Genomic DNA, 72,089 nt, shown 5'->3' with positions numbered 1-72,089 from the left:
GGACACAATGATGTAGACAAAGCAACCAAGTTCATTGAACAGATCCAAGAAATGACCAGGCAGTGCAGGAATAGCTAGAAAGAAGCCAGGCCAAGTATAAGGCAAGGCATGACAAGCATCAAATTGAGCATAGCTTCTAATTTGGTGATCAAGTCTAGTTGTACATCAGCAAAGACAGAATGCAAGCTGAAGGTAAGAAGCTGAAGCTAATATGTTATGGGCCTTTCAAGATAATTGAGAAGATTGATGAAAATGATTTTCTCCTTGATTTGCTAGCTTATATGCATATCTATTCAGTCATTAATGCAGAGAACTTGAGATTATATGAACCTTCATTGATTGAAGATCCCAAAGAGAAAATTCAGTTGCCTTTTATTCATGATCCATTATTTGAATATCTCAATGAGTTGTAGGAAGATACAGTTCTCGACAGGAAGGTGAGAACTACGTGGAGAGGGGATGTTGAGTACTTAAGAATTGGACTCAAAGGTTCAAAGCTAGGCAGTGAAAGATGGATAGATATTGGACAAGTGAGGAAGTTGTATCCTCACTTGATCGAAGCTTAAAAACCAACTTTTAGTGCTCCAAAATCTTTTTCAATGGGAGGGCGTGATCCAAAATGGATCTAAAACATCCTCTAAGTCTTCTAAATAAAAAACTATCGCATAAGGAAAAACCTTACAAAAGGTGGAAAACAATATCGGGAGAGAAAAACAGGAAGAAATGGCCAAAAGCAGAGTTATTAGAGGCCTTGAAAATGATGCATAGGAGCTGTCGGATCTTGCTGATCAATGATCTAGATCCGATCGGCATATCACAATCAGCAAAAGCAGGTGGAGGTTGTCAAAGGCCATCATATGATTATTGCGACAATGACTAGCGCGAGCCAACAAGAACCATCGATCAAGCACGTAGATCGACGTCCCAATTTAACTCACAATATCGTGTTGGCACAATACAACAGATCACTTACCAAAGGCCCGGGGACTATGCGATGTGAGATTGCAATATCACAATATCACACTAGAGCAATGCAAGGGAGCAGGGCCGATAACAGATGTGACTATGATAGCCAGACCCGATAAGATTATGGAAGATATTCGATATATTTTGAGATCCGGAAACAAGGATTTTTCTATGTAAAATAGAATTTTCGTTAAATAAAAGAAAAACAAAGGAAATACGAATAAAGCAATAAAACAAACCCGAAAGGGTTTATACATGCGGATATATATATTTTGAGTTTCGTAATGAGCGGGATTTCGGGTGGGCCTTAGGTGGTAAGTGGTATTGGATGGGCCTTGCCCGATCCCATACACAGGCTGCCACGTGGCCAGGCGCTGGAGAGAGAAAACCACCCTTTTCGGGTAGTTAATCCCTGTATGCATAAGCTGCTCGAAACGAATCTCAACTATTGGATCAAGATCACTCAGACCAATGGTGGATATGCGATAGTAATATAAAGACAAACCCAATGGAGTAATAAGGTAGAATTGATAATATTTCAGGTCTAATATGCTGCGTTTGGGTAGATGTTCTCGTGTTTTAGTGTATTTCTCTGTGTAAACATAGAATGACTATTCTGAGGATTTCAAAGGTGCGGATGGTCCTTCCATTACAGAACAGGTGGCCACCATCTCTGAAGGCATTTAGCAATGATTGCTAACGCTCAGAGGGGGATTTTAACAGATAGAGGCCGAGAGTCGGAGAGCTCAGAAGGGGAAATGAACAGACGTCACCAATTGGATTAAAATCCATAGAATGACAAAGACAGGGGCAAGCAGTGCTGAGACAGAGAGAAGACAGAGACAGAAAGCGAGAGGGAGAATTTTTGTATTCGGTAATACTTGAGAGATTCAAGCAAACCCCTATTATTTGTTCTTGTTATGTTGAGACTCAATTTGAGCTCACATTTTGTAAAATTGTGCCCTTGAAGACATAATAGAGAGGTCACCACTAAAGGTTGGACCAGGAGACGTAGCCTAGGATTTTTGGGTGAAATCCATATTAAACTTCTTATGATATGTGTGTTTTTCTATTATGTTTCTTTAAATGTTTCATTGTCTTTATTATTTGCAATCTTATACGTCTGTTGCACTAAGTAATATAGGAAAATCCATGCACATGAGTCTATCATACCTTAATATTAGTCTAAGATCTCATTTTCAAATCACAAAACTAGAACTAAATTTACTAAAAGGTAAGAGTTTAATTTGGATCATGACGAAATTTGATTGAAATATTAATTTCATTATAAATGTGGTGGATGAGAACACCATCAAATTTATCACAAGAACATTTAAAAACGAGAGAATGCTACTATTATGGTTTTCAATAATAAATTTCAAACTCAATACAAAATTTACTAGTAAAGGTTGATAGGCATCAAAACACTTACGTCATAATCTACATTACCAAGATTTTAAAAATTCATAAAATTAAAACTAGTCTAGATCTATCTTAACTCAAGTTCTACCAGGCCCTCAAAGGGATAACAAGACATAAAATCCACCTAGATCCATCTTAATCCTGGATCTACCAAATAGATATTTAATCCCTCTTAGTACTTGGTATATCAAAATATAAATTTAATCTAAGTTTGTAAAATAATTTATAATTTATTTAATTCATTATTTTTTTTTCCTATTATTTAATTAATTAATATTAAATTATTTATTATTATTAATTATTTAATTAATAACATATTAACCAAACTAATAACTCCATTATTTTTAACTAATCAGAATTACTTATAATGCTAACCACAATCTTATAAAGAATCCATCAAATCATTATACCATCGCATCAAATGAAGTATTTGAATCAAAATCTTGACACAGGTGTCACTCCATCAACTAATGGAATTAAAAGTGATAACTTTGTTGCATATCTAAATCACATGTTTAAACCATACTTAATATGATTAAAAATTCATTGTACTTGTTGTTGATAACCACTTATTCTAATTAGTGGAAAATTAATTTAAAAAACAACTTATAAAACATACACTGCAACATGGATTGATTTTGAAACTTATAACATTTCACATTCTCAAACATATGTTTGTTCAACCAATTTTCAAGCCTCTTGTTGTTTTTATCCACTCCATTACATGAGTGATTTCTTATGCATACCATTGGAAGGTATGCCCACTTGAGAGGTAGCTATAGTGGATAGGATATGAATCTATTAAATTATCCATGTGGTAGTGGGTTGAATTGTTATTGCTAAAAAAACACGCTTGTCACTACATCCAATCAATTTTGACTTACTTGTGTAAAGTACCACATTGATTAACAAATTTATGATGATTAATCAAATACATCATTAAGTTTCATAAGTTGAGTGTGATGTTAAATTATGACTTGAGATACCATAATCTTCTACTAAATTGCTAATCTATGCAAATATCAACATAATAGTTATCAACATTGGTTAGCCTATTCCACACTTAGGGTTAATGTCTTCATTATACTAGTGTATTGAATACTTTTAGTTAACGACATCGATAGGGAATTATTAGAATTTTTATATAGTAATACAATGCTAAAGTTCTTATTATACAATTAACGCTATAAAGAATGAGATGCTACTAAATTATTTTAATACATTGATTATTATATTAAATTATTAAACTATAATTTTAAATATACTAAACTCTTTTATATTTTATATTTTTATTAAACCACATTTTATATTTTATTGTTATAGTATTAAATTATTTTATTAATTAAAAATATATGTAAATATATTAATTAAAACATTTATTGAAAAGTGTTAAAATTAATATATTAATATTCATTATTAATAATATTAATTTATTTATTTATTAACATTTATATATTGAAATGTTAATTAAATTAATGATACATAATTAGTATAGTCAATCATATTAGTAAAAAATAATCCAATAAGAGTATGTTCACATTTAGTCAACCTATATTTATCTTATTTAACAACAACCAAACTTAATTCACTCAAAATCTTCTTCAATCACTATAATATCATTGAAAATATTAGATTTAATAAATTTATTAGTTTATTAATAATCAATATCTGAATTTCAATCTTAACACATTAACATTTATATTTTAATTAAGGTTTTAATTTATTAGAACATATCTTATTTATTAAATATCAACCATATTAATAATTAATTAACAACAATAACTAATTGAATTTCAATCTTAACACATTAATATTGATATATTAATTAAGGTTTCAATTAACTAGAATATATGTTCTTGTGACAATGAACTACACTTGTTCGTTAGAAATGCGTCCACAAATGAATTTTGATGTATTTTTTTACCTAAAACACTTCTCAATAAACTTGATAGGGATCACAAAAGCCTAAATTCAACAATTAAAAAAATAATTAAAACCTTTAAATAAAAATATTCATATTAATTTATCAACATTGATATATTAATTAAATCATTGATACATAATTAAAAGAAAAATTACTTAGTACATTATTATTATAGTCAATTAAATTAATTAAACATAGTCAAATATGACCACATTCAGATTTGGCCATCAAAGTAATCAACCTTGTTCACTCAAAATAGTCCTTAGTTAATATAACATTAATTAATTGAGACATTAATTAATATTAATTAATCAAAACATTAACATTAATTGAAATATTAAAATGTTTAATAACATTAATTATATTATTAATCGTAATAATTTAATTTCTGGGTAATCCAAACAATTTATAATAATAATACTATGAGTTTCTTTTAGAATATTAGTAGTGTTATAGTTGTCTTTAGTGCAATTTTTTGGACTTTCAGGTGCCGAAATCGAGTGGAAAAAATTGATGTGAAATATTTATTTGTGTTATGTAAACTGGTTTTTTGACAGTATATATGGATTCAGTGCCCTCAAAAACCCCAGGGCATTTCAATTGTGCACTGATACCCATCAAGCTTCTGATTTCAATAGTGCACGGATACCCATCAAGTTTGTGATTTCAATAAATCCTTCCCAGATTTTGGGGAAATTAATCCAAAAAACACTCACAAGAAAATCTTCCAAAAATCACACTAAAGACAACTCTTAATAATATCAATCATAATAAATTTATGAAATTATTAACTTAATAAAAGAGTCTTTTCTAAATGCATAAGCAAATTTTCTTTTATATTCTTTCTACAAAAAAGACTCTTCTTAACATTAATATTATTAATAACATTTAAATTTCAATATTAATTAAGAAACATTTAATTAATAATCTTAATATTGTTAATGATATTAATATTAATAAATAATATTAGCAATATTTAGTATTAAGAATATAATAATAAACTTTAATGTATTAATATAACTAATTACTATTTTAATTTTAATTTATTAATATTATTAAATGGCACAAAATGATTAATTTAGTAATAAATTTATTAATGGTTTATTGCTAGCATATTCATTTAAATTAAACGGCTAGTAAATGCTGGTAAGTATTAATATATATTTCACGATGTGTCTAGTGTGACTAAAAAAAATAAAAATCATTAAAATTAATTAAACTATAATTTTTTTTAATTATTATTATAAATTATACAAAAAAAATATGTGACTTAAAGATATATACATTTCAAAAATTGGAATAAAATTCTTAACTATGGAAATTTACTCTCACTATACTATAGAGATTATTAATATTTAAAGAGGTTTTTTACAATACCATAGACCAATACCATGACCTGCAAATATATATGTCATTGATGAGAGTTATTCATTTTACAATTTTTATATACATTAAAGAATTTAGGCTTCTGTGATCCATATCAATTTTGAGATGAATCTTCGGTGAAAATCACATAGAGATATTTCTGTTGATGTGTTTCGAACCAACTAGTGTGGTTCATCATCAGGACAAGTTGAATGAGCGGATCTTGCTATGCATTATAAATAGATTGGGCAAAATATCCAATGACCAAATTTCCAGATCAGGTAATGGCTAAAATGATAACAACTAGATTGATCAGGAAATAGCTAGTTAGACTATGAAGGACATAAATTATTTAAATAAGTAAATTCAGTTATTAATTTCCTTAAAAATGGACAATTTTATAAGTGTAAATATATGTTAGAATAATCGAGTTAATATATTATAATCATAAAATAAATCAAGTCATAAATAATAGTTAATTATATTTTAATTAAATATAAGTTAATTATATTTTAAATAAAATGTAAGTTAAAGGGACATTTAAATCTTAATTTAAATTAAGAAAATAAATGAATAAAATAATTAGTTATCAAGGATGTTTATAAATATTAGTTAGTTGAATAAGTTATAAATAGTTAATTCTATTTTAAAATATAAGCTAAAGGACATATATTTATGAATATATATTAAAATAAAGAGATTAGTATCATATTCGTAGTCAAAGAGTATCCCTATAAAAATACTAGAGAAATTACAATATTAATTAATAGTTTATTAAGGGTAAAAATAGTTTTTAAAAAAATATAATAAATAAATAACAATAAAAAATAAATTAAATTAAATAGTGAAAAATAAATATTAATTTAAAAGTCAAAGAGTTTAAATATATAAATATTATAGAATTCAAGTACTAGAAAAACTTACCATATTAGAAAAAGAAAAAATTACTCAAGGGAGAAAACGACTAGGAGGAGAGGACTGGGACCCAGCAACCACTGATCTTCCAGCCATCCTCTCTATTGAGATTGTTCGGCCTTTTTTCAATCACAAGGGCTTCCCTAAATTTCCAGTGATGGAATTGCGACACTCTAGCAATCACACTAGTTTCTTTGATGGAGACATGATGATTGGTTTTCTCCACATGATTTGCTAAAGAGGAAGACTTGGTTCTCATATGCTTGAGGTCAGCTATGTGCTCACTATTCGTTTGGTTAATGGAGCGACCAGTCTCACTGATATAAGGGGTCCCACAAGAGCAAGGAATAATATAAACACCTTTCATGTCCTTGGGATCGATAGGATCCTTCACAAATCTAAGGGACTTACGAATGGTGTTAAGAGGTCTAAAGGTTGCGGGGACATTATGCTTCTTAAGAATCCCCGCAACCTTTAGACCTCTTAAAACCATTCGTAAGTCCCTCAGATCTGTGAAGGATCATATCGACCCCAAGGACATGAAAGGTGTTTATATTATTCCTTGTTCTTGTGGGACCCCTTATGTCACGCCCCTACACCTGCGGTAGTCTTCCAAACGCTTATAGCGAGGTGCAACACCACCGAACACTTTATTTTCACCAATACTAATGTTCATGGACTACGCCTGATTCACTTTTCCTTACTTATTTTGTGTTTTACAACCAAGTAATATTATGTTTATCCTTTATACTAATGAACACCCATACTCATTCATTATCATCAGCAGTTATAAAAGAGAACAACAATTGCATAGTATAAAGGGAGGGGCAACTCCCTGAACAATGAGTCTGCCCAACAATATATAATAATCAATCTTTTCTTCAATAATACAAGCTTCACAAGTATACTTGGCAAAATCCAAGCCTATACTTAGTCACTTTTACAACATAGGCAAAACAACCTTTACAACACTTGTGCACACCTTACACGGAGGGAGGGTGCTCACACGAGACACCAAGAGCCCCTCCTCAAGCCTTACACAAATCTGCACTTCAATCGTTCACCCGAGCACACCTTGCCCACACCTTCACTCACTCACCAAGTGTCTTCCCCAAGTGTGGCTTTACCAAGAGAGCGCATGAGCTATGTGCTTGCCTCTCTTATTTCTGCGCACTTAAACACTCCTTAACCTTGAGCGAAGATCGAACAAGTGATGTCGAATTGAATTGATGGTTTGAATGCTCCAAATGCTATACATATATATCCATCTTTGTGCGTGGGTGGGCTGCCCAGCCGACCGCCCACACACACCATACACATCCATTCGACGCTCCATAGGTTGGCCTCACCTACCCATCGCAATTCGGCCAACCCCCATCGCAAAGCGCTCCTCATGTGGGTACAAACAACGCCTCGCGCCTTAGTCGTTTCACCAAGCTCACACTATCGTCGCATCTATCATCGCAATGTTGTCGCACATCGTCGCACATTGGTCAGTCGCTCCACTGTTCGGTCGTGCACGCCTTGCCCGTCGCACCTCCAACACACGCCCGTCATGCGCGCACACCCGCTCGCCTAGCGCTCAACCGTCGCACAACTCAAAGGCCTTACATCCTCCTCCACCTAAAATCGTTGTCGTCCTCCATCCTCCAAGGTCATCAATATCCATGATGTCAACTCCTCCACATACGGTAAACATCCTTGCAACATATGTAGAACTCCATCTCCACCATGTCTCACCTTAGTGGCCAACTGTCACCAAGTACTCCATACCAAGGTATACACCTTATCGGTATATCTCATATCATATATCATCTCGATCATGATCATTGACCCCTTGTTGTCACAATCTCTATTGCAACACCTCGTGTCAACTCCATCATGTGTCATCATGTGAACCTTCGTCATGATACTCCAACAAGAGCTAACACATATCTGCCATATTCCAACATCTCGTCCTAATAGCAACATCATCCTGTACACTGGATCCCCTCATGATTGAAGCTAGTTGGGTAGCTAATCCAACCATGCGCCCAAACCATAAGAATGCACATTCTTCCATCACCATCAGTCGTTTCCCAAAACAACCTGCCACATTCTTGACTCCTCAAGAATCTATCTCCATGCTCAGGTCCATGGAAACCCCATCCATCTCATCTGCAACATGCCATGATGCTTGATGCCAAGCCATCCCTGCATCATCAGTCATACCTGCTCAACATTTTTAGGGACTCACTGCCATGAGAAGCTAAAAATGAGCCCCATCTTCTCATCCATCTAAGAAGATGTAGAGGGAGTAGAGCCTGAAGGCTCTCCCTCACTAATCAACTCGATCCACCTATCAGGATCCTCAACTTCCATCCTTTTTAGATAAGCAACCCGGTCTTCCTTCTGGACATCCGGCCTCACATATACTTCATCATCATCATCATCATCCTCAACCAACTCTAACCTTCTTGACAAATCCAAGATGCTATCTGAAAGTGACCTGATGACCAATGACTGCTCGGTAAGCTTTGCCTCAACAGTAGAAAATCGCTTACTCATGTCTACCATTCTCTTCTCGTCCTCCACTTGCATCACTCCCAATTTACAATCAGGTCTTGTCACTCCAATGGTTCGCACACCAATGGGTACATCTTCCCTTCCATCATAAATGTAGAGCTTCCTCAAATGTGGAACAATCATGGCATCAAATTGTTTCATGAATTCCATCCCCAATCCAGCTTCATAGTCATCAATCCACACTATAGTGAAATCAACCTTCCCTGTCCATTCACCAAGTGTAGTGTCCACCCTCTCAGCTATACCAAGAACTTCAATAGGAGGAGAATTCACCGTCTTCATTTGTGCCCTTGTCGGTACAAATTTCAACCCAATCCTTCTCGCAGTGTCCTCGCCCATGAAGTTGCGAGAAGCCCCACTGTCCACCATAGTGAGTATATCAGCACCTCCAACCTTCATTCGAACATACTCTAACCTGTTTCTCTCAGGATCCCTCCTAGAGACCTCCTCTGTGGTAGCAGAAGCACCAAGTATCTACATCATCCTCACAGAAGCACCTTCATTCTTTGCATCAGATTGTGCAATAGCAGCCACCTTTGGTTTAGAAGGAAAATTCTTCACCGTGTGTGATCCAGCACATATCCAACATTTCAAGGCTTTCTTTGTCTTCAAACTATCATCTAATTTCGAAGCATCATCCTTCTTATTTTCTTTTGACTTATCGGACTTCTTCTTCTTGTCATCAGAAGTCTCATCATAATGCTCCACCAACCTGTCAACAACAGCAAAAGCCTCCTCAAGTGTCCTAATCTTCTGCCTCTTCACTTCATTGCATGACCAAGGCTTCAACCCAATAATGAAGTTGAACACCTTGTCCCTCTCTGCCATGTCAGGAAGTTCCAGAGCTGCAATTGAAAACTCTCGCTGATATGCTTGTAGGCTCCCAGTTTGCTTTATGTACTTAATCTTTGTCCTTGCTTCCCATGTCTCATCCTGAGGACTAAAATGGGTCTGCAAAGCCTTCTTCATGTCATCCCATGAAGTAATGTCATCAGCACTGCCATTGGAAATCTGGTCCATCCTCCTTCGCCACCACATCTTAGCATCCTTTTTTAAGAATTGAGCAGCTACCTTGACATTTGTCACATCATCAGATAGACCCAACCATTCCAAATATTGCTCCATGTCCCATATAAAGTTTCCAAGAGTTTTTGCATTCCTTGCGCCATCATAAGATTCTGGTTCCTTGACTTTCACATGAGGCACTCCTCCTCCTGAGTTATGCCTCACAGCATTCCTCAACACCACGATCTCATCTTTGGCTTTGTCAAGAGATTTCTTGAATTTCACGATCTCTGCAAGACCTTGATCCCTTGCTTCTTCAACCTCATTGACCCTTACTTCAAGTTGTGTACACATAAGATCAGTGTACTCATGCTGTTTTCAGAGCTCATCAAACTCTTCCTTCATCTTTGAGTTGGCCTCTTGATCTCTCTTGATCAAGTTCATCTCCTTGGTCCAGAAAGTTTCTAAGTCCTCCATTTTTTCCAATACTTTTTCAATGAATGCCATAGTAGCATCCTTTGCACTGTGACTAGACCTAACCTGAGATTCAACTGCCATCTCTAACAGCTTCTTCTTCTGTTTCAATCTAGTTTCAACCATCCAACAGCTTCACCAAGTAACCTGCAACCTGAACCAACCCTTGTTCCACTTGTGTGAAACGGCTTCCTTCACCTGCAAGTACCCTTTCCACTGTCATAAGCAACCCTGCTTTGATACCACCTATCAAGGTGTGTATCAGCTTCAATGCTTTAACACCTGAACCTTGTTCAAGCTCTGATACCACCTGTCATGATAGTGCAGTGGGATCAACACTTCATCGTCAACCTGGTCATCAGCCAACTCTGATACCACCTGTCACGCCCCTACACCTGCGGTAGCCTTCCAACCGCTTATAGCGAGGTGCGGCACCACCAAACACTTTATTTTCACCAATACTAATGTTCATGGACTATGCCTAATTCACTTTTCCTTAGTTTGTGTTTCGCAACCAAGTAATATTATGTTTATCCTTTATACTAATGAACACCCATACTCATTCATTATCATCAGCAATTATAAAAGAGAACAACAATTGCACAGTATAAAGGGAGGGGCAACTCCCTGAATAATGAGTCTGCCCAACAATATATAATACTCAATATTTTCTTCAATAATACAAGCTTCACAAGTATACTTGGCAAAATCCAAGCCTATACTTAGTCACTTTTACAACATAGGCAAAACAACCTTTACAACACTTGTGCACACCTTGCACAGTGGGAGGGTGCTCACCCGAGACACCAAGACCCCCTCCTCAACCCTTACACAAATCTGCACTTCAATCGTTCACCCGGGCACACCTTGCCCACGCCTTCACTCACTCATCAAGTGTCTTCCCAAAGTGCGGCTTTACCAAGAGAGCTCATGAGCTATGCACTTGCCTCTCTTATTTCTGCGCACTTAAACACTCCTTAACCTTGAGCAAAGATCGAACAAGTGATGTCGAATTGAATTGATGGTTTGAACGCTCCAAACGCTATACATATATATCCATCTTTGTGCGTGGGTGGGCTGCCCAGCTGACCGCCCACACACCCCATAGACATCCATTCGGTGCTCCACAAGGCGGCCTCACCCGCCCATCGCAAGTCGGCCAACCCCCATTGCAAAGCGCTCCTCATGTGGGTATAAACAACACCTCGCGCCTTAGTCGTTTCACCAAGCTCACACTATCGTCGCATCTTTCATCACAATGTTGTCGCACATTGTCGCACATCGGTTGGTCACTCCACCGTTCAGTCGTGCACGCCTTGCCCGTTGCACCTCCAACACGTGCTCGTCGTGCGCGCGCGCCCGCTCGCCTAGCGCTCAACCATCGCACAACTTGAAGGCCTTACACTTTATATCGGTGAGACTGGTCGCTCCATTAACCAAAGGATTAGTGAGCACGCAGCTGACCTCAAGCATATGAGAACCAAGTCTTCCGCTTTAGCAGAGCATATGGAGAAAACCAATCATCATGTCTGCATCAAAAAAGCTAGTGTGATTGCTAGAGTGTCGCAATTCCATCACTGGAAATTTAGGGAATCCCTTGAGATTGAAAAAGGGTTGAACAATCTCAATAGAGAGGATGGTTGGAAGATCAGTAGTTGCTGGTCCCAGCCCTCTCCTCCTAGTCGTTTTCTCGCTTAAGTAATTTCTTTTTTTTTTTTAATATGGTAATGTTTACTAGTACTTGAATTCTCTAATATTTATATATTTAAACTCTTTGACTTTTAAATTAATATTAATATTTTTTATTTTATTTTATTTTATTTTATTTTATGACTATTATTTTTTTTTTTAATATTGTAATTTTTCTAATACTTGAATTCTCTAATATTTAATTTTGACTATTTAATTTAATTTAATTTTAATTTAATTTATTTATTTAATTTAATTTTTTTAAACTACATTTACCCTTAATAAACTATTAATTAATATTGTAATTTCTCTAGTATTTTTATAGGGATACTCTTTGACTACGAATATGATATTAATCTATTTATTTTAATATATATTCATAAATATATGTCCTTTAGGTTATATTTTAAAATAAAATTAACTATTTATAGGTTATTCTATTTTTAACTTATTCAACTAACTAATATTTATAAACATCCTTGATAACTAATTATTTTATTCATTAATTTTCTTAATTTAAATTAAGATTTAAATGTCCCTTTAACTTATATTTTATTTAAAATATAATTAACTTATATTTAATTAAAATATAATTAACTATTCTCTATCACTTGATTTATTTGATTTATTTTATGATTATAATATATTAATTCGCTTATTCTAACATATATTTACAATTATAAAATTGTCCATTTTTAAGGAAATTAATAACTGAATTTACTTATTTAAATAAATTATGCCCTTCATAGTCTAACTAGCCGTTTCCTTCCTAGTCAATCTAGCTCTTATCATTTTAGCATTACCTGATCTGGAAATTTGGTCATTGGATATTCTGCCCAATTTATTAATAATGCATAACAAGATCTGCTTATTTAACTTGTCCTGGTTGGCTCAAAACGACCAAAATATCTCTATGTGATTTTAATTTTTATATACATTTCTACACCAAACAAAAACATTTTAAGACATTTTTTTTCAACAATTAATATTTCTATCTTAAATATTTCTAACATTTTTTTCACCATTTTCTTTCATCTTAACTATATGCAACTCTGCCTTCATTTTCTTTCATCTTAACAATATGCAACTCTGCCTTCCTTTTAGCGTCACACCGTTAGAACGTTATGTGTCCGCTTACTTCTAGTCTAATAAGACGAAGATGCAAATGGAAGTAAAAAAACACACCCTCAATAAAAACACTCACCTTTTCGTTAGATACACTCTAACAATTAAGATTGCCTTCAAAGGGCAACTCTCTCCTCCTTTTATCCCTTATTTTAAAAACTAACTGCATTTCGTGTGTTGGAGACGCTCACACCAAAATAGAGCAATTGACCACTGTGTGGGAGACACCCCACACTACATACTGGACGCCGAACCAAGCTATGAGGAAGGGGAATTGATTCCCGTTAACAAGCTCAGAGTTGCGCAGAGTTTAGGGTTGTGTTATCGGAAATTTGTTCACAGCGATGGTTTAGCGTTATAGGTTCTCTGCGGTTGCATTTTCCACGTAAAAAAGTACATTACTTTCGCGAAGCATTTGATTTCAAGCTAATTCTTGGGAAGCTCCTGAAAAAGCTTGATGCACGTAAAATTTGTACCTTACTGCATAAAAGTTTGTCAATCGAGCTCCCTAAGGTTTATGCAGAGTTATTGAAAGAGCTTTTGAAAATATTCTGCTAACCGATAACCTTGGAGGTAAATATCCAACAAAAGGTTTTGCAATCGCCTCTTCAACCATGGATTCATTTCTTTTCCTTCGACTTGTTTGAACTTTCCCCATCGTTGACATGAAATTAAGTTACTAACTATATATGTTTTTTTTCAGAGAGAAAATCTATATATGGTCGAAGCCCTCATGATTACAATATGGCCGAAGCCAGAATACAATAAGGCGGAAGCAAGTCAGAATACTGCCGAAGCTGGCTGATACGGCAAATCCGTCACATATATATCTTCTTCTTTGAAAAATTTTATTTTACAATGTGTTGATTATGGTCTATTCAAATGTTCAGTTAATTCAATTTAATTTAATCTCCTACTGTAATTATTTATTATTAATGTATCTAATATAATCTTATTTATTTTATTAAAAAAACAATCTTTACTTCAATTTATTTTTCATTTCTTTTCGCAATCCGCAGTTTTTTTTATCTATTTACAAATACTCAAACATGTGGGCTGTCTGTTTTTCCAACAGACAAACATGTGGGGTGTCTGTTTTTCCAACAGAAATTTATTGTTAATGTATCCCATATAATCTTATCATAATATTAAGTAAAACAATCTAGAAAAACAATCTCTGCTTCACTTTATTTTTCATTTCTTGTCACAATCTATAGTTTTTTTTTTATCCATATACAAATACTCAGACATGTGCCGTGTTTGTTTTCCCAGCAGAGAATTCGTTTTATTTGTCTGAACTACCCTAGGATCAAGCTCAGGGAAAAATCCATAGATTTTACTCTTTGCATTCAACGATCAAGCATATTCATTGGCCCTAGTAGTTGCAGAATCTTCAGAATTCGGTATGCGCTTTTAAGATTACAGCTTATTATTACAGCTTGGTGCGATGTCTTTTCATTTATTGTGTAGGTAATGAAATTTTAAAAATAAATGTAAATGATAAGTTTTTATGAGTTATTAATTTTTATGAAAGATCTGGTTTTGTTTTATATAATTTAATTTATAAAATATATAGATTTTAGTGATATCTATATATATAAGTTTTATTTATTATATTAATTTATTAAGGTAGAAATGACAATCCATGTTTTTAATTAAAAAATATTTGAATGTCTATTATCTTTTACAAATATGAAATTTATTATTTTTTTATTTATTATTTATTTTTTGGTTTTAGCATTAGGTTTGTTTTTAGTAAGTTTGTAAAAATATTTGAAAAGAAATGAAATTTATTATTTTTTTATTTATTATTTATTTTTTGGTTTTAGCATTAGGTTTGTTTTTAGTAAGTTTGTAAAAATATTTGAAAGTTCTTTTTAATGATTAAAATTTTTAAAATTTGATTTATCAATTTAGGAAGATTAAGTATTTGGTGTTTAAGTATGGCATAATAATATTTGAAAGTTTAGTACATTTAAAAATTAATTATTTTATATCTATGTTATTTTTTTTAAATCTAGTATACTTAAAGTGGGTATTACAAATAAAGGTTGGGAAATAAAAATAGGGGAAGGATGAAGCTCACAAGGCTTTAGATTGACGGTGAATGGGTACACTGTTAAGGCACTCCTTGTGATAGGTCACTGGTTCAAATCCCCGGTGGGTGCTTACCTACCCAAAAAAAGATAAAGAAAAGAAAAAAAATAGAGGAGGGATGAGGAAATGAAAACAATGGGAAGGATAACGAGTTACCATGATTAGTAGATAAAAAACTTTATTAATTGTTAGAGTTTAGTTTAGATCATGACCAAATTTGAATGAAATATTATTTTCATTATAAATTTGGTGGATTACAACACCATGAAATTGATGGCGATACCATTTAAAAAGGAGAACCAAAATTCCTAAAACTTGAGAGTTTACTAAATTTCATCGAAATATTATTTTTATTATAAATTTGGTGGATGCTAACACCATCAAATTGATCACGAAAGCATCTCAAAACTAGAACCAAAATTACTAAAATGTGAGAGTTTAATCTGGATCGTGACTAAATTTGAATGAAATATTAATTCCATTATAAATTTGGTGGATGAAAACACCATCAAATTTATCACAAGAACATTTAAAAAGGAGAGAAGGCTACTATGATGATTTTCAATAATAAATTTTAATCTCAATACAAAATTTACTAGTAAAGATTGATAGGCATCAAAACATTTACCTCATAATCTACATTACCAAGATTTAAAAAATTCATAGAATTAAAACTAGTCTAGATCCATCTTAACTCTAGATCTACCAGGCCCTCAAAGAGATCACAAAACATAAAATCAACCTAGATCCATCTTAATTCCGAATCTACCAAACAAATATTTAATCTCATATGTCAAACAATAAATTTAATCTATATTTATAAAATAATTTACACTTTATTTAATTCCTTAAAAAAAATTCCTATTATTTAATTAAAATAATATTAAATTATTTATTATTATTAATTTTTTAATTAATAAAATATTAACCAAACTAATAACTCCATTATTTTTAATTAATCAGAATTACTTATAATGCTAACCACAAACTTATAAAGAAGCCATCGAATCGTTATATCATAGCATCAAATGAAGTAAGTGAATCATATTCTTGACAGAGTCCCTTCAAATTCTAACCACACAAAGTTATAAAGAAGATATTAGCTTGTGATATCATTCGCCACCGTCTCTCTCTGTTTGCAGACTTCTTCAGCGGAGAATCAAGCTGAACTTCAATCTGAACTTCAATCGCTGAACTTCAGAAAGAAGAGTCACGCGGTTTCAGCGATTCAAGCTGAACTTCTTATATTCTTAAAAAAAAAAAAAAAAAGTTTTACAAAAATCAAAATTTTCTGTTCATTGAAAATGGAAATTGCTGAAATTTCTGTTCTGCACGAGGGGTCAGCGTGGTGGTCTGAATTGCCCAAGAATCTAAAGAAGAACGTATTGGCATGGTTACCAGCGGAAATGTTATGTAGATATTGCGCTGTGTGTAAAGAATGGAATGCACTCTTTTCTCACAAACAATTCATAACTAAAGATTGGCTTTCCGCACCTCCCAACAAGAAACCATGGCTTCTTTTGTTCCATTACTTGGACCCGTTGGATTGCTGGGCGTACTGCTTCTTCACAGGCACGTGGAAGCGACTGTCCCTCGCTTTCTTAAGGAAACAATATGACGTTCACAGCTTTTCGGTGCGAGCATCGGCAGCAGGCCTTTTGTTGGCAACCATCCACTTTAAATTGAATACAGGAAGTTCTCTATTGACGCATATTGTATGCAATCCTCTTACAGGAAAGTCGATAAAACTTCCCTGGACAAACCATGGTTTAATTACGACCATGGCCATGACCATGATCGCAGAGAAGGGCGACGGACACAATGGCGACACATATAAAGTTGTAGCGATGATAATGTCACTGGACATAGAGAGCGACATAGTGGACATTTATGATTCGAGTTTGAAGTCGTGGAGTACAGTGGGACGCCTACCAGAGAATTTTAACCCAGTGACCACGAGGCGGATTGTTGCTTCCAGGGATTTCCTGTATGTAAATGGTAAGGATGCAAATTCTTCAAAGTCGGGCATCCTGGCATTCAGCATCCAAAACGGGAGGTCCGTGTTCACGCCGTTACCGTTAGAGGAAGTGGATGATAGGAAGAGGTGCGACGTCCTGTTCACTTGCGGGTCACGAGTGCTTCTAGGTTCATGGATATCTGATTTAGGTGTTATTATCATATCTGAGTTTGAGAATTCAAACTCCTCAATGGTTGGGCTTACAGAGATTGCAAGGATGCATTTATCTATGTTGGATTCTCACACGAGGGACGCCATCTTTTCTTATGGAATTTTAATGGCCGATTTTGAAGGAATGAGGGATTTGGTTTTCATCAAATATGGGCGTGGTAATAAGGTACTTGTTTATAATTTAAGCCAAGATACATGGACATGGCTCTGCCAATCTCCAATGCCTTCCCTAATGGAAGACTGGTATGTCTTTGAACCTAGACCTGATAAGGATGTCGAATAGATCAACCATCTCCCTGTCCACGAGGAAAGTCTTTTCCTAGCCGTTGTTGCTTTAAACTTATAAATTTCTAGTTTTATCTATTCTTTTGGTTCAATAAAAGTTGTATTATCATTTTATTAAGTGTTTTATGGTTATTTTTTTTATAAGTATATATAATATTTTATGATAAAGTCAAATGAATGATTACAAATTTTATTCAATATAAATTAATATTGTGCTTTCATGTAAAGTGTTACATTAGAATAAAAGTTATTGGTACTTTCTATTAGTATCTACATTGATCCACTTTGCTTTGTATTTTTCTTATGTAAAAATATTATCAATTTATCTTTTTAATATTGTTGGGATATTTTATTACAAATGGAAAGGAAAATGGTGTATCTTACTATAAAATTAGAAATAAATTTATATATCTGGATCATTATTTAAAATTAAATGAGATGAGGTAAGAATGTGTATTATTTTTTTTGACACATAAGATTAGTATATCTATATAAATTAAATGGCTAGTAAATGTTCATAAACATCAATCTATACTTATTTCAAGATATGTTTAGCATTGCAAAAACTAGCAATTGCACCAAATGTTGCAAAGGAAACTTCCTAAGTGGATAGATAACATATGCAAAAAGAGCATAGATGAAAAAAATGGATATGTTATGCAATCTAATTATAGCCCAATTTCAGTGAAAAGGAAATATTAATGTTAAATGTAATATAATCAAACAATTCCTAAGTCGATAGATAACATATGGAAGAAGAGCATAGACGAGAAAAGATGGGATATGTTATGTGATCTTATAGCCCAATTTGAGTGAAAAATAAATATTAATGTTAAATGTAATATAATCAAACAATCTACTCAAAACAAAGGCAAGTGCAACATCTTTCCCAAGTGCTCAATCCAAGCTCAATACTATAATCTTAAACATTTCAATTACCTTGGGCTCAAGAACATCTAATTCAATGCAAAAAACAAAATTACATGTGGTGGTGATCAATGTCATAGAAAATTATTTCACACATTAATGACTAAAAACAATAACAATATTTTCAAAATTATATACTTTACACATGCTTTTAGTTACATGGATGTAAATATTAGTCTAATACACCTTAAACAAACAGTCATGGGAGAAAAAATTAACCCTAGAATTGCAATCTACCATAACATGTTTTGTACTAGGTTTACATTTAATAAGACTTATCACATATATATGGAAAATACTATATATTACGTTTAATTCTATATATTTTTAGTAAAATTAAATTATGAAAATTAAAGATAAGGAATACATAAGAGCTACATTAAATTGAATTGGTTCTTCAATATTCATTATTTTTATGAACCTCATAATTATATCACGGATAAGTGATTGCTTCGCGAGACACATTCTAGAGCCCAGTCTCCGATTGTAACTATGTCACGTCGTCAAAAAACATTAATTTTTTCTTAGATAATGTTGGCCAAAATATTAGCTTGAATCTTAAATTATATATAACTTGAATAGTTAGATTATATATAACTTTCTAATCTTATTAATGGGCCAAGATTAATTATTAACATATAAATTTGAATGGATAATAAATTATCTCATTTGTTTAATAGTTGTTTTATCATATAATTGAATCATGGAAAAGAAGGCTTGCACCTAGAGGGATATATCCGGTATTAGATAGATCTAAGGTGGTATTTAATATATTTTATTTAGGAAAAAGATAGTTTGGATAACCCACTATATTGTATATATCTTGTCGACGTTTCAAATCCCAAAAAGGTACCATCTTCAGGACACAAATGGGTAATGACACAAATGAGTGACGATGGAAAGGAAAGTCAAACGAAGTAAAATCATGGAAAATTGTGTTATCACATACCGCTTTTCAAAGTCCATTTTAGAGGTATAGTATCACAAGTATAAATTTCTTTTCTTTTCCTTATCATAAATTTCATTAAGATTTAGCTATTTCATTAACATTATTAATATAATTTAGTTTTAGTTTCTTATTAATTAGATAATTAGTTATTTATTTATTTATTTCATTTATTATTAATAGTTATGTATTCATAACAGTAATAATTTGATTAGAAATAAATAATTTATTATTATTAATGAGTGAATTAAGTAATTATTAATATATATATATATATATATATATATCCTAGTGTGTAGGATTTGTAATTTTTATATTTTTATTAGTAAGTAGATAAATAAATAAATAAATTACTTAATAACAGTTAATTATTATCATTTATTTATTTGTTATTATTAAAGTTATTTATTTATTTTATAATGAATTAATTTAATTTTTTAGTAATGTTAGCATTTTAGTTGGATTTAAAAAAAATGTCCATTTATTATTTATTCACTTTTCCTCGTGAGTTTGACTTTTTGTGTCCTAATGATGGATCCCCTTTCGGATTCGAAATTTTGACACGATGTATACAATACCATGGATAATGCAAACTATATTTTTCCAAAAGAAAGCCACAAAAAGCTTAAAATCTAATATTTCATTTAATTGGTAATGATGAAGTTGCTATTGCTTTATGTTTAGGACAAATATCAAAGGCCATACGCAGATATCTATGCGATAGATAATATATGTTTCAAATATGGAGAATATGTCACACCCAACTAAACATTCATTCCATGCTCCATTGTTATAGGTTACATAAATATGATTAAACAGTGCAACAACTATAAACACTTGAATTCCTACCATAATCAAATAAAATATGTAAGTGTCATCTTCAAAAAAATGGAAATGTGCAAAATACACAAGTTTTAAAATATAGTTCACAAAAATTTGGACATGAAAAGTATATCCTTGGTAGATACATAAATAATCTTGCACAACACATCCTACATACAAAAGTAAAAATGGACTCTCAAATTCCTTGTCATTTCCAAAGGAATTAATGGCAATAAACTGAAAATATTCTTGAGTAACATTTAAGAGGGAAAACCCACATGAACTCCTATTACTAGCTTCCTCTCCCATAAGCATCATTCTCATGCTTCTATTTTTGAATAGTTTATATTCATTTCGTGGGTTTTTAGAGATGACATATTGTAGGTAGTTTTTTTCAGGAAGCTAAGCATCATTTTTCTGTCCAACTTTTGAGGTGAAAATTACATCCATCATAAGAGGAGAAACAATTGTGTAATTAATTGAGAACAATTTTTCAAAATAATGTGAAATCACCACTATACATAGCTAAGAAAAAAGTGAAAGAAACCTGAAACTGTAAAAAAATAACTTTGTCTAAAAACGTTACTTAAATTTAAGTAATGAGTCAGGTTAATCTAAATAAAGGGACACATTCATATTTAAATACAACAAACTTAAGAAAATATGTTAACAACCCTTGTTTTAAGAAAACATCAAATTATTATAACCCTCATTCCATGTATTAAGAGGTAGATAAAGAAAGGAACTCACAAACAACCATTTGCTAAAATGGATTTCAAGATTGTTTGTAGATGCTATATCTAGAATACATAAAACAAATCCTTCAACAATCTCACGAAGAATGGTTTCTTAACTTTATCTTTTTTTTATTAAAATTTCAAAGTGTGTAGAAAATAAATTGCAGTATGTATTATTTTATGATTACTCATTCACTACTAAGCTTCCTTATTTTATGAACACGAGGAAAAATAGGTCAGATTCGGAATCAGGCAGTGAAAGTATTCTAAATGCATGAAATTAGTTGTACAAAGAAGAAGCTTAAAGATTTCTAGTTACAAAATTATTCATTTCATTATGTTAAAGCTTGCAATGCATATCTATGACAATGTTTCTCAGAATAATAACTCGTCTTCTCCCTGACATACTAATGAAGATCATCTAAAAATATTTTGGAATGCAGTGCTACCACCACACTTGATAAATACATTATTCACATATTTAAACTAGTTAAAGAACCCTTGGTGAAAGAACCTTTAGCAAAAGAAAAAATATCGACTAGACGCCAGAGAAAGAAGAAAACCATAAAGTCAGTGCAGATTCTTTGACACTATGGATGAGGAGAAAAAAATGAGGGAAAGGTTGGCAAGGTACTTGCAATATGATCATGGGTTATAATAAAAATGAACATGGTGAACACATGTAAAAGTCAAGATTAAGTTCATAGTTAAAGCAGGTGATATAATGGTGGAAGAAATTTCAATTGTCTGACATTCGATCTGATGGTGCACAGGAGTATAGAGTGACAACTCGGGGAGTTCTTCCCAGGTGGAATGCCTTATGACATAATTAAAAAGAATAATTAGAATTAACTAAATTATAACTTTGTTTATAATATAATGGTGGAAGAAATTTCAATTGTCTGACATTGGATCTGATGGTGCACAAGAGTATAGAGTGACAACTGGGGGAATTCTTCCCAGATGGAATGCCTTATGACATAATTAAAAAGAATAATTAGAATTAACTAAGTTATAACTTTATATATATATATATATATATATATATATATATATATATATATATATATATATATATATATATATAAGTTAAAGATATATACATTTCAAAAATTGGAACAAAATTCTTAACCATGGAGATTTACCCTCACTATACTATAGATATTTGATGAAATTAGACATAAATTAAGGCTTATGACCATATTTTGGCACATCAAACCTCTCTTTTTACATTAGATAATTTAGTTTTAAATTTAATATATTCATTAGGAGGGTTTATGAATAATTGAATATTTCTGCCCAATATTATTTATTTTTTGTGGAATATTAGGAGAATATTGGGCAGATTATGAAAAGTTGGAGGATATAATTTAGGGAATTGTTCCATACTACTAGAGGATCAATAATAAATAATAAGTCAACAAGATATTATGGAATTATAGCATAAATTTTGGAACTCCAACTATTGATAAATTCTAGGAATGTGTTCCACTAATCAAGGGAGTAGATCCACCAATCAAGGGAGAAAATCCACTAATCAAGGGATTTCGGTGGGGAAAGCTTCCTCCATCCATGGGGAATGATTCTTAATCATTTTTTCTAAGTACCAAGTCAAATTTTCCTCTAGGGAATGATTGAGAAAATCTAGGAATGCGGTCCCCACCATTTAATGCAAATTCCTAGTATTGGGGACTAGATCCACTAATGAACGAATTTTGGTGGGGAAAGATTCCTTCATTCATGGGGAGGGATTCATAATAATTTTTTATAAGTACCAAGTCAAATTTTCCTCTAGGGGGATATTTTCATTAGTGTTATTGTGGAGAGATCTTGTATGCTTGCAGCTCCATTTATTTTGTTGTTGGGATGTAATTCTATTGACGAAAATAATGAAGATTGGTGTAATTTTTAGCTTCTAAATCTTGTTCTCCTCTGTAGGTATCTGCGTTTCTTGGGCTCGTCCATCCCAAGAACCTCAGAGCCCTATTGTATCATTTTATTTCCCTCTTTTCACTGCTTATTCACATGCATCTCTTGTTTTTATTTCTTTCTATTTCTACATTTAGAATTAATGGTTTCCTGTTGTAGGATTGAGTTAAATGGTTGATGTAAGTTCTTTTGTAGGATCACAAGCATTATTTAATCCTTGGAAAATCTTTGTAAGTTCATAGTAATCATTGAGATTCTTGGATTAGTCTTCTTATTCCCAAATATAGATTGCTAGATGCTTTTTTAAGCAAAGAACAATAAATTTATGCTATTTCTTAGAGCATCCTAATGAGCTTCAATCAAATTGATTCCACTTGAATTAGATCATTAAAACATTCTAGTTTATAAAATAAATTAGCGCATTGCATTTTGCACTTGATTTGGTTATGCATTTCTTAGATTTACTAGCTCACTAGTTCTCAAATATCTAGATTTTCAACTAGTAATGTTTTTTTTTTTTTTTTTGCATGGGTTGACATAGGTCTTTTTGAGTGATTCCACTTGGAATAGGGACCTAAGACATCCTAGTCAATAAAAATATTTGTACCATCCAATTTTCATTTTATTTTCTTGGTCAATAGACCCTCACCAATTTCATCATTTGGCAAGGAAAATTCTCCAAGCTTTTTGAGCAAATCCATCCATCTCCGACTTTCGTTTTGAGTTCTGAGTAATATTAGGAATTCTCTCACTCCATTCCACCCATCACACACCTTTCCTAGGCCTCCCATCACATCCAACACCTTACATGTTTCTCTTCGCTCTATCCTGTAGCTTCACTATAATTCCTATAGGATCATCTTGTAGGTTTCTAGTATATCCTGTAGGTTTTCCTGAAATGGCCTGTTTTGAGGCCAAATTGAGAGAAAACCTCTAGGAAGTCATAAAAAACCTCCCAAGCATATCCCACACCATATAACCATCTCCTAACCCTTCCATCCACCCTCCAACTTCCTTAATTCACCTGCCACATCCCCAAAGGAAATTAATTTGCATGCTTGATTTTGGATGAAAAGGCAAAAAGACAAAAGCATATTTATTTCAATCCCTTTACATGCACATTAGTGATGTTTTATTCTTCTTACTTCCATGATTAGATAGTATAATTTGATTCATGATAATTTAGCATTATTGCAAAGCATAGTTTCTTGGCATTTAATTAGAAAATGGTGTGATTTAGCATTGAATTTCTGTCTCTTTCCTTGTCCTTTCTTTCTTGCAATTGCTTAAGGTTTCATTACAAACATTTCATTCTCTGCAATTAATTTAGGATTTGACTTCAGTACATGCACTTCATTACATCATGAAATCAAAAGAAGGACATATTGTATGCCTCACATATAGTGCCGATACCTCTTAAGTTTGTACGAACCTCGGGTTGATAATTAAATTAGGTAGCCTTAGGAGTTGCAATGTTCATGTTGCAATACCGAGACTCATCACTTTTTGGCACCGTTGCCAAGGAGGTGTCAAAGTATGCATTGTTTCTTCCCTAGTTGATTTATGTCTTTTTTCTTTTTGCAAAAACAAAATATTTGCATTAGGCATATTTTATTTCAAAGTAGAAAATTGAATTGCATTATAGTTTTCATTCAATCATAAAAAATCAAAATCAAAATCTCCAACACCAACCCACCCTCCCATTTGATCACATGGCGCAGTAAGAGCCATATCATCATTCACTTTTGTAGGTAGAAAAAGAACATGACAAAGAATGTAGAAGAAATGGATGGATATGATGACAATGAGGAAGATCCTCTTGGATTTACCATTCACGATATGGATGGTATTGTACACATGAAGAACATCCCTCCATCTTTTTTTCCAAAATTTCATGGTCTAAGGTTGATGATCAGGAAAGCCTTCTCCTTGAATTTGAGATTGTTTGTAGATCTTATGGTTACATATAAAAAACACAAAAATTGAGATTTTTTCCAACAACTTTGAAGGATAGAGTTCTTAAATGGTTCATGAGTTTAGGGACTAATTCAATAAGATCATGGAATTATATGCAAAATATATTTCTAGAAAAATACAGAGATTATGATATTAAGGAATAAATCTTTGGAATGAATCAAAAAGAAGATGAGAGCCTTGAGGATCTAATAGAGAGGTTCATGTATAATGTTAAGAGGGAAAAGCTACACCATTTAGTATCTGACACACTAAAAACCCTCTTACTTAGAAAAAATAGAGATGAATGGACAGATCTTCTTAATCTCATGAGTAGAGGTGATGTATACTAATTATCATTTGATAAAATTTGTGAAATATGAAAACACATATCAAGAGGAAAAGAAAGAGTAGGCAAATCAAAATCAAGATTAGTAAGTCAAGATGAACTTGGAAATGTGTTTGATGACTTTAAAACAAAAAGTCTTAGCAATCTAACCAAACAAGTAGAAATGTTAAGAATGGAAGATGAAGGAAAAGAAAATGCTCATATTTTTGTTGCAGAATCACAAGGTCTTAAACATTGTCCATCACTACCAAGGTTGAAGGAATTTGACCAAGAGAACAATGGAGAAAGTCAATTTCCAATGCAACAATGATATGTAGCTCCAAGAGGACCATGGAAGCCTATTCATCCTGATATGATGCAAGAGACTAATTCCCAATTTCAAGATTATGCATATCCACCTCAAAGTAATTGTAACACACCTTTTCCTTGGCAACATTGGCCATCTCAACCCCAAAACCAATATTGGCAACAAGGTTGGAAAGGAAATTGTGGTACATCCATACACAATATCCTCAATAGCCTTCATACCCAACTCCATTTTATCTTTACCATTCACCTCCACCACAACCACAACCCCATCCACATCCATATCAAATATAAACTCCCACTCAAATACATGTACCACCTTTTCCAAACCCACAAATTGAAGTAGCTTAGTGCACTTATAATGTTGAGGTACAACCCATCGAAACATGTCTTCTTGAGCTCAATGGTATTCACCATAGCTTAAGAAGAGTATTGCAAAAATGATATTCTCTTAATATCACTGAAGGACTACATCCAGAACAAGAAGATTCAAATAAGAAGACCACAAAACCATGGGTTACGATTGATGATGAGCAGACATCAAAATCAAAGATCGAGAGAACTCCCTCATGGTTACCATCAAATCCTCCATGTATTCAAGAGAAAAATCATCAAAAAGAGGAAGATTTGAAGGTCACGGTGGAAGAAGACATGAAGAATGATCCAGATCAGCAAAAGGACCAAGAACATCACAACTATATTGAAATATGGTTCCAAACAATCACTAAGTTCCAGAATCACTCTCTTCCTCAACTATGCTTGATCCTTTCAAAGTCAAATCATTCGGTCTTTGAAGTCCAGGTACATGTCAAAGCATACATTTCAAACCTCCATGTCATTTCGTTTATCATCTTGATGTGCACATGGCTCCATTGGAAGTGTTCTTATACTTGAAAGTGATTTTTTTTTTCAAGTAGGGTAAGGTAGAAGAAAAAAACAAAACAAAATGAAAAATAAGAGAAAAAAAAAAAACTAAGGTGAAAACCTCCTTAGAGGTGCCTCAGATTGGCTCATTGATTGAAAACCTCCATGAGGCAGCCGATGGGTTGGGAAAAAGGGACAAAATAGGAAAAAAGAAAAGATCCTAGGTGAAAACCTCCTTTGACGTGCCTAGGTAGACCTACTAGTTGAAAACCTCATTGAGACGGCTAGTAGGCATAGAAGAAAAAAAATATAAATAGAATAAAATAAGCATTGCTCCATGCATCTCTTTGATAAATGCATGCACTCTCGAACATCTGTAAGCAACAAGAACAAGTTGGTACCAAAAGGAAAATTGGTCAAGCCTAGTGAAAAGAAGTCAAATTTTGACCTCACCTCCTTTACTTAAATTCTCCAACAAGTCCAAAGCCATGCCAATCCATCACCCTCATCTACTTTCACCATCTACCCATCATTCTCAAGCTTCTACCATTCAATTTTCTTGTTGTCCTAAAAGCCTATAGGATGCTCTGTTTTACTATAGGATAGAAAAATCCATGGAGAATAAATTTGTTTTTGCCATAACTAGAAAGCCATGCTTCTATTTTCCAAGTTGTTTTAGGTTGAGATGTATATGGATGATGGTAACATGCTAAAGTAGTTTTAGAAAATTCTAGTGCACAGTTTCCATGAAATTTGCATCCATCACCTTCAGCCATTTTTTACATTTTATGAATATCCATGAATCGATTTTAAAAGTTTTTTCATGGAGAGATGAATATGCATGATGGTAACATGCCCAAGCAATTTCAGCAAATTCTAGTGCACAGTTTCCAAGAAATCGGCCTCCATCACCTTCAGCCACTTTTAGTTTTTCTCAAGATCCATGCATCCATTTACCACAATGGGGAGGTGCATAATGATGATGAAAACATGTTCAAAATGTTTCAACTCATTCTAGTATACTATCTGGAAGATATGGACAAAACAAGTCATTGTATTGTAAACCTATAGGATACAGAATGACACCTACAAGATTGGCAGTGAGTAGTTTAAAGGAGATATAAAGGTCAAAGAAACTCCTCTAGATCTTAGCAGCAACATCAGGATCATCAATGTCACCATCCAACACCTGCACATCAACATCAACTCAGCAGCAGCATGTATGTCTCTCCAACAACCATTGGGTAGGTACAAGTATGCAATATTCTTGACCTCTTCTCTTCAGCATATTATAGTTAGAAATTTGTTATCAATGCATGAGATATGAGGTTTTATAAGCTAATTATTGGTCAGAAATCTCAACCGCCTTTAGCTAGTTTATTGCAACTCACTCCTTCACTCATGCAATGTTGAAAAGTCAAATTATGAAGGGTGATCATTTCAAGGAATAAGGACAACAGTTAGAAGAAGAAATTTTTGCGAATGCCAAGGTCACCACAACACTCCAAGTCCTCCATCCACTTCATATTCACTATCTATCATCCATCCCATTTGATTCTTGAAAAAAAAACAAAGAGAGCTTCATCTCCATTTTCATGAAATTTCCATTTGCAGGTCAGCAAGAAGGATGGTCAACGAGCAAAAGAGGATCACAAAGAGACCCTTGTCACTCACATTTTTATTTTACCACTCATTACCATTCATTTCTCCACCATTTGTGTTATTTTTTTCTCTCCTTTACTTCAATTTACAAAGGGACTGTGTTTTCTACAGGATGATCCTGTAGGAATTATAGTGACCTTGAAATCCAATAGGAGGCAGTCCTAAGGAAAATAAATGGTGGAAAAAGGTAGCAGAATGTTGATGAGGGTGTGGAAGACCTTTCCCAACTGAAAAAAAAATAAAAATCAAGAACCATCTTGAATAAAGGGAACAAGGAAAACTAATGTTTCAAGAAACAAGGATTTTTCTTTGCACAAATATGTTTTTTGGCTTGTCCTTGCAGAGCTTATAGCCAAGATTCTTAATGCACAAGAGAGAGGCCACCAGGGCCATGGATGAGGCACAATGAGGTCACTAAGTTTCTTAGAGGATGAGTAACACTTTCAGTAGGGAGGTATGATGGCCTTTAAATTAGACATAAATTAAGGCCCATGCCTCTAATTTAAAACATAACTTAAGGCATATAACAATCCTTCAACACATTAAACCTCTCTTTTGCATTAGATAATTTATTTTTAACTTTAATATATTCATTAGGAAGGTTTATGAATAATTGAATATTTGTGCTTAATATTATTTATTTTTTGTGGAATATTATGAGAATATTGGGCAGATTATGAAGAGTTGGAGGAAGCGATAATTTAGGGAATTGTTCCCTACCACTAGAGGATCAATAATAAATAATAAGTGACCAAGATATTATGGAATTATGGCACAAATTGTGGAACTCCAATGATTGATAAAATCTAGGAATGTGTTCCACTAATCAAGGGAGTAGATCCACCAATCAAGGGAGAAGATCCACTAATCAAGGCATTTGGGTGGGGAAATATTCCTCCAACCATGGGGAATGATTCATAATCATTTTGTATAAGTACCAAGTCATATTTTCCTCTAGGGAATGATTGAGAAAATCGAGGAATATGTTCCCTGCCATTTAATGCAAATTCTTAGTATTGGGGACTATTTCCACTAATCAAGGGATTTTGGTGGGGAAAGCTTCCTCCATTCATGGGGAATGATTCATAATCATTTTATATAAGTACCGAGTTGAATTTTCCTCTAGGGAGGATTTTCATTAGTGTTAATGTGGAGAGATCTTGTATTCTTGTAGCTCCATTGTATTTTATTGTAGGGATGTAATTCAATTGATGAAAATAATGAATATTGGTGTCATTTTCTGCTTCTAAATCTTGTTCTCCTCCATAGGTCTCTAAGTCTCCTTGGGCTTGGCCATCCTAGGAACCTCAGAGCCCTATTGTATCATTTTCTTTCCCTCTTTTCATTGCTTATTCACATGCATCTCTTGTTTTTATTTCTTTCTATTTCTGCATCTAGAATTAATGGTTTCTTGTTGTAGGATTGAGTTAAATGGTTGATGTAAGTTATTTTACAGGATCAAAATCTATATTTCATTCTTGGAAAAGCTTTGTAAGTTCATAGTAATCATTTATCTGCTTGGATTAGTCTTCTTATTCCCAATTCTAGATTATTGTTCCTCCTTTTTTAGCAAAGAACGTTAAATTTATTATATTTTTTAGAGAATCCTAACGAGCTTCAATAAAATTGATTCTAGTTGCATTATATCACAAAAAAATTCTAGTTCATAAAAAAAGAATTACCCCATTGGATTTTCGCTTGATTTGGTTAGGCATTTCTTAGATTTACTAGCTCACAAGTTCTCAAATTTCTAGATTTTCTACTAGTAATGTTTTTTATTTTTTTTTCATGGGTTAACATAGGTATTTTTGAGTGATTCCACTTGTAATAGGTACCTAATACATCCTAGTTAATAAAAAAAAAATCCCATCTAATTTGGATTTGATTTGCTTGGTCATTAAACCCTCACAAATTTCATCATTTCACATGGAAACTTCTCCAAGATTTTTGAGCGAATCCATCCATCTCCCGACCTTGGTTTTTCATTCTGAGTGATCCTAGGAATTGTCCCACTCCATTACACCCATAAAAAGCCTTTCCTAGGCCTCCCATCACCTCAAACACCTCACATTTTTCTCTCAGTTGTATCCTATAGGTTCATTGTAATTACTACAGGATCATTCTATAGGTTTCTAGTACATCTTGTAGGTTTTCCTGAAATGGCCTGTTTTGAGGCCAATTTGAGAGAAAACCTCTAGGAAGTCACCAAAAGCATCCAAAGGGTTTCCCACACAATCCAACCATCTCCTAACCCTTCCATCCAACCTCCAAAATCCTTAATTCACCTGCCATATCGCCAAAGGAAATTAGTTTACAAACTTGATTTTGCATGAAAGTAAAAAAAGACAAAAACAGATTTATTTCAGTCCCTTAACCTGCACATTAGTGATGTTTGGTGCTTCTTGCTTCCATGCTTAGATAGTATCATTTGATTGATGATAATTTAGCATTATTGCAAAGCATAGTTTCTTGGCAGTTAATTAGGAAATGGTGTGATTTAGCATTAAATTTCCGTCTCTTTCCTTCTACTTTCTTTCTTGCAATAACTTAAGGTTCCATTTCAAATATTTAATTATCTATAATTAATTTAGGATTTGACTTCAGTACGTGCACTCCATTACATCATGATAGCAAAGGAAGGACAAATTGTATGCCACACATATAGTGTCGATACCTCTTAAGTTTGTACGAACCCCGGGTTGATAATTAAAGTCGGTAGCCTTGGGATTTATAGCATTATTGTTTCAATACCGAGGCTCATCAATATTCTTAATATCTAAATAAGTTTTTTCACAATACTATGGCCTACCAATGCTACATACACAAAAAATTATAGCTCACTTATGATAGTTATTCGTGTTACAATTTTTTATAAATACTACACAAGTGGACATTTTAGGGCATTTTTTAAGACAAAATTAATATTTCATATTAAATATCTATGACCCTCTTTTCACCATTTTCTTTCATCTTAAATATCTACAAATCTTCCTTCCTTTTAGCATTGCTTACGGCCTTAAAATGTTATGTGCCTACTTATTTCTCCACCAACAAGATGGAGATTCAAGTGGAAGTAAAGAAGCACACCCTAAATAAAACATGAACATTTTCATTAGATAAGATTAACCAATGGATACAATCTAACAATTAAGATTGGATTCCTCAAGCAAGTCTCCCCTTCTTTTGTCCCTTATTTTAAGGAATGTATACCTTTTTAGTGTTGGAGACACCCCCACAACACGAACTAGACCAAAAACCAAAAAATAGGGTAATTGAACCCTATGTGGGAGACACCCCACACTACGAACTAGACGCCAAACCAAGAACTAGGGGAATTGACAACTATTAACTCACTGTTATACCCAGATTAATGAAATACTAAAAAAAACATAATTTATATTGATTTATTTTATTATAATATGATGTGGTACCACGAAATATAGCCTTTTAGACAATGTCAGAGTTGAGTTGCAAAGAGTTTAGGGTTATGCTCTCTGAAAATTTTTCATAACACTCGTTTAGTGTTCTTGGGTTTTCTGTGCTTGCATTTTCCACGTAAAAATGGGAAATTACTTTTAGAAAGCATTTGATTTCCAACCCAATTCTTTTGAAGCTTCTAGAAAGGCATGAAGCACATAAAATTTGTTCTTTCCTTGATGAAATTTTTTTCAATAGAGCTCACCCGGTTTTCTTCGAAGTTATTGAAAGAGATTTTGAAATTATAATGCTAATTGATAGTTTCCCATTTGATTGTAGGAACCTTAGGGATTAATATTTGACAAAAGGTTTTGCAATCACCTCTTCAAATGTGGATTTGTTTATTTCTCTTCGTTGGTTTGAAAATTTCCCCTCATTGACTTGAAATTAATTTCCTAACCATCCAAATATATTTGTATATATATCCAATTTAATCTGCTCTTCAATGTCATATGTTTTTAGGTATTTTAGAACTTGCAATTCATGGCTTTATATCCATATACAAATACCCAGACATGTGTGGTGTTTGTTTTCCAAATAGAGAATTACTTTTTATTTCTCTGAGCTAGCATATGATTAAGCTTAAGGGAAGAAGTCATATATTTACTTTTTTCATTCAACGATCGAGCATATTGATTGGCCTGAGTGCTTGCATAATATTCAAAATGCGGTATGTGTTTTTAAGGTTACAAATTACATACCATGTATCAATTGTACTGTTAGATGATAGATCATGAATAATGTGTTTAGTAGGCCTAAAACATCTATGGTTTGATCTTCCAAAAAATGAGACAAAATTGGATTATTTTGCATCATTTAGTTTCATTATATCTCTATTTTTATTTTGTTTCACTTTTTCATGTTTTAGGAATTTTGTTAGTGTTTTTCGAACGAAAGCCTACTAAATTTAGTATCTGTATCCTATCTGCAAGCAGTTGCAATTCCTAAAGGACCATAATTACTGGTGTAGCTCTTTTTATGGTCAACTTTAGATTTCTTAACCCTTTGGAGAAGGAAGAAAACATGTGTTTACATTTTGTGTGCTTAACATTGGTAGGATTAGAGCATAATTGAACAATCAACTTGATTTAATTTGATTGTGATCGGTTCAATGTGTTATGCATGACAATTCTCTAACATGTTACGTCATACAAGCAATATTTTCATCAAAGGGATGCTTGAATTAGAATCTTGGATATATCCAATGCTTTTTTTGTGCTTAAAACTTCTGCATTATATAGATCTACTTACATTTAATGGCCTTTGGGTGGTGAAAAATAAAATTGGGCCTTTTCAAATGATCAATATGCTTGTAGGTATGTGCATCAAGCAAGTCCCTTTATGTCTGGACAATGTTAGTGTCAGTGTCTTCACAATAGCATCAGTGATCAAAATTCGCGCTTTTGCATTTTATAGTAGGCGTCCCATACTAATTAGTCATTCCATTAGGTCATGGATTCACTGATGGTAGGGTTTACATCCAGTTTTTCTCCTCATAATTTGTACTTGTTGATCCTCTTTCATATTTCAGTCATGGTTCATGATTTATTCTGCAACTTATCTTATTAGGTCTTAGGGTTTGGTGTCCTTAGGCTTTAGGGTTTTATCATTGTCAAAATTAATTATTTCATCCCAATAATGGTCAGTAAGGGTATGAGGAGACTAATAATCACTGTTAAAATCATAATTTATCAGTTTGAGAGCCGAATGTAGTTCTCACCTCAAAACTTGTTTTGAGGTGAAAACAGAGTATTATTGCTTTTTATCTTTCTTCATGATGTAATTTTATTGTTTCTATATGTAATATTTGTTCCCAAGATCCTCCTAAGCTTGTGATGTTGCCAAGCATCTGCCATTGCCAAAAAATCAAAGTGATCTAGAGCATTAGTCCACTTGCAAGCAAAAGAGAAATACACTTGAAAAAAAAAAAGCATTGAAAAAGACAAAAGACATTACAAAATGGGTTTTCAAAAAAGAAAAAATTAAAATGGATCATATATAAATTCTTTCTTTCCTATTTTCATGCCATTGTGTTATTGAGAAAATCCAAAGAGCCAAGGAGAGAGGAAACATGATTTCTAAGAGTCATTGAGCGAAACAGAGGAAAGCGTTACACTTTTGGAGGATTTGGATTGGCATTGCACTCTTAGACTGGCACTGCACTCCTGGAAGTTTCACACAGTGCAAAATAACACTGGCACTGTGCTCCTGGACTGGCACTGTGCTCCTGTAGCTAGCCTTGCGCTTTGACCAACAAAGCCCAAAATCAATCCAAGCATCCAAATTTCACCAAATTTCTTCCATATTTTCTCTTAGCAAGTAAGTAACATCATTCCTCTTATTGCTTAGTGTGCACATGTGAATATTTTCATGGTTTTTCATCCTCAAAATTAAAACCCTAATCTCTATGGTAAAACCCTAGTTTGCCTACCATTCATTTCATAAACTTGAACCCTTATTCCATCACTGCTATCACACTCTATTACTCTCTTATCACTCCCCAAACCCCCTCCCACATACATTTTACCCACACCTTCATTTCCACCCATTCCTCCAAGTCATTTCCCATACCACCATCCATACATTACCACTGTGCAAACTAAGGGAAACATGGATAGAGACAGTGATCAAGAATATGAGGAGGAAACCTTGAGTGATAGTTCTATGGAGAGGCACAGGCAATAGAGGAAGCCCCATAAAGGAGGAAAAATCATCAAAGAGGAGCCCACCAGTTTGAGAGAATTATAGGCTTACCCACTTGTAGTTTGTTGTTTCAGACATCAAGCAAGTTTTGAATTTTGTGAAATGGTAGAAAAAGTCCAGTTTCAGCATGAGTTGGTTATAAATTTTGTGACTCATGTACATAACAATGAGGTGACACTTGCCGGAGTAACCTTTGCAATATCACCAACAATCATTTTAGAGACCACTAGAATCCCTAATGTTGGTGAAAAATGGTACAAGGGTCATGATCTTGATGAGGATTACTATGAACCTTACATCAAGCCTCAATATAGAAACCAAGTGAAGAGGCCTTTCCCCTTTAAATTTTTGGAGAACAGTTATGTTCCTTTGATGAGGATTATCATCAAGTATTTCACGTGTGAAGGCAGATTCTCCTGGTTATATGCTTACCATATCAGACTCCTCATGCACTTCAATAGGGTAAGAATGATAAATCTCCCATATTTCTTGTTTATAAATATTGATAAGATAGCTCAAATTGTGCAAAGGAAACCATACCCTCAACAGTTGAACAACATCTATGATCAAAATCATTGTTCTTCATCATCTCAGTCTTCTTAATATTCCTTGGGAGACTTTTATTGCTCATGATATGTTCAAAGGTCCACAGATCCCTTCACCAATGCATCAAGAAGAAGGTGGGCCTTCTAGCCATGGAGAAATAAGGGAAGAGGCCAAGGAAACCAAAATTGTTGAGCTTCCAATGTATTTAACATATCAGAGAGGTATGAGGAGACTTTTGTAGCTACTAGGCAAGTGTTTTCTCCACAAGGTGTGGAAGGGGCCTTGCCTTCGTCATCGGTCCACAGTCAAATGTTATCTCCACAATCTATGGAAGGGGCTTTGCCTTCTACATCAACAAAACAGGTACAGGTTGAGCGTTTGAGCGAAGGCAAGAAAAAGGTGCAAGAGGAAGATCTTGGTGATGAGGAGGAATGAGATTTTGACCTGATTGAGCATGAGGAGCCACAACAACACTTTACTTAACATGGAAGTGGCATTATTGACTTGGAGGCTCAGGATGAAAACACCATCAAAGACCTCATTATTCAAGAAAGAGAAGCTCAAATACAACCTTTGGCGGACAACTTAGAGAGGGCCAAGTTCATCATAAAATATTTAGAGCAGGAAAACAAATAATTGAGTGACAAGAAGTCCTCATGGAGCTACAAATGATCAAAGTAGATAGGCAAATGGCTAAAGAGGCTCATGTCAAATTTACTCCTATTGAGTAAGAGATTGAAAATGATAGGGAAAAATGGCTTGAGAAGGTTTGAAATACTAATTGAGAAGGCCAACTGGGATAAGAAAATGCTCCGACACATGGCCTACCATCACATGACTCACAACAAAATCTGCAATATGAGGATTAGGAAGCTAAAAGCTAGGTTGAGGAGAGCCTTAGAGGCAAGAGAGAGAAATATAGGTTGGAAATATTGGCTAAAGCCTCCCTAGCTCATCAAAGCAGTTGATGGTGGTGTCCCATACCAAATTTCGGCAAATTTTGGAATGTTTTTGCATTTTTGCAATTTGTAATTTTAAACACAGAAATTTTGCGCTGCACTTTTCCCTGGAGCATCAGATGGAGAAATGTTTTGAATCTTTGGACTCAAGAGGATGATAACATGCACCCTGGAAATTTTCAAAAGTTTTTGAGCAAATCTAGGTCACCAAAGGGTCCAAAAACTACCAAAAAATGACCTCTCTACCTCTTTTTGGACACATAGAAGTAGTCTTCGGAGATTAACGTTTTGAGGGGGAAAATGACCTCCAAATTCAAATATTCTAGGTGTTCCAGAAACTATACTTCAAGACCTTTCAAATGAGCTATCATGGGCTCAATTTGGCTAAGGGAAAGGCCTCCAAAAGTGTGTTGAAAGTGGCATTGCGTTTTGGTCAGTGGCACTACACTTTTGACCATTTTTTTCAAAAAATCAAAATTTCCCCTGTTTTGACTGGAATCTGATTTCTCTCTCCTCATGGTTGTTTTTACTAATGTAATTAATGACATGGTATGTAAATGTAATGGTAAAATAGTGTTAGAGGGTTGATTCATTAGTTAGAAGTGGTTTTGAGGCAAATGAATATGTTTCCTCTCTTTTAGAGGCAGGTTGTTTGACTGCCTATATTCTAGTTCTTAGTTGGGAAATGGTTGAAACAACCCCTTTTCTCATGGATTCGACCCCTGATGGTCAGGATGAGTGGTTTTTATGTCTATATTATGTATTTTATTTCTCATTTGCAAGGGTTGGATACTCTTGGATGCTCTGAACTATATTGTACATCATTGTAAGCAGTTTGGTGAGGAAATTAATAGGAGTTGCATCTATTTTTATGGGATACCTGTGGTATGGTGTTTTTGCAAAGTTTCTTCTTTTGTTATCCATTTCTTACATGTTTTATGTATGCCATCATCTACTTCACTGCTTCTGACTGAATTATATCAAGACAGATAGGTAGAATTCATTGTTTGCAGTGTTCTACCTTGGGAAATATTTCAGTATTTTATGTTTTCTGTTGTTTGAGAAGGACACATGATTACTCCATGCCCTCCTCAGCTCCTCACCAGTCCTAAACATCTCATCTCACTTAATTTCCATTGCTAAAGCCTATACCTACCTTTCCCCATAGAACACCCTACATTCTGACCTAATTTCCTCGACCCAAATTGGTCAGTTCCATCTGATCCAACAAAAAACCAACAAAATCAATCAAAACCCTAGAGCTACTATACCTATCATCAAATATTCTTCATGATCCATTCATTTTGACTGAGATTCATAAGGAGAAAGCCCTCTCCTGACCTGGTAGGGCTAGCTACTAGGTTAAGCTTGGTTTGTGGTTATCCTAGGATTGCCTTCCTTCAGCCTGAGGTCAATCTAGGCTCTAACAAACAAGATTGGCATATAACCAAGAGCGGTGTAGGGTAGTGAGAGAAGAAAATGATAGATAGGGTTTAAATAACTTATATTTAGGGTTAATGAGTTCTTATTGTCACTAAATAATGAAGTGGTGCTCCCTGTAAACCCTCTATTAGTGGTTGAGGTTGGATACCTGGCAAGCATTTAGAAACATATCTATATCTAACAATGAAACTATCTTTTAATCCAACAAAAATTGCATCAAATAGTTATATATGGTTGGAATAGATTGTAAATGTTGAACAAGGTAGCAACAAACTTAGAGAAAAAAAAAATCTTAAGAAAAAATAACTCGTCGTCAAGATATCCCAAAAATCCTAGATAGCAAGAAGTGCAAGTCTCATCAAACTTAGATGTGAACACACACTACCACACACAAAACCAAGAAAGACATGATAGATATAAGTAGAAATTGCACCAGATGTTGCAAAGGAAGTGTCGTAAGGGATAAATTGAAGAAGAATTGTGACATATAAAAAAATCATTCAAGATAAAAATTAGTAAACAAAATGTCATTCAAAGTTAGAAGATAAAGACAAATTATTTACATTATGCCAAATTGAGAGATTCTATAAGCTTTCCAACATATATTTCCTCTTGATCTTTAAATATGGTCTTTTATGGTGCAAAGTGAATGTTGTTTTGGATTTTAACGGTTAGAACATTGTAATCATAATTTTATAAATTTTTGCAAGAATATTATATTATTTGTTATCATAGTTTTATAAATTTATTTTATAAATATTCGATTCATTATTATAGAGTACTATGAGATGTTTGATAGTTTGGAAAGTGAAAATCATTTACTATATATAGCGATTGTTGTACCTTTTCTCTGAATTTCATTATAAATGCCAACCAACCAAGAGATAGTTACACCCAATATGGAAATCAGGATTCCAATTGTATGATTTTACATTTATACCCTTATTCCACATAGAGAATTGCACCCAAGATGGAAATGGGATATTGTTTGATATTTTGGAAAATGAAAATCATTAATTTTATTATATATATAGTGATTATCCTTTTTTTCATGAATTTCATTATAAATTCCAATCAATCAATTTATGGCTACCCCAATATGGAAATGAATATTCCAATATTGATGTCATCATATGTTTTTCTTTTTTTAACCCCTCTACCTCTAATTAATATTAAGCTCTACCATTGCAACCATTTTCCTAAACAAGTTCAACATCTACCTACCAAGTAGATAAATTGATTAAGAATTAAAGCCCTCGACTAATCATTTTTATCTTGATATTTTAATAATATCTAATCTAAATGTGATACTTTGTCTCAATTTTTGTTTAGTATTTTTACGCCGTAAGGCGTTTCCATTTGAAATGAATTGCCTTAGCCGCCCCCGTGTCCTATTATTGACTGTAGATTTGTGGTGTTAGACGATTGAATGAAGTGTGATCGTTGATCTAAAACTGAAAACTGAACTGTTAATGAGAAAGCCGAAGCCGGACGGACGCACTGCCAGCCATTCGTTTCGTAGCAATGCGTGATATGTGTGGGCTCACGTTAATGAGAAAGCCGAAGCCGGACGGACGCACCGCCAGCCATTCGTTTCGTAGCAATGCGTGATATGTGTGGGCTCACGGATAAGCGCTGAAGGACCACTTTGCTTATACTGCTGGGCATTTTGTGTTGCAAATCTTGTTGTGATCAGTGAAGATCAACTCTCTGTTCAGAGATCTGTTTACATTCTCGCTTGAAGTGTTCAAAAAAATCCAGTGTAAATGGGATTTGATCTACCCCGTGTATTCTTGTTACCAATTTTACAAATTTGAGAGCAGTGCTATGCATTTTTGGGTTTGAACCTTCCTTGAGAAAATGCAAATATCTACCTCTTTGAATATCTGCTGAGCTTTCTACCACAGCCTGACTGACTTTCAAGTAGAACTCATTTTCAAGATGGGGCATTCAGTTTTACTGCATATTTTGATTCTGAGTCTCTCTCTTTTTAACAAAGTCGAGACTGCAAAGGGACGTTCTTTACTGGTGCCTACCTCTGCGCCAGTTTCTTTGCATCTCGCACTGTCATTGGCTTCCTTACTTGACGATCCCTTGGCAAAAAGAAATGCATGAACTAAACCAGAAAATTCAACCGGTAAGGGTTTCAACGCCAACCTTTTCATTAAATTTTTGAAGAGTATATTTATGCTAAAAAATACAGCCTATGTAAGATTTCTTCAGAAATTGAAATCTCTCAATTTGAATTGCTTGTTTGCATCTTTCTACAAGTTCTGAGAAGTCATTGCGCTTTGTTTTTTTGATGATTGCAAAATGGCTTGTGCGTTCAGACACAGGTTCTCCAATGCAGATAGACAAAGAATCTCATCACATCAACAAAGGACTGCTATTGGCAATTATCATACTGCCAATATTTGTTGGATGTATCATGATTTCTTCGGTTTGTACTTGGTTGTATAGAAAGACTTACAACTCTGCTCCTTCTTCACCTCAACCTCATGCATTCAAGCGAAATTTAGATCCAGACACCTCAGGTTGGTATCACCACTATGTCATATTTTATCCCTTTCACTGTGTGAAACCAAACCCTCTCTTGATGTGTACACACCAACAGGGCAGCCACAAGAGAGTGGTGCTTCCTATGGAGATATTGTTTGATTGGATTTGGGGCTGAGATTCTATGACTTCCCCTGTTGAATCTGTGTGGATATCTTTTGGATGTATGTATACATATTAACTATTATGCATTAGTGCCAATGCATTGGAATGGTTTCCATGACTATAGAAATTCTTCTCCTCTGTCAAACTATTATTTTTCGTGGGGGTTAACATAATAAACACCAGACTTGATTCCATGATCTGAATCATCTGATAAAATCAAAATTTTGGATTCTAACCAATTATAAAAAGCCATGGGTGCGGATGACCTCTGTTTACATGAGAGTTCGATTAGTTACATATTCTTATCGTTGTAATCTCTGTTTGTGTAGAAAGAAACAGGCAATGTCTAAGAATATGTTCTTCTCTGGTTGGTCCAGACAGTCTATCGCTAATCTTGAGCCTTCTTTGGATATCCGTGTGAAGTACTTTGGACTGTTGGGGATCCGACTCTACAATTCTAGGAGAGCTAACTAATTTCAACCCCTCAAGAAGCTGACTCTGCAAAGAAATTAAAGTTGTGTATATAACATCATATAGAAAACAAGATCTATTGTATTGTGATCTCCGACGGTTAAATATTTCTTTTGCGAGGGTTGTTTTACCAGCCCCTCCAAGTCCTACAATTCCTATAACTCTGGTCTTCTCGCTTTGCTGCTGCAAACATATATTCCTTTCAAAATCTTCAATTTTTTGTTCCAGACCGATTGGATATTTGGACACATGGAGCTTTCTTGGAACTTTTTTCAACCCTCCTTCCACGACCTATTCTAGGAGTTGTTTCTTGTCCCTAAACAATGTCCAGAGTACAATTGCGAGTCAGAAATGCCATATACGTGATCCAATAAATTAAATCTAAAGACTAGCCCTGTTGCAATTCTTGATTGTCCAGGAACCCTCTCAATCCATGCTTGGTGAGGCCATTGTAGAGATCGGTGGCCAATTTTTTCTTGCTGTCAGGATCTCTGTGGTTGATAAACACGTCATACGCATAGGAGTTGGTGTTGGCGTACTAGGTGGATGCAGAGGCGGAGCGGGATGCCATATTACCACAAGATTAGAATTATACGATTGTCTGGTTTCTCTCAGAACAACTGCAAAATGTCTACCAGGAGATGACCACTCGTACACTCAGTCTTTATTGCGTTGTAACTCGCAGCGCATGACCCCAAGTTACGACTAGTTCACTCGGCTTTTCTTGCGTTCTGTGTCTCTGAATACTTGGCAATAAGTTGAGAACAAAAGTTCTCTGAAACGTGGTAGGCTCAGCAAATAGGGACCTCCGTTTGTTTAAATTGAACGAAGTTTATGACCTTATCACCTCTTTCTTTTAATTTTTTTTAATTTATTATTAAGCAATTTCCGCGTTGAGGAGCCATGAGAACCTTTTTTTTCTTCTTGCAGTCAAGATATCGTGGATGACAACCGGCATGGCTTTAACTTTTGACATAGAGAGGTTTTGTTCTTCCCAAGTAAAGGAAAGTATTATTTTAATGAAAACTTAATGCGTTAAACATCTCACCACCAATCACGTTTAGTGGATCCGTCACCCATAGTCACAACTAAATTAAGGTAAACTTACTTAAGAATAATGCCTTTTTAAATGATTAGGTTAAAACCATATTAGTTTCAAATTTTTAATGTTTAACTATTTTATCTAAGATATTTTATTTTTTAAATGAATGATGGCATGTCACTGTTTTTACCATAAATGAATATTATACATATAGGGTTTAATTTGTTTAGTTAGAATGATATGTTTACTTGTTTAATTAAAAAAATATCTTATAATACCATAAATATAAACAAAGAATACAATAAAGTTTCAAAATATTAACCACATTAAGAAAAACATCCCTATAAACAGTTAACAATACAAACACTAAAAATAGAAAAGAATGATTGCATATGTCATACAAGATATTATGCATAGTTAAGCTTTTCAAGATCAATTCAATGAGTTTTGAAAAAAATAATCAAAGCTTAAATTGAATGGATAGACGAGCATAAATATATTTATTTAACTTTACAACTTATGTTATGCGAGCTCCTTATTGTCATGGTATGGTTGTTTGGCCAAGGATAGGTGTCAAGTGGTAACAATAGATGCATAGAAAATGTGAGTTGTTTTACAAGAAGAAAAGAAATTGAATTGTGAAATTCTTTTCACTAAAATTGTAATATGTATTTAGGTTAATTTGAATAAAAGTGTTTCTACTAAAATGATTATCTATATTGCAAATTACAGGCAATCAAAATGTATATTATCTTTTTTTATTTGTAAAGTTTACTTTAACGATGATTAGTTGTATTTAGAAAAAAATAAAAACACTCTTATTTGTAGAAAGATTAGAAATAAAAGGCCCAATACAATTTTGTAAAATATGAGGAAAACTAGTTGTATTTAAAAAAAAAAAAAAATTCTTTTTTGTAGAAAGATTGGAAATAAAAAAGACCCAATCGAATTGAACAACTTCCATGGATTGACATAAAGTTAGAGAAAAAATGTTTTAATAAGTATTTTGATGGGACGCTTATTTGTAGGATGAGACTTAATGTTTTTGCATTTTTAAGTGGTACAAATTCAATTTGAAATTTGCAAAAAAATATATACATATTAATTTATTTATTTACTTGGCATGTGTAAGTGTTTGTTTGTATTTATTTAATTTAAAATATAAATTTTTAATAAATAATTTTTTGTTTTTTAATGTTAAATTCATTAGTTATTTTTTTAAATATTTTTTTAATGTATAAAAATATGTTAATAATTTAATATGTAAAAGTATTTAATAAAAGTAAATTTTTTTTTTATAAATTACTAAAAAAATTATTTCAAGTGGTATACTTTTTCTTAATAATTATTGTTATTATTTATTATATTTGAAAGATAAAGTAATGTTTCTACTCTCGTAATTATATTATTAAATTTCAATTAAATATTAAATCACTAACACGTAAATGGATAATTATAACTAAATTAAGGTAAACACACTTGTTCATCTTTCATCAATATTATTCATTTTAAATAATTAAGTTAAAACCATAGTTTCAAAAAGTTTTATACTATTTTCAAAATTTTAATGTTTAAGTTTCTTCATCATACTTAAAATATTTCATTTTTTTTAAACTATTAAGAGAAGCTTTCTATTAATAAAAAAGGAGGTACATCACACATACACATTATCAATACAAACACCATCATAAAAATAAGAACCATTTACACCCTAAAGGACAACATTACAGAGCTAAAATTAGACCATTATCATTTTCAGTCGACCACGCTGCCATTGGCCAGGGAAAGTATAAACACAACGAGAAATAACAAAAGTATGTACCAAATCTGGCAGTGATCATGCCAACTACCTGAGGTCACAAAGACATGAAGAGGGAATTACGAGATACAAGAGCAACAACAAACTGCCAACAAAACCAAAAGAGCCAATAACTAAACAACCCATGAGTGCATGCCACAATTTTCAGAATATCCATTAAGCCCGCAGAAAGGGAAAGATCCAAAACTGGCCATGATACCCTCTCAATCAATATCACCTTCATGCCATAATCAAAACGTGCAACGAGCAAGTACCAAGATTAAGCCATCAGACCATAGAGAATCATCATCTAGAGACTGTGTGACCAAAACTCCAAAAGGAGGCCAAGGAGTGTCAGCACTTTGTGCCATGCAAACCAAACGAGAAGTTCCACCTAAAAGGAAACATCCTCTAACATGGAAGAACATGTTGCTTCATAGCACCCTGGCCAGTGCAGACACAATTCATATCATAGAGCCAAACTCTTGAGATAAACCAACTTCACCTACACTCCACAAAACCACAAAAAACAGTGATGCCACCCAAGCCAAGGAGAAGGAAGGCGAGCATACAACCTCACCTCCTTTCCCACAAGTTAGGTACCCTCACCACCCCAAATACACAAGCCTTCATTTAAATCGACTAGACTTGTACTACATCTTCCAACACCTTCCACCAATTTTCTAGCACGTTTGATCCATGTGTCGAGGGGGCACATCCCACAAAGAGTCTCCATTAACATTACTAATACCACCCATCTCACAAAAATATTTCATTCTTTGAATTAAAAAATATAATAAAAAAATAATACAAATTATTAAATTAAAACCAATCTATGAAAGAATTCACTATCATTTTCAAAAATTTACATAAGATATTTCACTCTTTAGACATAAAAGAATAATAATACAAAATTATTTGAAGATAAAAATGAGTATGCTCAGCGTCCCCATATTTATCATAGGTTATGTATTATAAATAATAAAAATAAAATTTATTTATTTATTGTGTGTAAAATATTAATTTTTAAATATATTTTACGAGTTGAAGATTATAATTTTTGGATTGAATTTTTTAATAAAATGATAATAAAGAATAAAGTAGGAGTAAATTCTCTTAGGGAAGAAAACTAATTTTAGGATGTGAAATACTTTTTCTCATACACTTTTCAAAATAAAATTTATTGGTTAAAGATTGATTATAAATTTTTGAATTGGGTTTTGTGATAAACTGAAAATAAAATATTTTATTAATATTTATTTATCGTCCCAACAGCTAAACAAAAATTAAATGAATTGATAAAAATTAAATCCATGTTAAACTTAAGTAGATGAATTGATAAAAATTAAATCCATATTAAACTTTAAGTAGTTCAAACCTATCTTAAAAACTAAACATAGTAAAATTTGAAAAATTAACATTTCTTTTTAATGAATGGTATACTTAATTACGCCGTAAGGCGTTTCCCTCTGGAATCCATCCCCCTTTTTGCCTACCTGTCATCCTTGGACACCGTTCGATTAAATGTTAGACGATTACAAAAATTTGAACCATCGATCAAAACCATTACAAATAGTTTCTCATCTATGGTAGGTGAAGCTCCGATGCTCTGTCTCCCTCGCTGAATCGTTCAGTTAAAGGTGCGTGAGGGGTTAACACCATTTCTTGAATTCATGGACGATACTCTACAGTCGAAAATGGTCCATTTCAGGTTTAACGAGCAAGCCATCCCATTATTTTGGCAAATCAAGGTAACGCTACAGAGAACTCCTCACAGGCAGTAGAAGATCTGGTACTCAAATCTTGGATTGTTCCCCGTGCATGTTATCCTGAAACCATAATTGCAATATCAGTGTTAGACGCGTTAGCCGCAGTAGCAGTCACAAATTTGCATTTTAAGTTCAATCGCCTGATGGCTTGTTCAGGGCCCAATTATAGACGTGTTTCCTGGTGTCAAATCTCGGTTAAAATTCATCACAACAAACATGGAAGTCGTATTCATCCTGGTAGGGTGGGCAATCATCGGCTGGAGATGTCTTATCTCTGTAGCGTACTATGGAAGATGGCAAAGCTGGAATCCAAATGAAAGATGGTATACCTATTTCCAGGTAGAGGACTTTTGGACCAGGTACATCGTTGAGTTGCAGGAAGCAGCATCCAAGAAGCAGAAAAGTATTGTTGATGAAAAGGTAAATAAAATGATTGGCTCGGAAGGAATAGAAATACGTTTCTTATGGGCCTTTTTATGGGGTTTGTTGCGATGTGTGTATTGGCTGCAATTTTTTATGGTTTATACTAGTAAACTCTGTTGGTTTACCGCAAAGTTTGTGTTGGATAATAGGTGTATGCAGAAAATATCCTCAAAGTTTTTATCAAAGCCGGGTGAAATAGAGGACGGGGATTTTTCAGAATACAGGCCAATTTTGGAGAACGTGGACCTTTTGTGGGGGGCTCCTTGGACCGTGTTTGTAACAAACCGAAATTCCATCAAGAAAGCAAAGGAACTTGTGAAAGAGGGCAACATGGATGGTAGAGAATGCGATACCCTAATCTGGTTTCTGAGAAACTATAGAAAATCGACAGGATGTGTGGGTATACGGAGTTTGGATCCTGCAAAATTACAAAATAAAGCGGGTTTGAAGTTCTTGTGGAAAAGAGATCCTGGCCCTGTATTAGATGTGGAAGAGCATTACATATACGCGAGCAAACCGTCATTGAAGCTAACAGTGGTTTCATTGGTCAATATAATCGTTCGGTTGTCACCTGATTGTGGGAGAAATGCTTTAAAAGCATAGACTGAGGCATGTGAATTGATGGATTTGGTGGAGGACTCAGATCCCGCAACCGATAGCTTGCTGAGTAAAGCGGCAGATAGTGTATTCAAAACATTACAGGAACAAACTGCAGAGAATGCTCTGGATACTACAAGTGTTGTATACATGGAAGATGCAGCTGCTACAATCGATAATCTTGCAGAAGAAAGTAAAAGGAAAGTTACGGTGATTGAACATGGAGGAGACTCTCTGGGTTGGATGAAGGCAGGGGCAGGGAACGCCTTATACAGATTATGCAAGAACATTGATTGCAGTTCAATAGGGAATTTTATGGAAGTGGTCGATGAATTACAGAGTGCTTTAGCAGACATTGTCGGTGGTTGCATAGAGAGTGTGGGGAACGCGTTAGTGGATAATTGCACTAAATGGGCACAAGATTTCTAGGAAGGTAAGTTGCTAAAAGCAGTTTACATAGCCGGGAAAAATACGACACTGTTGGAACGGCTGAGATCGTGTCCGAACCTGCACATTAGCCCAACAACAACACAGTCGTCGATGGTAAGAATTGCAGTAATTGTGCACTGAATGTTTAATCAATACACTGTCCATCTTCCCCACATGCTCTCAAATAGCCTAACTCTACCTATGCGGTTATAGGATCCTAACACCTGTAGGTATTAGTCACGATAGCATCTAATAGCGTCCACCCATTGTACTTTAATTCTTTGAATGCGTTTTTTGTGGAAACAATTTCAATTATGTTTTAAATCTTTGATAACGTTTTTTGCGGGCAAGATTTAAATTATTGTGGTTATCGGTGGGAGAAACATATCACCAGTTATATTCGATCAAACCAAGAATGAAAATATGGCTAAGTTGTGAGCAGAGGAAGATGTGTGGACAACCAGGGTTTAGTAATACGAAATTAGTGAAGGTTGAAAAAAAATGTAATATGCGAAGTCAGAGAGGTAATATCACAAATTTATAATTGCAGACATGGTTGACAGAGCCAAGAGATTCGTTTTTGTTGGGTGTTTTGGTCACCAAAATGCAGTATACAAAGAATACCAATTCACTAGGATTGGATCCATGATTTTGCTGAGAATTTACCAACCAAGTCGCAACAAAAGGGAGCACATTTTTAGGTGGTAAGGCACCCATCAAATCGTTGTATTGAAGGGCCACGAAATGCCATTGACAGAGGCACGATTTCGCTGGGGAAGCAGCGACCAAAACATAGTAAATTTTAGCACTAATTAGCGGTGGAAATTGGTATGATTTCGCTTGGTAAAAGGTTCATTGAATCTACTATTTGAGGGGCCATTAAATGGCAATTGTTTGTGCAATGATTTGTAGAGAAAAATGGAAGAGCCACAAGTAAAAACTAAGTTCGAAAATAGCCAAGAAAATGGCTAATCTAAGAGGGTCAGAAATGTGCCAGAAATAGGAAATTTTGTTCAAGTCAATTTGGCATATGGTTACAACGAGTTTGATGATTTAATGCACCTGTTCGAGATATTCAACTTTGTTTCTTCAGATTGAATGTGGTTGTGGGAAGTCATGAAGTCGTTGTCGATGATGGTCAGTGTAATAATTCTGTTGTATTTGGCAACAATGTTGAAGATCCAGTAGATGCTCTTAATGTAAAACGTTGGAACAACTCTTGATTTCGTTTTTGGGAGGTATCATCTTTTTTTCTCCCCATAAAGATATAAGCTATGGAAGATGAGTGGATGGCTATAACGACTTTGAATGTGTAGTAATCCTCTAGATGGTATTTATTGTGAGAATGTCATGCGCTTGAAAAGGTTTCCAAATCAAAAGACAATGCAGCTTGGGCGTACACATTCTTAAGGAGAAGGCCATAATGAAGGGTTCGTCTTCCTCATTATCTGTACTAAAGATCCTTTGCATACATGCCAATGAAGAATTTGTTGCTATTTTGTTGAACACATATCTAGCCTGTCCTTTGGTAGCAATTAGTGTTGGAACTTGGCAGGTTCATGCTTCTTCGTGAGACCAATATAAATGTACTGTTTCAATGTCATTGGTGGTAGATTTATGCAACATATTTGATCATTTAAGTTTAACAGATTTGCCTTTTCTTTTCCTACAAAGGATTTGCTCTTTATATTTGCGGGAGTTATTGGGATATTCTTTAGGAACTAGCAGGCATGCAAATTTATATTTTTAAATCCCTAATTCTCCTCATAATTTGCAAATTGTTGATCTGCATCTATGCTCAGAGAAGACAACTTAGATTCAGAACGCTTGCAAGATAGAAAATGAAAATTTTAGCAAATATGGAGGTAATAATAAACGTCCTATGGTGTCAGAACAATGTTTTCTTGGGTTTCTTTTGAGCAATAGCATTAGAGAGTCGTATATTCGTGAGGGACGTTTAACCCAACGCATCAGTGGCTTCATATAGGTGTGATAGGGTGTGCTCATCTTCGTAGGCAGAAGAAAGGAATGTCATTGATACATTTGTGATTATTGCTTTCAACAGAGCTCTCTAGAGTGTTATCAATCCCAGGTCTGGCATTTACAAAATGTGACTCAGCTCTTGAAAATGAGGTAACATTCTCTGCATTTTTAGAAAAGAAAGAAAAATTGAACACTTGTTTCTATAATGGAAGAGTATGGATATGTTGTTTGCATGATATCAAGGGAAATATCTTATTCAGCTAATTTACTCCTTACATTCTCGTTCTACTTGTAATCGTGTTGTTAAGATAATAAATAGTTTTCTTGTGCACAACACTCGTGTGAAATTTGCTAATAGTGATTTCTGGTCAAGTTTCCCAGCAAATCTATTTGTACCCTGAATGGAAGTCACTATTTTATCATAGAAATTTATACTTGAAAAGTGATGATCTTACATTCATAATAAAGCCTCATGCTAATTGAAAATTAGTCTTGAATCCCTACAAATTACACAATTTAGTTTATGTCATAATGGAACCATTTTTACACCCAGTTTGATGATTTAATGCACCTGTAACTCTGCTTCTTTAGATTGAATGCGGTTGTGGGAAGTCATGAAGTCGTTGTCGATGATGGTTAGTGTAATAATTCTATTGTATTTGGCAACAATGTTAAAGATCCAGTAGTTGCTCTTAATGTACAAGGCTGGAACAACTCTTGATTTCATTTTTGTGAGGTATCATCTTTTCTTCTCCCCATAAAGATATAAGCTATGGAGGATGAGTGGATGGCTATAACGAATTTGAATGTGTAGTAATCCTCTGGATGGTATTTATTGTGAGAATGTCATGCGCTTGAAAAGGTTTCCAAATCAAAAGAAAACGCAGCTTGGGCGTACATTCCTAAGGAGAAGGCCATAATGAAGGGTTCGTCTTCCTCATTATCTGTACTAAAGATCCTCTGCATACATGCCAATGAAGAATTTGTTGCTATTTTGTTGAACACATATCTAGCATGTCCTTTGGTAGAAATTCTACATGCACCATTGAAAGAAGCTTCTGGATGTAGGGAATTGGTGATGCAACATATATTCATTATGTGAGTAATAAGGAGCGGAACATAGATTTTCCCAAAGAAATTGAGGAAGATGAAGCCCTAGAAGAAATTCTTATCAAGGCATTCATGGATTGGAGAAGCAGGTCAAAGATGGAAGCTTCTAGCTACTTAGGTTGTTTAAACCCCCATGACTGATTTATTGGATTGGGGATGTTGTAACATTTTCTTGGCAAAATGATACAGTTAAAAATTTTGAGCTTTTCCAGAAATCCACCATCTTTGTAGGAAGAAGAAAGGAATGTAATTGATACATTTGTGATTATTTCTTTCAACAGGGCTCTCTTGAATGATTTATTGGATTGGGGATGTTGTAACATTTTCTGGGCAAAATAATACAGTTAAATTTTTTGAGCTTTTCCAGAAATCCACCAGCTTTATTGGGTGTTCTTATTCTCATTACAATTGGTATATGGCCCAAAGATTTTTTCACTGTATTCTTTGCATCATAGTCGAGCTGTAGTCAAGATATTATAAGGTTGCATTACTCAATGATTATCAATGGCATACCTTAGTGTGAGTACTATGACATGGGCATTATCACCTTTTGCTGCATCTGTCACACAATGTTTTTAATTGCACCAACAAAAGTCATTGAATTGTAGTCATAACAATGCCAGGGCTCTGTAATGAATGTGAGGCATATATGTTCATATCAATGAGATGGAATAGTGAATGGATGGGAAAGCAATGTTCTATTTGCACTTCGTTTTATGATTGTGATATTGTCGGTGGCAACTAGATTAAACTTCCTCTTTGGTCATATCAAAGATCTCTTAGGAATGGTTTATTTGGGTTTCAAGTCTGCTAGGTGTATATTGTGCATTGGTGAAGCTCACTGCCAGGGAACCACCCCCACGCAATTCCACTTTTGGTTTTTGTCATTCCACTTTTCGAATCTCAGCCAGCGGACCAAGAGAGCCAACAAGCAAATATCCAGGTGTTGAAAAATCCAAGCATGTCACCAAGAATCAAACATTAAGTGTGTGCCAAGAAAGAAAAAGTGCGCCCACGAAGAGAACTCATGAATATCAAATGCACAACGCATTCAATAAAGAGATGAACACATTTCCATATATACATTTTAAGAAATATTTTAGCGTTGGAACTTGGTAGGTTCATGCTTCTTTGTGAGACCAATATAAATGTACTGTTTCAACATCATTGGTGGCAGATTTATGCAACATATTTGATCGTTTAAGTTTAACAGATTTGCCTTTTCTTTTCCTACAAAGAAATTTCTCTTTATATGTGCTGGAGTTATTGGGATATTCTTTAGGAACTAGCAGGCATGCAAATTTATATTTTTAAATCCCTAATTCTCCTCATCATTTGCAAATTGTTCATCTTCATCTATGCAAGAAGACAACTTAGCTTCAAAATATTTGTAAGACAGAAAATGTAAATTTTAAAAATATGGAGCTAATAATAAATGCCCCGTGGTGTCAGAACATTGTTTTCTTGGTTTCCTTTGAGCAATATCATTGGAGAGCCGTATATTCTTCAAATTGGTGAGGGACCCTCAGCCCAATGCATCAGTGGCTTCATGGGATTAGATGTTCCTCTTCCAATAGTGGCAAATTTATTCAACATATTTGATCATTGAAGTTTAACAGATTTGCCTTGCCATCACATTCATCTCCTCCAAATTCAACTGAATTTCTTAATGCTGTCTCATTTTCTTCATGCAATCCTTCAGGAAAGCTTCCTATTTCCACCACAATCTAAGTGAAGATGGAACAGTACCATTAAGAATTTCTGAAGTGAGTTTGCCCTTATTTTCTTATCGTTTTGGGAAATAAATTGGGGTTTATTAACATATTCTTAATTATTCACTGCATATCTCTGTACACAAAGCAAGTTCATTTGGAAGGGCATCAGTTTGAATACAAAGAGCAGTTTACCCTTATTTATTAACTATTCAGTTAGGTTGGATAAAGAACCATCTAGAAGATGGAAGCAGAATATTGAAGAAACTAGTTTTGTTTGTAGATTTTGGGAAATCCTCTAAAGACCCAGGATTCGGCATCGACTAGAGAGAAAATTTATTTGATATGGTTTATAAACAAATATATGCTTCTGCTAGCATGGGAAGAGCAGGTGGAGGAGCCATGTTTTGGCAGCTGATGGAAAAAGGAATGAGCTCATATAGAGATGGTATGATATTGTCTTGTCTCAGAGTCCTTCTACAACATCTAACACCAATATGATGCATGTTCACTCAGGAGGATGCACAAAGACTTTATTTGTACAAATTAGTCCTCATGAAAATGACATGGGAGAAACTTTGTGCTTACTAAACTTTTCCAATAGAGTTCAAGGATTAGAGCTTGGTCCTACTCGGAGGTAGCAAGATGTAAGTTTTCACTGTAGCATGGTCCTTGCCTTTTCTTGATATTTTTCTGACTTTCAAAAATTGTCAAAAAAACATTAATTAATGTTATATGCTATTGCCTTACGACGTTTCCATTGCAACATCTAGTGCAATTAAATTAATTAAATTGTAAAATGATGTATAATGATGATTGAATAATGTTACAAATTTAAGTTAAAACTCAAATTTCCAAGGCCAAAACCCTCAAGAAGTGCCAAGTTGTGTTCATGACTGCACAGGATGAAAGACTCAGAATAACATCTGAAATTCTTAAAAGTATGAAAATAATCAAACTGCAAGCATGGGAAGAAAAATTTAAAGAGCTGATAAAAAATCTCTGAGCTGTGGAGTTCAAATGGTTGTCTTCAGCACAATTTACTAGAACATATGGTACCATACTCTACTGGATGTCACCCATCATTATTGCATCTATAGTTTTTGCCGGGTGTGCTATCATAGGGGATCCACCGTTAACTGCCACAACCATATTTACAATGCTTGCAACATTCTGTGTGATACAAGATCCAGTGAGAATGCTACCTGAAGTTTTGGCTATATTAATTCAGGTTAAAGTCTCCTTAGATTGTTTTGGACAAGTTCTTAGAATATGATGAGCTGAGACTAGATTCTGTTGTGAGGAAAGCACTTGCCGGATCCCAGTATACCATCGAAATTCATCAAGCCATACTCAGCTGGGATCCAGAATCTTCATTGACAAAGCCAACATTTGAAGGGAATAAATCTGCACATTAAAACTGGAGAAAAGGTAGCAATTTGTGGCTCAGTGGGATCAGGGAAATCTGCTCTGCTATATACAATTCTTGGAGAAATCCCAAAAATTTCAGATGTAAGTGTAGCATTAACTACTCTTCTTGAGCAAAAGTAGCCATTTCATAGTTCAACAAGATTGTAGATGCAGCTTTTTTGCTTTCTATATACATAAATTCTTCCGTAAAATTTTTGATTGGACTACGTGCAGGTTGAAGTATATGGCAATGTTGCCTACGTGGCACAAACAACTTGGATTCAGAGTGGTACTGTCAGAGATAACATACTCTATGGGAAACCAATAGACAAAATTCAATACAAGAAGGCAATAAAAGCTTGTGCATTAGACAAGGATATAGAGAGTTTTTCTCATGGAGATATGACTGAGATTGGGGAGAGAGATTGAATATGAGTTGAGGAAAAAAATAGAGGATTCAGTTGGCTAGAGCAGTATATAACGATGTTGACATTTATCTATTGGATGATCCCTTCAGTGCAGTCGATGCTCATACAGCGTCAACTCTATCAAATAAGGAGGAGACATTACATAAGAGAGACTCCAAGACTTGCTAATATTGCTTGTCGTAGTATGAAAAATCTGGTTTACCTCTGTATCAGATCTGTAAAGATCTTAGAATGAGATCCAGACATATTAATGTGAAAATTTCTGTGCATATTAAATATAAAAGATTTGAGTTTTGCGTTATCAAAGCTATAGATTGAGAACTACATGGATTGCTTGATACGATTGCTGGTTTGATTTGTATATCAGGATTGCTAGCTTCTTTGTGGTGGTAGTGTGAGATCAATTGGGAATTGCTACTCGTTTCATACTTCAAGAGGGAAATGAATTTCCCAATGATGGTGGTGATGAAGGAACCCAACAAAAGCATAGAGAATAGCATAGTTGATTGGATAAAAAAATCAATTGTGTAAATACAAATAACACACCCTACAAAATGATGTCTTCTTGAATATTGATCAATATGAATGATTTCCCTTTCACAGTTCTCGTGTTTTAATTCTTTATGAATAAGAATTGATTCATTCAACTAAAATTGGTATTGTTGATTTTGATGGTACTTCTGTTCTCCAGCTTGATGATTGGGTGCTGTGCCGAATTTACAAGAAAAACGGTCATTCTCAGAGAGTACAAGGGGTAGAACGAGATGAATCACCAAGTGCAGATGAAGTGATGGCTTCTTTGCCTGATATTGATCAGCAAAACAAACTGCAGCTGCCCAAAATTGCCTCTTTCAGTGGGTTGTTGGAGAGTGACGATCCTTTCATAGATGGTTTTTTAAACGATGAAGCCATGGATGGCAATGGAAACAGCAGCAGACTACCTCAAGTCTAGTTCTCCAACCTCTCTCACAACAATTTCAGCGATAACAATGACAACAATAGCGATTTTCATTATCAAGTTGTCCCAAAACAAAAAGAATTAGCAGTGGAGAATGACAAAAAATTCAATTCTCTCAAGAGGACCCTCTCCTTAGCATATGGGCACGATGAAACCAAACATGCAAAGAGATTCAACAACATGCAGAACAACTATAGCTACAACGTCAACATTAATGTTTCAGCGTTGCTTAATTCAATGCAGCCCAATCAAACTTTCCAACAACAGAACTTCCTAAGCGCATTGCGTCATAAGGAATATATCCTGGGAGGGATTTAGTTCATCACAATGTGACATGGTTTAAGGTCTTCATATTTCTAGGCAAATACATTAGAATGTTGTTTGAAAAGATTAACATGCCTCTCCTTAAAATTTTGTATATCGATATGGATACCCAGTTGTTGTTTGCGTGAATTCATTTGTTTAACTTCACCTTCAACTAGGCAATCTTTAAGGTATCTAAACAAGTTCAATGGATATGTATGACTACTTTTATTCCATTTCATAGGCACTTTAACCCTCGAATAGGGTTTTTGGCATGGCTTCCTCAATTCAAACTCATTATCATCGACCCTTGCTTTCAAAAAAGCCCATTCACATTTCAATATTCTTCCACACACTATGCCTTACGGCGTTTCCTTTGCAACATTAGGTGCAAATGCTAGTTATTGATTTTGAAAAATAACAAGTAATGTGTCATAGCTTAGTTAGAAGAAATATAATGATAAATTCCAACTATTCAAGTAGGCAAATACTTTGAACACAAGTAGTACAGTGTAAATACATATGGATGTTTAGCCAAAAGACAAAATCAAGGTCTTGTGGACAATAATTGCTAATCATAGAGATATTTGATATCTCTATAGTGCATTCTTTGACAACTACACTAAATAACCAAAAATAGAGAACCTTATACTCCTATCATATCAATGATGCAATTCCTTAGGCCCCGACTTTAAATAAAATCCAAAATTATGCTTACACCCTTTGGAAACATATCATGATACTATCGATGTCATCATGGAAGAGTAACAGTTTAATGCTACGCTTTCCTATGCTACTACCTTAGGACATTTCCTTTGCAACATCAAGTGAAATTTCTAGTTATTAGCAATACAAGAAATAATAAATATAAACTCCATAATAAGTCAAATATAACTCCAATTACCATAATTTCTCTAGAATTAATCCAATATAATCTCATTATTATCTCATAAAAAATCTCGCGAGAGGATTTATTAGGGTTGGTTATTTACAACATCGTTTCATCATTAATGTTTTTACATATTTTGTCTGAGCACCATGTAGGTCTACGAGTAATAATACTGGAAACTTGAATTATAGAACATGTATTCATATGATATTTTAGACAGGACATGTAAATAATGTTATATGATAGTTTAAACTTGGTGTTAAATGAAATCATATCCAAGTATAACATCATATCATATGCAACTATAACAACAAATAGATATTCACACACAACATCCCATACAAAAATATCGTAGACTAATTTTTTTATTCATTCTCCATTATCTTGATTTATAGCGAACATATTTCAGATAAAAAAATTCAAATTAATTGCAATTTGCTTGCTTTTTCTAGAAATGAAATATAATTTTTTACAGACAATATATCAACATTTTTTCTTTTGCCACATAAGGGACATGCAACATTGGGTAGAGTTGCAGCAATGTCAGCCATAACCATGCTCTTGTCGCAACAGAATGACCACTCACATTTTTTTAGCTTTTTAAAATGAAGTGTGACTCATTGACAAATAAAAAAAATTGAATGCCCTCCATCACATGAATTATGTTTCATAAGAACTTTATAAATCAATCTAAAAATTAATTTTAATTTTAATTTTGGATTTATGGAAAATAAAAATATTCAACATTTGTAAAAAAAAATACCAAGAGTCAACCCATTTTAAACTGATAATAAGATTTATAAAACCTTTAAAAATAAAGTGAAAATTTTGAAAAGTTAAACCATAAGCGACATATCTCTGATTGCAATAAACATACAAACATGCCGCACCATGGATCTAATTGTAGCTATTTAAGTAGCTCACACGGAACCCTCAATAGAGAAACCCAAACTTTTTATTCCACGAGCAAAACAAACAAGCATGTTGCGCTTAGGAATGAGAATGGGAGTTGTTACATAATCATTCATTCGCGTAAAAAAAAAATTGACTAGGTTTATCCACAGAACAATATTTTTTTGTTTTGTTTTTTTTTAACTTTATTTTTGGTTTATCTATGAATTAGCCAATAAAGGGGTATTCTATGTACAATACATATCTCATTGAAACATATTTTATTGAAACATATCTCATTATTTCTATGTAGGGACGTAGTTTCCTGAATTATTTAACCCAAATGATCTTTCTTAATCGACAAACCTATGATTAAATGAAAAAAGACAATAATTTTATAATTTATTTAATTCGACTGATATTGTTTAATGAATCTGTCTATTATTCACCAAACAAAAGGATATTGCACCCTCAGCATATGAACTCATTACAAATTTTATAGTTAATGGTATAATGGTGAACAAAAGGATATTGCACCCTCAGCATATGAACTCATTACAAATTTTATAGTTAATGGTATATTATTATACGACAATTGTGAATTAGTTAAGTGAATTGTGGTTGACAATATTATTAAAATACATGTAAGTCTATTAGGATATATCATATTTTCATATCTTTTCCTACATGAACGATAAGTTAATTTATGAAATTTATGAGTTTATACTTATTTCATGTTATGTTGACAATATTTCTACAATTACCTTTTAGGTGGTAGGTTTCTACTTGTGATGAAAAAAAGTAAGGATATTCAAAATCGCATTTTAGTCATTATTAAAATCTATCTTAGGGAAAGCATTACATATTTTGTTAGTTGTAATTAAAATTATTATAAAACATAAATATTCTCACTCTCACTATGACCATTCAGCTCATTTTTAATATGATTACTATTTACTAAAGAAATGTGGAAATAAAATATTTCAATACTAAAATATCTTTAAATATGTGTATGTTTATATTTCAATACTCATAAGTAATTATAACTAAAATAATAGAGTTATTTCTAATAAGATTAAAATGTGTAATTCATTTAATTTTTATTAGAAAACTGATATGTGGCATTGAAAAAGTAGTAATAATAATGAAAACATCTAATATGGACAATAAATAAATATTTGTTTATCTAACTTTTAATAATATTGATATGTATATAAAATTATATTAATAGCATAAAATCATCTTAATATGGACAATATGATTCATAAATAAATTATTTCAATTTCAACTATGAATGTATGTATATAAATTGATTAAAAAAATATTATGGTCAAAATATTTTAAAGTTGTATTTATGTTTTCGTCATTTTTACAAAATCTACCAAAACTTTGTTGGAATTCCAAATTTTAAGTGGTACTACCAATTGTAAGTGTGCAAAGAGACTTCAAGGTATTGTATCTATTTAAGTATTAAAAAATACAATTTAACCAATGAAAAATTACATATGAAATCCATGAAACACATATTTTCAAGGGCCCAAGGAAATTGAATTTCTCTAGGTTCAAAAAAATTTCAAGTTTTGAGGTACAATTTTTTTTCAATATTTTGCACTATAAAAGTGATTTGCATATGGCATTCAAAAAGTAGTAATAATAATGAAAATATCTAATATGGACACTAAATAAATATTTCCTTATCTAACTTTTAATATATATATATATATATATATATATATATATATATATATATATTTCCTTATCTAACTTTTACTATATATATATATATAATCATTTTAATATGGACAGTCTATTCATAAATAAATTATTATTTCAATGTGAGCTATGATGTATGTATATAAATCAATTAAAAAAATTTATTATGGTTAAAATATTTTAAAACTTTATTTATGTTTTGCTTATTTTTATAAAATCTACCAAAACTTTGTTGGAATTGCAAATTTTAATTAGTACTATAAATTGTAAGTGTGCAAATAGACTTTCAAGGTATTGTATTTATTTAAGTATTAAAAATACAATTTAACCAATAAAAAATTACATATGAAATCCATGAAACACATATTTATCGAGGACCTAAAAGAATTAAATTTCACTAAGTTTAACTTTTTTTATAAATCCCTATTTAATATGAACCTTATAAACCTTTAGATGTTTTAATACAGTTCTTTGTAAACATGTTTTGAATATCACTATATACACAAATTCTTAGGAAGATATGAATGGGAGTTTCACATCTTTTCTTACTTACTAAAATCAAGAATTTAAGATAATATTTTTTGGATTGGATTTATAACTTCTTTTTGGGAAGGAACATTTCTTCTCCGGAGGCTGGGATTTAACCTAATTCGTTTTTGATATGTGCAAAATAAGTATAAGGACTGGCCAAACGTATGTACATTCGAGATTGTTGGCTACTTCATAAAATGGAGGGCTAACCACCACTTTTTGGGATTGATATAGATGTATATTTTGTTTTCCTCCAAAAGAGGTTTCTTCCACCAGGTTCAAATGCAAGAGAATTCTTTTTTGAGAGGTACAAGATAAAACGTATACCACGACAAGAAATATTGTTGAAAAAATGAAATTTAAAAGTAGGCCAATGACATAATATTGTGGTTAAGAAAATAGAAATAAAATTAGGAAGTCACATCAAATTATGTTAGTTGTTTTCGTTAAAAGTTAAATTATGTCAGTTGTTTTTTTAATCCAGTGTGTAACTAACTTTAGTTTTAGTTTTGGTGAAAAACTAATTGTGGGTTGTTTTTATTTTATTCACCAATTTCTCTGGAAGCATTTAAAAAAACGGTGTAGTCTTTCCTCAAATCATAACTGTAGCCATTTGCCCCAAATGTATCCCAACCCAAGAAAGGTCCTCCAATGCGCTTTTAAAAATGTAACCTACCTCGAATGGCAGGCAATAACAACTCAGTCCTTTGGATGAATTAAGCATAAAGCAAAGAAAACCCTTGAGCAACGTGAATTATTTGATTTTTCGAAATGCACAACATCTAAAATGTACTTATGTAAATGAATATACCAACAAACTACTGCCCAAACGATCATAATATGTATGTATAACAAGATGCATATAGGTATTTCCAAATCAGAGGATTGTAGGAGGTGATGCCTTGCTATCAAATTCTTTTTGAAGATATCGCTATGCGTTAGGAGGGGAACATGGGCTTTAGGGTTCAGAAGACTGTCTATATATTTAAATCTGCGTGAGGTGGGTGTTTGTGAAATAATGTTGGACTACAAGGCGAAGAAATGAGCGGTTCTAAATGGATGTTAGAGGAGTTTTTCCACTTTCAACTTCAATAATTACTAGATAACTGGATAATAGATACCTTCTTAAAACCTTAAGTACGTATCCCTTTTAAATAACACTAAGGTGGATGGAGAGAGACCATAGTACCCAAAGAGCTAATTTGTAAGCGTTATGCAAGTATTAGGAAGTTACACATCGTATTATTTCTGAAGTGGTTTGTCATGCATTGTTCTGAGATAAGGATGGGCATGTGAAGCCCACATTGTGCATATAAATAACAGAAGGACATATAAAGTAAAGCTATATTAATGGTAAGTCGATTTACATGTAAGGCAATGGGAGCATGAGGCAACTGGGTGTGATGTTGTTTTTGGCCTTTTAGTTGTAATAGTTGAAATTTACTGAATTCATTATCAAGTTTATTTTTGAAATTAGAGGAATTATAGCCGGAAAATACCTAAATCATTTTACTGCAACAAGTGTACTCTAGTTATTGTGTAATAGACTTCATCCATCGCAGCTGAGTGTTATTCTCCTTTTGGTTTCTTTAATTTTATTGAATGAATTTGAATGGATGCATCATTGCATTACTTTGTTCAACTTACGCTAATATTATACGCAATCCCTCTTTATTGCATCACGTGTACTTGCCCAGTAGAGGCTAAAAACCTTTTAGGTAAAAAGTTTACGGCGACGTTGTGCATATCTCGCAATGCCAAACAGTGATGGATATAAGTCAGCAATATCCACACTGTTGCAGATTCTTTATCGTTATATATCAAATATAAGTGAATTATGGAGATCTTTAAGTGCAACATTTATTTGTTCAGTAAAAAATACATGCATGAAATGTTACAAGGAAAATTACGATATGTTAGGTTAATCATATAATGCATAGGCAAAGAACAAAATTCATTATAAGTTGAAAGAATGAAATGTCAATGAAAATAATTTATCATCTAGTTGGAAAAAGAATTTTAAAAAGCATTTATGTGGTTCGAAAACCAACTCTACTTTCTTCGATCTATTTTTAAATTCTGACATTATGTTTTCCATGCGCTGCACAATTCTTCCCCTAAGAGATATCACAGTCTGTCCACCCTTGGCAGGTGCAGTCTCGCAAAAGAAAAACAACTTAGATGGCCACACTTTCATCTGCATCGCCATGAATTTATACTTGAACAATAATTCCTAGAAGATTCGACAACACATAACTTACACAACCTGAAATTTAATAACAGTAAAACATAGATTAAAGATTAAAGATCTAAAGTTGTGTCTATTCATATTAACCTGAATCTTCTTGTGACCTATCCATTAGTTAATCCGCACAGTACGAGTTATAAATTAGAATTCACCCTAGATTGATGTTCAACCTCAAATAAACCGATATGGTCGACAACTTATCAGTGACATTTCGTAGTAGAACTGTATCTACTCGTGCAAGGCGGCCTAGGTGGTGTAAACTTTATCTTCCACCCAAGGAAAGTTCCATAAGGAAAGTGCATATATTTCTCCTCTTCCCATCCAAATCCGCATTTGCTCTGACAGTAAAACCTCTGAAGAGAAGAGCGTTGTGTTTGTGAGTTGATCGTGTTCCAAGATAGCAGCACTGCATATACTGGGTACAAAATAACCCAAAAACCTAACCAACCTAGCTTGCAAGCATTTCAAACTATGGATAACGCCATTCCGGAACAAATTATAATGGATTAATAAACCATTTATATCTTCTAACATGGCTCACAACTGCACAGGTGGTGGAATGAGAGGAAGTTTTTTATGAAAAAAAACCTTTACTATGTAATTATAAAATTTTCCAAATCTCATTAAACAAAAATTAAAAAACATTATCATAGAAAATTATTACATTAATCATAAAAAAGAAATAAATAACTAAAATAAATAAAAATTATTATATAATAATACAGGAATTCATGTGTTGGTTAAAGCAAGATAATCACCACAACTGAGTAAATAGAAATATTTATATGAACTTACAACCTACCATGACTCATTCATTGGGAAATGAAGCATTGGAAAACACCAACTCCAACGATTCATTTCCTAAAAAAACTATTGGTGGGAACTCCATTTTTTTAGAGTATGTTAACACCTTATTTACATTTTAAGAATTTTCTTTATAATGGTTTGTTTCCTTTTTTCCTTTTAATGGATCATTAGAAGTATAAGTTTTAATAAATGAAATTTGAGTATGATTTTATAATAAAATATAAAGTGAAATTATTTTAATAAAAATATAAAAAAAATATATAATATTAAAATTTATTAATCACAAAATTTTATTTTTAAAATTATGATTTTGCATTACATAATTTTACCAAATAATTAGGGGAAAATGAAATATAAATCAGATTTTTTAAAACGGTAAGAAAAACGAAACCCTACGTGGTTATTAAAGATGTGAATGATTTTAAATGAGTGAATTAATGTTTTTAATTCTTTTTTATGTTTTTTAAGGAAATTATTTTTTATTTTTTATCCATTTAAATATTTAAATAATTATAAAATAAATTAAAATTATTATTTGTTAAATCAAATTATAAATTATAATTAAATTTACAAAAATTTAGAACTTTTATTACTAGCCTTTTGATAATCTGTTTTTTTCATATATGCAATTATTTAATTGTCTTAGGTTGTTTTCATATTATATATGACATGGGTTTGCTACAACATTGATCTCTTCCAATGAACTATGTGTTTAATAATATTGAGTGATTTGATAAGTGGAGTTATTGGTTTTTTTTTGTGTTTATCTTCACTAACAATGTTATTATAAATTCAACTATTACAAAATGAGATGCAAAAAAAATATTGCATGCAAATTTTTATTATTAGTTAATTTGTCATTTCATGAAAATGTCATAATAGTTTCAATTAAACAAGTATTGGTTGAACTTAATTATGTGTTTGATAGCTAGAGTTCCTCTAGTAATATCACACATTGATTGTGTACTAGTGTTTAGTGACTAGATTGACCTAATAATACCTCTACATCTCTCCAACATGAGCATATTTGGACTATTCCCTAGTGAGCTCAACAATAGGCAAGCTTTCCGTTTACTCAATGACCCAAATTGAATTTCTATATATTTTTTCATATGTCTTGATACTTTATTAGTGGAAAAATTTGAGTAGGATTGCAAGGATCATTTTATGGGAAGGTATAGTTTAGTGGATATGGATTCATACCCTTATACAACCAATTTTGGCATCAAATGACACTTTTTTTAGTCAAAATGTTGAAAGCATAATTATTATCCTTCGAAATTTTCTACTCCTTGAAATATTTCAAACATTGTGAAAGCAATAACAACGGGATTTTATATGTCGAATTTATGCCTCTCGCAAGTTCACATATATTGTTGATCACTAGGTAGTAAGTAATTGGCACATTCTAGTTTCCATAACTCATACATGTGGGCCTAGTCGTGCGTAAGCTTTCAAGAAGATTCTATAAATTCCAAAACCCTAACACAGATTGAGGGTTAAACCATGCAAAAAATCTAACCCAAGTTCGAAGGAACCATCATGCTATGTTAAATATTGAGATTCTAGGAAGAAAAAAAGTTCCCTTATGTTTCCATTAATCTTCTTCCATATTTGAAAAAAACATTTGGAATTGGGATATGAGGCAAATGTAGAGGAGGTAGAAAAATTTATAGTAGCTATTTGGGTAACAATATCCATGCCTACTCCATGATGAGTGTCTTGCTCTTTGTATTTTCATATGTTAATTGAGAAAAAGAGAGAAGAGCATATGCTTCACCTTCTAGTTTCATTTCTCCTAATTTTTCTTTCCTATGTCAAGTCTTTTGTTTATTTGCGTGTTCATTTGAATGTTCTTTTGTAACACTCTCCCCCCACATCTACTCAAGTAATTGTCCAATTGTGGTAAACATTTCACGAGAGAATACTCTAAATTTATTCAACCTCTTAGATCACCTTAAGGAAGTGGAACCAACAAAACACAATCAAACTGACTATCCACACATCCTATAGAACCTTTAGGACCTACCCCAACTTTCCAAGTGACCAACCCCTAAGGAAACTCAACAGTTCAAAGACTGAGAGCCCTATTCGCTCCCTTGCGAAGCCATCTAAGCGACTGACGATCCTAGTTACTCCCATGAGCCTAACTGAGTGCGACTGTAGCCTTTTTCTGCCAGTGTTATGTCAGCAACTGTGAGACTTAAGGCTAAATTCCAGGACTAGGGCACAGTCGTTTCCAGAACTTTATGCAATTTATAGAAATGAAAAGAAAAGTAGAGACAATTATGCCAATAAAAATTCTTGAACACACACTAGATTGGACCCCTACTAGCCATGATAGACATTTCATCAAACATGTAAAAAATATGCCTTCTACGGGTTTAAACAATAGATCTGAGCGTAAGGATCTTATACTTATTAGAGAATCACTAGGAAGCATTGATGCCTTATCAAATTAGCTACATTATCATCTATTAGGTCATAGATTTATTTATCAGTCATTTACAAATCAAAACATGATGAGAACCACACATTTTCATTACCATGAAACATATTCATAACTAGCATATAAATAACAGAAATAATTAAGATACAATAGAGATAAGTGCCACATATGAACCAGTACATTTTCTCATAAAATACAAGGGAAAGGAAATATTATTAATGTATGCAAAATTCATCCCATTACGAGACTACCACATTCCACCCAATTGTAGATTCGCTGAGCCAAGTCTCTCTTCAATTAATTCCTCCCATTCCATATTCCAAGCATGATTGTGGGACTCACGCTGAAAGAACTAAAAAAGGCTTCTTGAGGTTAACCCACCACACTCTCGTAAATTTAATCAAGCTTTACCATAATCCTCATGAGATTACTAGGCCATAAACAAGCATGGATTCCACTAGATTTCTCCACCTACACCATGAGGAATTTTCCTATCTACTAGTCTCTAGGATTTACCACAATCCACAGTCTAATCTAGGGATCACTAGGCTGTAATCAAGACACCACCATGCAGGCTTTGCCTTATATATTTCCATTCACCAGCAAGGAATCCTAGGCCTCATCAAGGGAAACCACCTCTAGGATTTACCCTATATCCCCCCATTCACCAATCGAGGATTCCTAGGCCCACCAAGGCACACAATACCTAGCTTTACAGTAACCAACAATCTAGTTTAAGGGTCACTATGCTAGTTTGTTGGAAAAATATTATATATGACAGAGAAATGCAAGACATATAATATGAGGAAAAACACAAACACATAAAACCAGAGAGACACAAATATATGTGTTTCACCTAGTTTGTGCTACGTCCACCCTGAATAGCCAGTCCTTCCTTTATATTATCCAGAAAAATGAAGAGACACAACCTACAGCAGGTCCACTGTAATATCCTATGTTTCTCTCACAATCTCACCTCTCTGTTTCTCTCACAAGGAGAATACACATCTATTACATAGCCTCAATGCAATGCCCTCATACAAAGAGAGGGGTTTCCTTCTAGGGAAAAAAACCATAAACTAAACATAAGTTCTATCGTCAAATCATCTGCTTAATGAACGACCCAGATTGACTAGAAATTACTATACTTTTACAAGGCAATTTTACATATGTTTTTAGCTTCAGGGGCGATGCCCCCGAAACCTCTGCTGGGAGACCACTAGCCCCCAAACCCCCTAGCTGGGGGGGATCGGCCCCCCCGAAACCCCATGGAGGGGACAAGTCCCCCCCGCATCCCCTCGCCTAGAGGGGTGTACAAACTTCCTAGGGTATACATCCAGCTGAAACAAAGACCTCTAAATAATCATGCTCCACACCCAAAAATCTCCCACTTGGAGAATGATTGTAGCACCTCCACCGCTGCTTCATTTGCTAGACAATGACTCCTCTTTGGACCTGGCTATTTCTCATCTTCATCGTCATCCTCGAAGACCAATTTAAACTGAGCATATTCTCAGTTTCGCCCTGGTTACAACTCTTGTTAGCATATTTGTAGGATTCTGGCTAGTGTGTATCTTTTCCAACTTCAACTCTCCATCTTCCAACATCGATCGTATGAAATGGTACTTGAGTTGTATGTGTTTAGTCTTGGAATGAAATGTCAAGTTCTTTGCAAGATGAATGGTACTTTGGCTATCGCTGTATAATGTGCCCATATCATTCTCCTTACTCAATTCACCCATAAACCTTTGTAACCAAATCATTTCTTTACTAGCCTTTGTAGCAGCAACATATTCTGCTTGTGTTGTTGAAAGTGCAACAACACTTTGGATTTTTGAAACCCAACTCACAGCGATTTCACCTACAGTAAATACATATCCTGTAGTGCTCCTCCTGTTATCTCTATCACCTGCCATATCTGCATCAACATATCCCTGTAGAGAAATGTTTGAACCACCAAAGCATAATGCTTGATTTCTGGTACCTTTCAAATATCTGAGAATCCATTTCACTGCCATCCAATGTTCCTTTCCTGAATTTTTCATGTACCTACTTTCAATTCCCACTACATGTGCAATATCAAGCCTTGTGCAGACCATTGCATACATTAAGTTTCCAACTGTTGATGCATATGGAACTTTAGACATATATTCCATGTCTTCTTGGGTCTTTGGGCACACTTCCTTACTAAATTTGAAATGGCTAGAAAAAGGTGTACTAACTGGCTTTGCATTGTGCATATTAATTATTTTCAACAGCTTTTGTATGTACTCATTCTAAGACAATGTTATTTTGTGATTTTTCCTGTCTCTAGTTATTCTCATACAAAGGACTTGTTTTGCAGTTCCCAAATCCTTTATTTCAAATGAATTTGTCAACTTTCTTTTGAGCACATTTATTTTCTACATGTTAGACCTTGCAACAAGCATGTCATCTACATACAATAACAATATAATATAGCTGAGATCATTTTTCTTTTTCAGATAAACACAATGATCAGAGTGACATCTAGTATAACCTTGTTCAGACATAAACTTGTCAAATTTTAGGTACCACTGCCTTGGAACCTGTTTTAATCCATAAAAGCTCTTCTTCAACCTGCACACTAGTTTCTCCTTCCCTTTTACCTCATATCCTTGTGGCTGCTACATATATATATCTCTTCCTCCAAATCCCCATGGAAAAAGGTTGTCTTTACATCTAACTGCTCAAGATCCAAATCTTCAACTACTACTAGACTTAAAATAGTTCTGATTGAAGTCATTTTAACAACAGGAGAAAATATTTCATCAAAATCAATACCTTTCTTCTGTGCAAACCCCTTCACCACAAGTCTAGCTTTATGGCTTTATTTTCCTCCATCTTCTTCCTTCAGCCTGTAAACCCATTTATTCTTCAATGTAGTTTTTCCTACAGGCAACCTAACTAAGTCCCATGTTTGGTTATGCATTAAGGAGTCCATCTCTTCTTCCATGGCTAGCTCCCACTTCTTCCTACTTTCAACCTACATTGCTTCTTCATACAATTCGGGTTCACCAGAATTAAGCAACAATAAATAATATAATGAAGGATACTATCGTTCACGGGGTATACTTATCCTAGTATATCTTCTAACACCACTTTTAGTGTTTGGGGTGCATGTTGTTGTTGTGGTGGTTGTTGATTATTATTATTTTCAGGCACCTTTACTTTTTCAGTGATCTCATCAAGAACTGTTTCTTTTCCTTTTCCTGTTTCTTTTCCTGCAACTGATTTTTGTACAAGACCTTTTCATTGAATATTAAATCTCTTATCCTAATGATTTTGTGGTTTTCATAATCATATAAGCGATAACCAAAATCATTAACGCCATATCCAATAACGGTACATTTCTTTGATTTTGCCTCAAGCTTTGTTCTATTTTCTTTATTAATATGGATAAAGGCCTCATAACCAAAAGGCTTTAAAAAAGAGTAGTTTACCTTTTTACCTGTCCATGCTTCCTTTGGAACACCACCATCCAAGGAACTTGAAGGCCCTCTATTTATTAGATAAACAACAATATCTACAGCATTTGCCCAAAATTTTCAAGGAAATCCTGCATGCAATCTCATGCACCTTGCATGATCCATGATTGTTTTTTTCATCCTTTCTAACACACCATTTTCTTGTGGTGTTGTTGGAACTGTCTTCTCTCTACGAATTCCATGCTCTGAACAATACCGATCAAACTCTTTGTTGCAATATTCACCTCCATTGTCTGATCTGAGACACTTTAATTTCTTTCCTGTCTCAATCTCAACCAAAGCTTTCCATTGAAAGTATCAAATATGTCAGATTTATTCTTAATACAATAAATCCAAATTTTTCTAATTGCATCATCAATAAAGTAACATAATAAAAAGAGCCACCGAGAGATGATACCTCAGAAGGTCCCCATACATTTGTATGCACAAGCTCTAATTTTTTTCTCTTATTTTCTTTCTCAACTCTGAGAAATATGACTCTCTTCTATTTTCCATAAATGCAATTCTCACAGAAGTCCAAATCAACATTCTTCAAACCCAACAACAAATTCCTTGAGTGAATAATCTTCATCCCCTTCTCACTCATGTGTCTGAGCCTATGATGCCATAATGTTGCATCTGCTCCTTTGGAAATTAAAGCATTAACAGAGTTAGAAATACCATTGGATAAATACAATGTACCAACCTTTTTTCCTTTGCTATTACCAGGGCTCCTTTGGTGACCTTCCATGATTTATCTGTGAAAGTTGTCACACAACCTTCACCGCCCAACTTCCTTGTTGAAATCAGATTTTTCTTTAGATCTGGAACATGCCTTACCTCCTTTAATAGCCATTGGTTTCCATTTTTCTTTTTTACAAGAACCTTACCCATTCCAATAGTTTTACAGGGTTTATCATCACCCAAACGGACTTGTCCAAAATCTCCTTTAACATAGTCATGAAAATATTTCTTATCAGGTGTGGCATGGAATGAGGCCCCTGAATCTACCACCCAGGAATCAATAATATTTTCGAATGAAAGAATCAAAGCATATTGTAACACATCACCTGTCACATTTGCTTCATGATTGTTTTTTTGCTGTGCATCTACTTCTTTTCCCTTCCGAGATCTACAGTCTTTCTTTAGGTGTCCTTTCTTTCCGCATTTTCAGTACACTATCCCTGATTTGGACTTTGATCTGCCTTTCCTTGATTTACTATGATATCCTGAGCTCTTTTTTCTTTCCATTTTTCTCCCCCCCTAGACTCTGCACTTAAAGCATTACCCGATGTCTCACTAGAGCTTTTTGTCACGTTTTCTCGCTAAGGATAGCATTGACAACATCATCAAACTTTAAAGTGATAGATCCAAAAACAAAGTTACTAATGACCATTGCTAAACCATTCCAACTTTCTGGCAATGAGTAGAAGAATAACAGAGCTCTAAATTCATCATCAAAGGTTACCCCTATAGAACTTAACTAACTTGTAACAGTATTAAAATCATTTAAATGGTCTGCAACAGATCCACCTTCTGAGGCCGAGGGCTTTTCATATAGTTTCACCAATGCCTTAATCAAACCCTATGTCATTGTTTCCTTCGAAATGTTGAAGGCGACTAATGCTTCAAGGCACAACCATATTGTTCCGAGTGCCTTTCTATCTAGAAGGTTCCATTCTTCATCTGTCATACTCGTCGGTGTCTTTGTTTTTCTGCCTAATGGTAGGTACAAATGTTTTTGATACAGATAATGTTCCATGTGCATCTACCATAGCGAAAAGTTTTGGCCGTTAAATTTCTTGACCCTAAACTTACCATCTTTTGCCATTGCTCCCACTCGAACGAGGAACCCTTCTTTCCTGCGAGTTTATCAGCCAAATAGATCTTCTGCACTCATACCAGTTGTTAGAAAAATATTATATATAACAGAGAAATGCAAGACATATAAAATGCAGGAAACACAAACACATAAAACCAGAGAGAAACAGATATACGTGTTTCACCGAGTTTGGGCTACGTCCACCCCGAACAGCTAGTCCTTCATTTCTATTATCCAGCAAAATGAAGAGACACAACCTATAGAAGATCCAATGTAATATCCTCTGTTTTCTCTCACAGTCTCACCTCTCTATTTCTCACTCGGAGAATACACATCTATTACACACCCTCAATGCAATGCCCTCATACAAAGAGAGGGGTTTCCTTCTAGGGCAAAAAACCCTAAACTAAATGTAAGTTCTACCATCAGATCATCCGCCTAATGAATGGCCTAAATTGACTAGAAATTAATATACTTTTACAAGGCAATTTTACATATGTTTTTAGCTTCGAGGGTGCTACCCCGGAAACCCCCGCTGGTGGATTGGTGGCCCCCGGACCCCCCAGGTAGTGGGGATCAGCCCCCCCCGAATCCCTATGGAGGGGAAAAGTCCTCCCCGCACCCCCCTGCATGGAGGGGTGTACAAACTTCCTGGGTATACATCAGGCTAAAACAAAGACCTCTAAATAATCATGCTCCACACCCAACATAGTTTCTTTTATGTAATCCACAATCTGGTTCAGGGATCACTAGGCCATGTGTTATTTCATTCAGATATCCACCTCACTCATCTTTGAATCCATCCAACAATCGAGCTCAACTAAAACATGAGATAACCATATCACCATGGCTATATGAAAATGGAAAGGATGGACTGAAAAAAAATGTCACACTTGGAAAAACTCGTGCCCATGATAGAAAGAGAATTGAGAACACACATACATAACTATGCATGCCAAACCTATCAATAAAATCACACATGCAAGTTAATACATGTTAAACCTGATCTAGATGCTTGATCATGTTATTTCTTGCTTGATATTTGCTTCCTCTTCTCCTTCTTTTCCTTTTTTGATCCAACGTTGAGGTGCTCTAAGAAAAATGTAAGTGTCCAAGATTATGAGAGAGAGAAAATAGAGGGAGAACTCTAAAACTTAACTGACCAAAAGCCATGAACTCGTCCTCATAAGCCTTTTTATTAATGTGGCCATAATTTTCTTAATTTTCCATTATTTTCCTTCATTTTCATTCACGCATGCAACCTGGTACCTTTCACCTTCCTTTTCTCATAATTTCCATTATTTTCATAAATAAATCACCTAAAATGCCATTTCGCCTTTCCAAATCCTTTTCCAATTTCCTTGGCCATAATAACCAAAATGAACACCCACAATAGGATGTTTTGCCCAATATTAAGCATGGAATAAATGTCTCATAACCGTGGTTATTATTTTTCCTTTGTTAACTCTTATTACATGTAATTTTCACTGGGGCTGTTACAGAACCCTCCCCCTTGGCGAAAATCGTCCTCCATGTTCAAGGACACATATAACCGAAATGACTACTAAAAGAAAAACATACTTCCCATCGAAATTTATAACTTAGTTATTTGCAATATTTGCAATGATCAACTTGGTGAGAATAAAACCAATATGACAACATAACAACATGACAACCATAATGACATGACACCCATACCACTTCTTGGAGCTTTATAACACAAATCATGGTAGTATTTACATCCAATACATATGTACATATACCAAAAGACCACATAAATCATATACCCAAAATATATATCAAGGACATTTGCTCAACGAGTGAATAAGGAGGGATACATATCTTGCATCTCTTTTTTCATCTCCCATGTAGCTTCATTGGGCCCAAAGTGCTTCCACTGCACTTTAATCAACTCGATTACTCGGTTCTAGAGCACGAGCACCTTTATGTGCAATATACACTGAGGTTTCGACTAAAATTCCCCATTTGGATCCACCTGCAATATAAACTAGTCAATCACATGATCAACATCTTTAACATACTTCTTAAGAAGTGACCCATGGAAAACATCATGAAATTCCATTGTTGGAAGAAGTGTAGGTTGATAGACTACTGGCCCATTCCTTTTAATAATCTTGGAAGGTCCTCAAAAATAAGGTGACATCTTAGCACACAATCGAATCTAAAAGGAGCTCTTATTTGGCTTGATGTGCAAGTACACATGTTCCCCAAACTGAAACTCCTTAAACAAGTTGTTCCAATTTGCATAGTCTTCTTTCCTATCTTGTGTTGCCTTTAGATTCTTCTTAAATACCTACATTTCCTATTCCATATTTTCTAACATGTATGGTCCAATCAATACCTTGTTCATTGGGTCACTCCAACTGATGGGAGTATTAATACTTTGCCCATTTAATGCATCAAATGGACTCATCCTTAGTGATTCCTGATAACCATTATTGTAAGCGAACTCAACCAATGGAAAGTACTCCTCCCACATCTTCTGTTAATGCATCA

The 72,089-nt window shown here is 33.8% G+C and overlaps 1 protein-coding gene across 1 annotated transcript; it reads left to right on the top strand.

Annotated features, from left to right (window-relative positions):
• Positions 1–16,851: 16,851 nt before the first annotated feature.
• Positions 16,852–39,254, top strand: LOC149216252 (F-box only protein 6-like). The gene is made up of 2 exons (XM_089389879.1): positions 16,852–17,978; positions 39,125–39,254. The coding sequence occupies exons 1-2, from the start codon at positions 16,852–16,854 to the stop codon at positions 39,252–39,254; spliced, it is 1,257 nt and encodes a 418-aa protein (XP_089246005.1).
• Positions 39,255–72,089: the final 32,835 nt, after the last annotated feature.

This window comes from Pinus tabuliformis, chromosome 1_1, assembly GCF_031772625.1.
Source record: "Pinus tabuliformis cultivar Carrire ecotype Pingquan chromosome 1_1, CPIR1, whole genome shotgun sequence".
Lineage (NCBI taxonomy): Eukaryota > Viridiplantae > Streptophyta > Pinopsida > Pinales > Pinaceae > Pinus > Pinus tabuliformis.
The sequence above is the reverse complement of the archived record's forward strand: the minus strand, read 5'-3'. Positions and strand labels throughout refer to the sequence as shown.

What these genes read in the sequence shown, in the direction of transcription:
- LOC149216252 (XM_089389879.1), top strand. Translation starts at nt 16,852, where the DNA reads ATGGAAATTGCTGAAATTTCTGTTCTGCACGAGGGGTCAGCGTGGTGG. An exon ending in CCTTCCCTAATGGAAGACTG is followed by an intron (nt 17,979 to 39,124) that starts GTATGTCTTTGA and finishes TTAATGAGAAAG; the next exon opens with CCGAAGCCGGACGGACGCAC.